The 72,089-nt window shown below is 36.2% G+C and overlaps 1 long non-coding RNA gene across 2 annotated transcripts; it reads left to right on the top strand.

The window, feature by feature from the left end:
* The first annotated feature begins 31,091 nt into the window (after positions 1-31,091).
* On the top strand, positions 31,092-60,757 carry LOC143673084 (uncharacterized). Of its 2 annotated transcripts, none has more exons than XR_013170187.1 (3): positions 31,092-31,165; positions 46,000-46,208; positions 55,401-60,757. It is a non-coding gene; the product is annotated as an uncharacterized LOC143673084 (long non-coding RNA). The 2 variants fall into 2 exon arrangements; XR_013170188.1 differs by lacking the exon at positions 31,092-31,165 and adding an exon at positions 42,048-43,491.
* Positions 60,758-72,089: the final 11,332 nt, after the last annotated feature.

Below are 72,089 nucleotides of genomic sequence, written 5' to 3'. Positions count from 1 at the left end.
GTTAAATCCTCACATGAGGAACTGTTGTCTTAGGTCTCCCTTTCTGGCATCACAGAATTTTCCAGATCATCAATTTCTAGTTTCTTTGTACATAAGAGTTCAGATCTTGGTTTATCCCTTTCCTGTCACATTTCACTATAACCTACAAGAAGAAACCAGGCCACACATTTCACATTTGTGTAACTCTTCAGCTAAGTATCCTAACCTGTGGCTTTTAAATTTTGCCTTCCATTCATAACCAGGACTCAATGTAGTTAAATTCTCTGCCACTTTAAAACAAGGATCACCTTTCTTCCAGTTTGGAATAACACATATACCGTTTCTGTCTAAAACCTTCTCAGAAGTATCTTTCAAGTCCACATTTCTGCCAGCAGTCTCTTTAAACAATGTAAGTCTTTTTTATAAAGGTCTTCACAAATCTTCCAGAATCTCCTCTCATCCATTTAAAGAGCCATTCAAAAATATTTGACATTTGCAAACCACTGCTATCTACATCTCTTGTACCAATATCTGCTTTAGTTTGTTAATTGTACTAGAAATGCAATATACCAGAAATGGTTTGGATTTTATAAAGATAATTTATTAATTTACAAGACTATTGTTCATGCCCATGAAATGACCAAACTAAGGCATCCAGCAAAAGATCTCTTGATTCAAGAAAGGGCTTATGAAGGTCAGGGTTTCTTTGTCAGCTGGGAAGGCATTTGGTGATGTCTGCTAGGTTTCTTTCCTGAGGCACACAATAGTTTAAAACTGGCAAATAGGCAATTAATTGTTGTTCTCCAATTTGAAAAAGGAGCAATTAAATTTATATAGTTCTACAAACATGAAACATATGGTTCAATATATTATGTTATGTGCCAAATTAATATGATTAAATTCTGCCCAAAATTCACACCAAATACACTGACAACATTGACAAATTGATTCTAATATTTATTTGAAAGACACAAGGTCAAGAATGCTGCCACTGATCTCTTTGCTTTAGTCCCACCTAAGCACTTCTTGCTATTTATGATCAGAACCTAATAGGCAAGAATAGGGATCCCTCTTTTTGCAAGTGTGATTAATTTGAAGGTATGCTGTAATGTTACATGAGGAAAGAAGAATATGTTTAGCACCTACATGATTTACTTAGGTACCTCTCTATATTCACCTGTCAAACTTGTTAATAAATGGAAAATTTAGCAAACCCTGCCTGAGCAAGGCATTGTGACAAATAGATCTGACCCATTAAGGGCAAGACCTGAGACAGAAAGAGGTGCCATGTGGTGGTGAGGGAAATCTAGAATGGACAAGGTAGAAGGATACTGATTGGCCCCAAGAACAACTGAAGCCATGGTAGCATTACATGTAAATGTACTTCCTCTTGCAGATTCCTTCAGGAAGAGAGGCCTGGGGGGAACACCTCCCTGAATAGAGACAGATATAAGTGAGACAACAGATGAACTGGATGGACACGTAAATAGTCCACCAAGATCCTTCTTATGTGAAAAATTTCCTGCTCAGATTCTGAGTGCTATCAACACTCTGACAATGTCCTTTATTTGTTTGGATATTTGAGGATTGCCTCACCTGCAGAAAACCACATGCCATAATGTCACACATTCCCAGGGTGATTAATGGAGATCAGGGTATGTAGTTATGGCCATTCTAGTTCAGTTAAGTATGCATATACTGGGCCATGTCAGTAATAAGGTTGCTTTGCAGATTCAATTTTCCCTCTGCCCAGGATTTCTTTCTCTCCTTTCCTTTCCACTACATTTATGCCAAAAAGCACTTCCAAATAAATATCCTACATATTAGGTTCTGGGAATCTAACCTGTGAGAACAGTCAAAATTGTCTGGAGGAAAAAGAAGATTTCATAAGCAGGAATTACTCAAATTCTGCTGAGGATGAAATAAGATGAGGGCTGAAAAATCTCATAAGACTGCTATATTGATGAAAATATTACTGTCATCAAGACTGATGTCCACGAATTAATGTGAATAAAAACTCAGATTGGAAAAGATGGGAAGGATGGGATGAGGAGAGAATCTGATGTATGGACTCTGCTCTCAACTTGCACTGAAAAGTAAATGAGAGGTCAGCAGCTGTAAATAAAAGTTCAAAAGTGTTTTAATGGCTCATTAAGTTTTGGAATGGAAGATTTTAGAGCATGTCAAAATTCAAAGGGCCTAGATCAGATTTTAGATGGAGTAGATTCTAAGATAGAATATTATTTATAATTAATGATATAAAAATCATGATACTTTAGCAAGGGATGGGAATCAAACACAAAGTTAGAAGTAAAGAAGTCAACTGGGATAAAGGATGATGCCTCAGCTTCTATGGAGAGATGCCGGCAGAAGAATATTTTCAAATTTAATGGCTCAAAATACCTACCTCAAAAATACCTATATTGTTTCTCAAATAGATTTCAAATGAGCTGCTGAATTTGAGAGGAAAGGTAAGAATGTGGAGATTCATAGACATGGCAAGGGTGTAAAAGAGTATTTATTAAGCCTGGGGAATGGAATTGACATGGAAGACCTAATGGGATTGCCTGAAATTTTTGAGAAATGCCCCAGATAACCTGGAGTCACAGCCTCAAACACAGGGGAATAATTACAATGTAACTTAGTAAAAGAGTTTCCTCCTGGGAACCAGAAACTTCAATGTATAAGAGCCTATCTCTGCAGTAAAAATTGTTTCTGAGGGCCATTACAACTTGGAAACCTTCAGTATGCCACTTAGGGTCCTCAATAATTGGCAGTTGTTACAGGGGGTGGTAGACACTTAATGCTGAGATACACCAGAAATAGGCATGCTACTAAACAGCAAAGGAATTTTAAGACTGAGTTTTTCTGAAGGCCAGGACAGAATATAATGATCCCTGCGGCCAAATGCAACTCGTGCTTGTAGAGCCCCAGGATAAATTCAAACATCACTAAATGTGACCTATTTGTGCCAAGGAAAACTAATTTCTTTATCTGAAAAATGTAGGTGATAGGTTAACCAACTTCTTATTCTGAATGGTAAAATAAATAGTTGATGTAGAGTTCTTTGAAGTAAGCCCAATAAAGATATTCAATTAACATGTTAGTTTATAATAGCAACAATGTATTATTATTTAAGTTTTGGACAAATAATTTTTTCTGAGTTCAGGGAGTAATGTCAGGCCCTCTTTATGAGAAGTATGAAGTTTGAGTCTTATATATTGTATCAAATTAGAAAACATTGAATTCAGTTTGAACAGATTACGTGGAAATGTGAGAATCCTGATTAAAATATATGAATCATAGGCAACAAAACAATCCTTAAAGAAGAAAAGGAAAATTCATAATTTTTCAAAAGCTTGAAATAGTATCAAAGGTCTTCAAGTCAATGATATATTCCTTGAAAGAATAATTCTAACAAGATTAAAAACCTCATGGGAGGAATTCAGAAAATGTCAATATTATTCTGATAAATTCTACAGTGTTGAAAAATCTGAACAGTTTATTAAAATAGCTAACAAGGGATAATCACAATAGAAGTCTACAGTTTAAACTAAGTAATCAAACCAACATTCTTTTTTTCTTCTTCTTCTTTCTTTTTTCTTTTTTTATTTTTTTCTATTATCATTTTATTTCTTTTTCTGTTGTTTTTCTATTTCTTTTTCTAAATCGATGCAAATGTACTAAGAAATGATGAATATGCATCTATGTGATGATATTAAGAATTACTGATTGCATATGTAGAATGGAATGATTTCAAACTAATATTCTTAATTATTTTAGATATGGAGCCTGGAAATAATTTTAATAAAATAGAACATCTTTCCACTCATTTAATGGGTCCCCAAAGAGCATGAGTCAAAAATATGCTTTGTATAATTGTTTATTTACAAAAATTCACTGTCATTGCTATGGCTTAAATTATGTCCTAAAACATTTTTAACCTGAAAGTAGTCTTAAGTCCTAACAAATTCAAACAGTTGTGATCAAACAATTCTCTTTTTTTGTCCCATCCTTGGCTATACCAGTTCGGCTGTTCCCCAGTTCAGTTTGTGACAGTGAACATTAATGGCTTTTGTTTAATCACCAATGAAACTACTTCAGTAAGCTCCCAGACACTGCCCAACTAATTGCTGGCATTTCTTGACTGGGAACTGACTTCTTCAGAGTTCCTCAAATACTTACAAATGGTTTCCCTCAACATTAATCTCAAAACATGGGCATTAATAAAGAAAAATTCCTAAAACAAAATATCTGGCATTCTTTCAATAGAGTTTCTGAGACTTTTCACATGCCACACTGTGATATACAATGCTGAGATAAACAAAATTGATACCTGCCCATCTGGAGTACATTTGGGTCAAGAGAGTCAAGAAAAATGTATTACTAGTGGTGTGTACTTCAGTGGAAACACAGAGGTTTTGGCAGGATCTTGATAGGTAACAAGGCTGGGCTTCAGTATTCAAACTCCTAAAATCTAAGTGAGTATCTCAAAAGAGGTCATACAGGATATTCTTGTTATAAGGAGTCCTAGGAACAGGTGACTGTGTGAACAAGTCACTAATACAGTAGAGCCTATGGCCACCCCACAGAGTAAGTGAGGTTATTCATGTGCTGCTGAGATCAGGTACACACAAACTGCCTCGGAATAAACATGGCTCCAATATCACCACATGACCCCTAAGGACACCATTTCAGGTAAGGCAAGGAATCAAAATCTCTCTGTGAGTAAACTGGCATAGTAGTAAAGCTCTTATGGCCTAAATTCAGTAACCGCATGAGGTAATGGTTGGTTTTGAGACTGAAAATGTTTCATGACAATTCCAATCCTCCTGCTACTTTCCTGACACATCATTACCTATCTGTCTCCCTATGCTGTGGATCCCTACAGGGGTGAGAGTACAAAGACATAGACTCATGACCCTAATTTAAGCCACTACATTATATATTTATAAAGATTCACACCCAATTCTTCTAGAGCCACCAGAGACCCCAGAGACCCAAAACACTGCCCTCCTGAAGAGGCACTGCATCCTGGTCTGAACCCTGCTGTGAAGAAAATATACTAGTCAGACACATGAGAAAAGTTTACAAAATCTTGACTTGTATCATAATGAAGATGTAGGAGAAGATTGTGAAAGTGGATACAGTTTTGGTATTGTCCTATTTCAGAAATATTGGTATGTTCAGAAGATTCAAGGTTTGCATGAAAAGAAACACAGATGACAAATGTAAACAGAAAATACATGTAAACACAGATCTCGGCATCAACACTTTATGAGAGAAAGCTTATAAAACTCTAAGAAGAAAATGAGTCTGTTAGTTTTCTGTCTTTCTAACATAATCAAATTACCCAAATGAGTGAGGATCAAATAAGAAAAGGCAGGCATCCAGGGTCATAACCAATTCTACACCTATATGCAACGAATTAATGAGAAAGTTACTGGGAAAAAGTTACTACACAAAAAGAAGTGTAAAAATGGTGAGACCATGGACTGATCTATTAGGGTAACCAATTCAAAGAAGAACTAAAGAATATGCAAAAGCATGAGAAATATTGTTCCCTAGAATATAGGTCCAAGCAGGCCTACAAAACTCAGCAGTGAAGTAACAATAGAGAGGGCTGCCAAAAGGAGGATTGTCAGGTGAAAAAATTTAGATATAATAGATTATAACTTGAAATTAAAGGATTGGGAACAATTTTACAATTATTTTGCATATTAGGGATGATAATTGATTAGATGCAATGAAAGTGAAGAAAAGGGCAAATTAAAACAACAGCTGATTCCAGAATAATTTTTTTAATAAAAAACTACAAAAGAGCAATAAAGGTTTTATATCTATTGAAAAATAATATAAACACTAATTACATTGAACAATATTCATGATATAATTATTTTGGGATAAGGTTCTGGCTAAGAGTAGGGCAGGTATAGTGTATAAATGAAAATACTCATCATTTGATACATGGAGGTATCTAAAGATGAATATACATCTGGAAAGATAAAATTAAAAACAAAAAGATTACTGAAAACTGAAAAATACAAAGAAGCCTTAAAATAACTGAAAATACATACTTCTCAGAAATAAGGTTGAGGATGTGAAGAATTAAGGTATAGGGGAATTCTTGTTTATTACAATATTGGTGATTGTATTATTCAGTAACTCAACCTAAGACTATTTCATTTTGGCCCAACATCCAAAAGAAGGGAAACAGTTTGAGACAGCAAAAGTTCACTACCAAATGTTTACTTTTCTTGGCAACCATCTGTACTTTCTCTTCTAAGCAGAGATGCTTTGGGACATGAACAGAAGTAGACAGTGGCAGTATCCTCACTTTTCTGCCTAGGTGTGGGAAGCTGAAGAAACTTGAGAACCAATGCTGCTCATACTTCAACAATCACATGAATCTCTCCAATCTTGTAAAAATTCAGTTCCTGATTTATTAGGTTTGTGGAGGACCCTTTGAAATTGCCTTTCTAGCAAGCTCTTAAGATGTGTGATACAAAGGGCATATGTACCTCACACTGCAAATTGCAAGGTCCTGTTTTGGTCTCCACTTCTTTATGGAAGTGGTTTTCAAACCTGAATACTTATTCAAATAATCTTAGGATCTTTTAAATTCTGAACGTCAGTTTCAAAACCAAGGACAATTAAATCAGAATCTCTGGCAATGGAATCTAGATATCATAATAAAAGGAAGACAAATAATATCAAGGTGCAGAGGCCTTAAAATCCATTGTCTTAGAAGCAATGATTTAATATGTGTAATATTCTCACTTGAAATTGTGCAGCTCATAATATCAACAAAAACATCAGATGAGGGAGCTCCAATGGATCTTCTCTCCTCAGAAGAAATGAATAAAAAGAATAAACTGTCAAAATCATGTTTGTCATAACAAATAGTCTCAGGTTTATAGCAACCACCTTGAAGGCTGAATCAAAAAGATAACAAATGAGGAAAGACTTTGCAGTATTTCTACTTAGCCCTATAACCCCACAACAGAAGGGTGGGATGGTTCTGAAGACAGCAACATCTAGTTCTTGTTCCTGATTCCAGAGGGAGAAGGGAGATTTAGATCTCAAGAAATTGTCCTTGCCCCATTTAACCTTTCAGAACATTTCCTGAAGGTTAGATGAAAGTTTGTTGCCTTTCTTTGGTCTTAGAACTCTGTCATGGCAAAAACAGTGGTAAATTGGAGGATGGCCCTTGAAAACATTAGAATGAGAATGAGAATTCTCTGCTGCCTAGTGATGTAAGATGCCCAGCGATGTAAGTAATAAACACACCAAAATCCTGTCTAGGAAAGCTGAAGAGGCCTATTTTAGAGAATAAATATTTTGAAAAACTTGTTTTTAAGGGAAATCAAGAAAGCCAAGTGTGTGTTTTGAAAGCATTTGTGCTCATTCAGAAAAGGACCAAGAAGAACCTATGTTGCCACATCGGTGTGATGGTCAAGAGTGGTTGTTAAACTGGATTAGGTGATGGCATGTTTCCACCCATCTGAGTAAGTTTGATTGGTTTATTGGAGTCCTACAAAAGCAGAAACATTTTGGAGAATGGGAGATTGGAGAGAGCAGAGAATGCTGCAGCACCATGAAGCAGAGAGTCCACAAGCCAGCAACCTTTGGAGATGAAGAAGGAAAATGCCTCCTGTGGAGCTTCATGAAACTAGAAGCCAGGAGAAGAAGCTAGCAGATAATGCTGTGTTCACCAAGTGCCTTCTCCATTGAGAGAGAAACTCTGAAATTCATTGGCCTTCTTGAACCAAGGTATCTTTCTCTAGATGCCTTAGATTGTACATTTCAATAGACTTGTTTTAATTGGGACATTTTCTCAGCTTTAGAACTGCAAACTAGCAACTCATTAAATTCCCCCTTTTAAAAGTCATTCCATTTCTGGTATATTGTATTCTGGCAGCTAGCAAACAAGAACACTGAATTTTTGGATATATCAAATGTTGAACATTAATAAGGGTTTTGCTTTGGTATATGATTGTTCTAATTTGCTAGCTACCAGAAAGTCAATGGCTTTCAAAAAGGAGAATTAAATAAGTTGCATGTTCACAATTTTAAGGCTGAGAAAATGTTTCAATTAAAACAAATCTATAGAAATGTCCAATCTAAGGCCTCCTGGGAGATACTTTGATTCAAGAAGACCAATGAACTTCAGAGTTCTTTCTCAAATTGAAAGGTAGATGGTGAACACAGTCCGGATTTCTTTCTTGTCTGGAAGGGCACATGGTGAACATGGGATGATCTGCTAGCTTTCTCTCCAGCTCCATGGGAGGCATTTTTCTTCTTCATTTCCAAAAGTCACTAGCCAGTGGACTATCTGTGTGGAGGGTCAGGAGCAATCAATCAGGCCCAATCAGGGACAGTCCCCACACCATTGGGGTGGAATGTCCCCAAGAGTTAAACAATAACCAATGCTAAGAAACTGTGGGAATGGGATAGGTTTTGGCAATGACTAAGGGCATTCTTTTGCTTCAATGAACCGCTTGCTTGCTAGCAAAAAAAAAAAAAAAACCACAACATGATTTTAGCCTTTATAAGCACACCTTGAAAACCTCTAGGGGCTGCTATCTGAATCCTCTTTCTTGGAGGTTTCTGAGGCAGTTGCCAGCCGGCTAATAAAGACTCCAAATTGGCTTGCAGTTTTGAATTGTGTGGTCTCTCTTTTGGTGTGCCCCACAACATCTGCTTCATGGTTCTGTGGCATTCTGTCATCCTTCTCTGCTCTCTCTGAATCTCCAGGTTTCTCCCAAGTGTTTCCTCTTTTATAGTGTTTCAGTAAAGTAATCAAGACCCACCTGGAATGGATGGAGACACGTCTCCACCTAATCCAGTTTAGCACCCACTCTTGAGTGAGTCACATCTCTATGGAGATAATCTAATTAAAGTTTCCAACATACAGTACTACATAGGGATTAGAAGAAATGGCTCCCTTTACAAAATGGGATTAAGATTAAAACATGGCCTTTCTAGGGTACATGCATCTTTTCAAACTGGCACAGTGATCCAATATGAAAGTATAGATTTGTAGTTTATAATTTGAGTTATTACTTCATTCATATTAAACAGATTTTTTCTACAGGATTTGTCTTTGTTTTTCTATTTATGCTTTGCTAGAATGCAAGCAGAAAGGAAGAAAGAATTTTTTTTGTTCAATTGTCCATTGTATTCCCTGTAATACCTGGACCCGCACCTAGCCCATTGCTGCTACTGAGATTTAAGAGGAACCACTTAAAAACATCTCTTTAAAACACTGCATTATTGAGTAAAAGGAAGACAAATCACTGGTGAGTGGATAGTTGATTTTTTCACTAACAGAGCTATTGGTAACATGTTTTGATGTGGAAACAAAGAGATGCGTAACATTGAACTGCAGCACTAAGCAGATCTGTCCACAGAGAGGAAAAGCTGGGAAATGACAAGCCTGCTTTTACATGACAATGAATGCTTTTATGTATTAAAGTGATATTGAGGATATGTTTGACATCTACTTCTGTTGACTCTTGAAGAGATCCAGATGGAGAGCCTAAGCAAAGCACCCACACATCCTAAAGCCACTAAGGACTTAAATCACTACATTCACTCTGTTGATAATTTGTATAATATTTTTTGTACAAAGTATTTTTGAATAAATGGACATGAATTATTTGGAAGCATTAAAAAGTTTGTAACATCACCTCAAAATCAAGAGGGTAGGTATGTTCTTTGTAATATATTTCATCTCCATCTTATCACATAGTTTCTATTGACTCCATACTGCAGCCCACTATGAAATGTTTTTACTTTGACTTCCTTCACTTAATATATGTCTCTGTCACAGTCTACATTTTTATTCATCTATAATTAGCTCCTACATGCAAGAATTCTTGTGCATCTTTTACTGTGGTATTTTGAAAGAATGCATGTGCTTATATTATGAGCCATGATTGCATTACCTGACAGTTTTGTAGACATTCTCCAGTATTTCATCAAGTTGGGAAAACCTTTCCCACTATTTGACTTGTTTCTTTTTTTTTACTGATCCTAAATATTTATATTTGAATTACAAATGGTGAGAAGGAAGTTTGTTTAAAAATTGTTATATTTATATTTGTTTATCCACACTTATAGTGAGCATTCCAAAACTCTAAAATGAAATTTCTTAATTTCTATGGAATTAAATCATAAAATTATTTTTTCATATCATGCACTTTTTCTTTACTAGTAGCATTAATTTCTTCTGTTTTAGAAACAATAAAAAAGCCAATGGGTCAAAGAAGAAATTGCAAGAGAAATCAGTAAATATTTCAAAACAAATGAAAATGAGAACACAACACATCAAAACTTATGGAATGCAGTGAAGGCAGTGCTAGGAAGGAAAATTGTGGCCCTAAACACCTACAATAAAAAGGAGGAAAGAACTAAAATAAAAGACTTAATGAAACACCTGAAGAAACTAGAGAAATGATAGCAAACTAATCTCAAAGCAAGCAGAAGGAAAGAAACAAAGATTAGGGAAGAAGGAAATCAAATAGAGAACCAAAAACAATAGACTCAATAAAAGCAAAAGTTGGTTATTTGAGAGGATCATTAAAATTAACGAACTTCACTAGACTGGAAAATCAAAAACAGAGAAGATGCAAATAAATAAACTTAGAAATGAGAGGGGTGACATTATTACTGACCCCACAGAAATTAAAAGGTGCATAAGAGCATATTGGAACAACTGCATGCCAAAGAATTAGACACCTTAGATAAATGGACAAATTTCTAAAATTATATGAATCCTACCCTGACTCTAGGAGAAATAGAAGACCTCAACAGGCCAGTTACAAGAAAAGAGATCGAATCTATCATCAAAATTCTCCCCACGAAGTAAAGCCCAGGACCAGATGGCTTCACAGGTGGATGCAACCAATCATTCTATGAAGTATTTAGTATCAATTGAGCTCAAACTCTTTGAAAACTTGAAGAATACTACCTAGTTCATTCTACTATTCCAACATCATCCTAAGACCAAATCCAGGTAAAGATGCTACAAGAAAAAAAATAATTATGAAACAATTTATCTAATGAATATAGATTCAAATATCCTCAACAAAATACATTCTAATCAATCCAACAGTATAGTAAAAGAATTAGATACCACAACCAAATGGATTTTATCTGAAAAATACAAGGTTTGGCTCAATACAAAAAAAATTAATATAATACATGTAAAATTTGAAGGCAAAAATTCACATGATCATATCAGTTGATGCACAAAAACCATCTGACAAAACTGAATATGCTTTAGTAAAATACTTCCAAAGATAAGATTAAAAAGTTCCTCAACATGATAAAGGACATATATGATAAACCCACATAAACATCATGCAGAATGGTGAAAAACTGAAAGCTTTCCCTCTAATGTTTTAACAGTGCAATGATGCCCACATCCACCACTGTTATTCCAGATCATGCTTAAAGTCCTACTAGAGATATCAGGAAATAAAAGGGATCCATATTGTAAAAGGAGAATTAAAACTTTCACTCTTTGCAGATAATATGATCCCACCCATATAAATTTTCAAAAAATCAACAAACTACACAGAGCTAATAAATGAGTTCATCAAAGTGATGAGATACAAGAGCATCATGCAAATATCAGCAGTGTATTTATACACTAGTACTGAGCATTCTGAAGAGGAAATCAAGATTAAAAACATTTCATTTACAATGGCAACTAAAAGAATCAATATCATGGAATAAATTAACCAAGTATATAAAGAACCTGTATTTGGAAAACAACAAAATATTGTTAAAAGGAATCAAAGAAGAACTAAATAAATTGAGGGACATTCCATGTTCATGTATTAGAAGAATAAATATTGTTAAGAAGTCACTTCTACCAAAATTGATTTACAAATTCAAGGCAATCCTGATCAAAATATCAATAGCTGATGTTGAAGAAGAGGAAAAGGAAATTATCCAATTCATTGGGAAGACTAAGAGGCCCAGAATAGCCAAAAACATCCTAAAAAAGAAGAAAGAAGTTGGAGGACTCACACTTCCTAACTTTAAAACTCATTACAAAAATTCATTGATGAAAACAGCCTGGACCTGACATAAAGATAAACATATTGATCAATGGAAGCAATGGAGAGTTCAGAATTAGACCTGCACATTTTTGAACAACTGATTTTTGATGAGTCTGACAAGTCCACTCTACTAGGACAGAACAGTCTCTTCAACACATATTGGAAAAACTGGGAGACATCTATATCCAAACAAAGAAAGAGGACCACTATCTCACACCTGATACAAAAATTACTTCAAAATTGATAAAAGACCAAAATGAAAGTGACAGGACCATAATGTTCCTGGAAGAAAATGTAAGTAGAACATGTGGTGGATAAAGGTTTATTAGACCTTACACTCAAAATCACAAGCAATGAAAGAAAGAATACACAAATGGAACTTCCTTAAAATTGAATACTTTTGTGCTTCCAAGGACCTAGACAAGAATGTGAAAAGTCAGCCTACTCAATGGAAAAAATATTTGGAAATCACAAATCCAATAAGAATTTATTATACAGATTAAACAAAGAATAATACAACTCAATGATAAAATGTCAAATGCAATAAAAACTGAGCAAAAGACTTCAATGGACATTTTTCAAAAGAAGAAATTCTAATGACTAAAATGCACACAAAGGCATGCTCAGCATTACTACCTATTAGGGAAATGTAAATCAAAATTATGAGCTATCGTTTCAAACCTACTAGAATGGCCAATATTTAAATAAAAGAAGAAAAATACAAGTGTTGGAGAGGACATGAAGAAATAGAGACACTCATTTACTGCTGATGGGGATGTAAAATGGTGCAGCTGCTGTGGAAGATGGTTTTGCCATTCCTCAGGAAGCTAAATAAAGAACTACCATATGATGCAGTGATACCATTACTGTGTATATACCCAGAAGTGCTGAAAGCAGGGACATTAACAGACATTTGCACACTGAAGCTAATAGCAGCAGTACTCACAAATGCCAAAAGATGGAAACAATCCATGTTTATCAACTGATAAGGGATAAACAATAAACATAATTGAATATCATTCAGCTGAAAGGAGGAATGAATTCCTGATGTCTGTAACAACACACATGAACCTTGAGTACATTATGCTGAGTCAAGTAAGCCAGACACAAAAGGACAAATATTTTATGATCTCACTAATATGAACTAATAACAAACAAAATCAGAGTCATAATCTAGAATATAAGGTACCAGGACACTGGAGGGTAGAAAATGGGGAGCTGATGCATATTTTTTGTAGAATTTTTTATTACATTGATTCATAATAACTTGAAATGGACGAAAGGTGATGATGGTACTATATTATTGTAATTCTAATTAGAACTGAGGAATTATGTGATAGTGGTTAAAAGGGGAAATTTAGTGTCATGTGTGTCACTAGGAGGAAAGTTAGATAAAACAGATGATGAGGTGAGCCACGGTGGCTCAGCAGGCAAGAATGCTTGCCTGCCATGCCAGAGGACCTGGGTTCAATTCCTGGTGCCTCCCCATGTAAAAAAAAAACAGATGATGACAGTGGTTAGTAGTAAAAAGATAAGAATATTCTTTCATGGACTAGTACAAATGTATGTCATTATCACAAGATGCTAATAGGGTGATAGCTGGGAAAAACTATACTTATAACAAACTATGGACTACAGTTAACAATAATATTTTAATATTCTTTTACGAACTGTAAAATAGACACCACACCAATGTTAAGTTTCAATAATAAAGGCCTATAACATGTATCAGATTTTCTTTTGGGAGGAATGAAAGTATTTGGAAATTGCCTGTGGTGATGAATGAACAATTGTTGTTGATTATACTGTGAGAGTCATTGATTGTATACTTTGGATGAACTGTATGTCATGTGAATATACACCAATATGGTGTGTGAATATATCTCCATAAAAGTGCTTTAAAAATAAAAGAAATAGACCTTGGACACCATAAGGGAGTGAAAAAAATATCTATAACGTACTGAAAAAAATTATAAAGCAACACTATTTGTATCTAGGAAGCTGTTTTTCAAAACTGAGGGAAAGACTAAGATATCCTCAGATAAACAAAAGCTGAGGAAGCATCATTTGATCTGCCCTACCAGCAAAACCAAAGTGAGTTCTTAAGAGTGAAAGGAAAGGATACAAGATAGATGATCAAAGAAGCATGAAAAGATCCCCAGTAAGGAAATTATGTTGGTAATTTTAAATTTCAGTACTATTTTATTATATTCTTGGTATGCAACTCTGCATGCAGAATATATCAGGCAAATGCATTAAAGTAATGAAAAATGGATGGTTTCTGGCTCAAAAGGAATAAACACATAATTTGGGACAGGAACTTTATAAAATAGGGTGAATAGAGAAATATAGGAACAAATTTTGTGTATGACCTTGAAGTTAAGTTGGTATCAAAATCTAAAGAGATTATTAGATACAGGATGTTAAATTAAACTCCATGGTAATCACAAAGAAAATACCAGAAAAATAGGCAAAAAGTAAATGAGAAGTATTTCTGTAGTGGTTCATTAAAAAGATCAACTAAATCAAAAAGGAGGAAGTAGTGAAATAATTGAAGTACAAAAAATTATGACTTAAAAAAACCACATACAAAAATTTTCAGAAGTCCTGAATTACCAAGAGTTATTTGAAAAGTAACTGTCTTAGGGCAGGCCACAATGGCTCAGTGGCAGCATTCTTGCCAGCCATGCAAGTGTCCTGGGTTTATTTCCTGGTGCCTAGCCATGTATAAAAAATATGTAAATGTCTTAAATATCTCAAACAGAAATTAAGTTATCCCATCTACATCATAACTTTCTCCATCATGTATTCAATATGTCACAGGTTAGCATAAGAAATTAATTGGGACCTTTAGTGGAGTTATGCAGAAGCTGCAGCTGACACATGAAGGCCACTAGACAACACAGAAAATCTCTAGGAACTCAGAAACACATAAAATTTATGTATAGAATTATGTAATATCAATATGTGTTATTTATCAATGCCAATAAGTTATTGTAAGCAGAAAAAATTCAGACTCCTCTGTTATGAGTAGAGGACCAAAACATTGTATGCAGATTTTATACATTGTGGGGGCACCACTTGCTCCCTAACCCCTGTGATGTGGAAGGGAGAACCCTATTCTACTTACAAGTGACACACCTTAAATTCAAAGACGCACATTAGTCAAAAGTGAAAGGATGAAAAAATATCCCATGAATATTGTAACCAAAATAGTGTGGGGATGGTTAAATACTCAGCAGGCAAAATAGACTAAAAGTCAAATATTCTTAGGAGGAACAAAGAAAGACCCTAAATATATTGATAAAAGGATCAATTAAAAACATAAATAGAATATGTAAATTCAGTCTTAAAGCATAGAATATAGGGTACATAGAAATAGCCAGAAGTTAGAGAAGAGGGGGATAATTACCTATTGTACAGTGAATTTTTAACCAGGTTGAACTTAAATGTTTGGAAATGTAAAAAGTTGAGGGTAGCTCATTATTGGGATTATAAGTAATAGTTCTCTATTGTAGGTGAATTTGGTTGAAAGGGGTTGATAGAGAAATAGTAAGTCATCAATTAACACTACAAATATAATCAATTTCTTGTATGAACTAGTACAAACACATAATGCTTGTATAAAGAGTTAATATAAGTGATATATGGGGAAAATACCTTTGTCAGCTATAGACTAGAGTTAGCAGTAATACCTTAATATTATTTCATCAACAGTAATAGGTGTACCACACCAATACTAGAGGTCAACAATAGAGGAGATAAAGGATATGGGATGATTTGCTTTTTCTGTTTTATATGTCTATGTGTCATTTTTCTTTCTGGAGCAATGAAAATGCTCTAAATCTAAGTGTAATGATGATTGCACAATGAGAGGATGCTACTGTAAGATGTATACATATATGATATGTCAATATATCACAATAAAATTTGAGAATAAAAACACATGTAAAAAACAATTATGAGGGTTGAAATATGTGAAGCAAACATTCACAGATTGATGGGAGAAATAGGTGATTCCATATTAATAGTAGAAGATTTCAAAAATCACTTTAAATAATGGCTAGCACATCCACAATGAAGGCCAAAAGGAAAAGGGAACTTGAATAATAATATGTATGAACAGATGAAGCAGACATATATAGTCATATATAGCATAAATAGAGAGGGAGGGTATGAGAAATAGGTTGCACAAATATGTTCTAAAACAACAGAGTAAATATTTTTCTGAAGTGAGGAAGGATCATTCCCTAGGACGGACTGTATATTATATCAAAAACACATTGGAATACAAGTTTCAACAAATTTTAGAAGATTGAAATCATATAAAGGAGCTTACCCAAACAAAATGAAATTAATCTAATTATCAGTAACAAAAGAATATGAAAATTTTCAAATATGTGAAAATTAAACAATGACTCATAAGAAACCAATGTGGCAAAGAAAAAAATCACCAGGAAATTTGGAAAATCTTAAGATGAATGAAAAGGAAAATACAAAATACTCAGATTCATGACAAAGATTGGATAGACTGATAAAGAAAGAAAAAGAGAGGACACATAAAACAAAAATCATTTGAACTGAAAGGGGAAATAATGAAATAAAAGGGATTGTAAGAGGATATTAAGAATGACTGTATGCTAATAAATTAGATAGCACATGAAATGGACAAATTCCCAGAGACATACAAATTGACTAAACTGACTCAATAAGAAATATCATCTCAAAAAGACCAAGAATAATTAAGTATTACATCAGTTATTGAAAACTTCCCAATGCAGCAACACCTATGACAGTATAGATTCATTACTGATTTAAGTAGAATTTCTCCAAAGAAAATACAAATAGCCAATAACAAATGAAAAAATATTCAACACCATAGGTTATCAGAGAAATGTAAATCATATGCAAAATGAAATACCACTTTCCATCCTCTACATAGCTATTTCCAACGAAGTCAAGAATAACAAATTTTGATGAAGATACAGAGAAATAGGGATCCTGATATTATTGCTAGTGGCACTGTAAAATGGTATAGTCACTATGGAGAGCAGTTTGGCAGTTCTACAGAAAGTTGAAGATGGAATTCCCATATTACTTAACAATCCAACTTCATGTTATAAACTCAAAAGGTAGGGATACTGATAATATGGTATACCAATGGTTACAGCAGCATTGTTCAAAGGAGATAAAACGTGGAAGCAACCTATGTCCATTAATAGATGAATGAGTAAACAAAAAGTGGTAAGTGTTTTGGAGCAGCTAGAAGAGAAAATCTGTAATGGTGATATGGTAGCCCAAGACAAACTCTGAGATCTGTCCTGTAACCACTTGTTGTAAATGCTTTGAAAACTATTGCTTTTGTCTTTCTTTGCTTTGTATATATGTTACATTATAAAATCAAAAATTAAAAAAATAAAAACAGAAAATTAATTCAAAATAAAATTAATATTCTCTTACAAAAGAAGGTCTGTAGTTAACAGCAATGCTGTAATATTCTTTCATTAATTATAACAAAGTCACCATACCAAATCTAGCCATCAATAATAAGAGGATATAAAGGGTATGGTATTTCTTTTGGAAGAAGTGAGAATGTTCTCAATTTAAAAGTGATGATGAATGCATAACTGTGTGGTTATACAAAGATACTTTGATTGTATACTTAAAATCAATTGTACAGTGTGTGAATAAAAACCGTTTTAAAAAGTGGTATACATACAATGGAATATTATTTAGCTGTAAAAGTGTATGAAGATCTGATACATACTATCACATGCATGACTCATGAATACATGTTGTGTAAAATAAGCCAGACACAAAATGACAAATATTGCATGAACTTGCTTATACAAAATAACTGAAAGAAGGAAATTTCATAGTGACCAATGGCTGCTGTGTTACAAAATTATGTTGTTACCAAAGTCTGGATGTGTACAGAGGGAAAAGGAATTATTGTTTGATGAGTAGAAAGTTTCTGGTTGAGATGATGAAGAAGTGGGATAATAGACATTGGTGATAGTAGCACAATGTCATGAATGTAATTGATCCAACTGAAATGTCCATTTGAAAGTGGTTAAATGAGAAACTGAGTAGTTTAATTGGTACCACAAGAACAAGTTTTAAATAGATCACAATGATGTATAAATTTCACACTCATGAAAATGGTTACTATTAAAAATAAATACGGACTTCCTGGAAGATGGCGGCTTAGTAAGACGCGCGGATCTTAGTTTCTTCTCCAGGACACCTACTAGGGGAGTAGAAACGATACAGAAAGCGCCCAAAGCCACAACAGAGATAAAAAAGACAGCGTACCCCATCCTGGAACGGCTGGCTGGCTGAGAGAAGCAGCTCGGGTGAGATCGCCGAGGCGCGCGGGCCTTACCGGGCGGGGTGGCAAGCAGCCGGAGTTACTCCCTTCCCCCTTCCCGGGCCGGCTGGGAGAATTGGAGAGGTGGTCCCCTGAAACCAAGGCGACTGGCGCCCACACCATGCGCAGCCCCCGGACCAACTGAGAGAATTGGATCGGAAACCCCCAGGCCGCGGAGAACGGTGACCCCGTGACTCCCGGGGAACGTGCACTCTCTCGGGCGGGCCGATGCCGCTGGCGCCCTCCCGCCACGCGTGTTGCCCAGGGCCGACTAGGAAATTCGGACGGGCTCTTTCCCTGGCTGCGGCGACCAGCAACCCTCCCTGCGTTCGGACCCCGGGCCGGCTCAAGCCGCTTCGGCTAGTGAACCCCCAGGACAGCGAGAGTTTTCCAAAGTTTAAGGACCCACAGCACCTTTTACTGGTGGGACCCGCAGACAAACGTGTGCCACGAGCGCCACCTACTGGGAAGGATAAGAAAAACAGAACCCAGAGATTTCACAGAAAAATATTACAACCTTGCTGGGTCCAACACCAAGAGAAATCTGAATAAATGCCCAGACGCCAGCAGCAGAAGATAACTGTCCACACTCAAAAGATTGAGAATATGGCTCAGTCAAAGGAACAAACCAATAGCTCAAATGAGACACAAGAGCTGAGACAGCTAATGCTGAATATACGAACAGAAATGGAAAACCTCTTCAAAAATGAAATCGATAAATTGAGGGAGGACATGAAGAGGACATGGGCTGAACATAAAGAAGAAATAGAAAAACTGAAAAAACAAATCGCAGAACTTATGGAAGTGAAGGATAAAGTAGCAAACATAGAAAAAATAATGGATAGCTACAATGATAGATTTAAAGAGACAGAAGATAGAATTAGTGATTTGGAGGATGGAACATCTGAATTCCAAAAAGAAACAGAAACTACAGGGAAAAGAATGGAAAAATTTGAACAGGGTATCAGGGAACTCAAGGACAATATGAACCGCACAAATATACGTGTTGTGGGTGTCCCAGAAGGAGAAGAGAAGGGAAAAGGAGGAGAAAAACTAATGGAAGAAATTATCACTGAAAATTTCCCAACTCTTATGAAAGACCTAAAATTACAGATCCAAGAAGTGCAGCGCACCCCAAAGAGATTAGACCCAAATAGGCGGTCTCCAAGACACTTACTAGTTAGAATGTCAGAGGTCAAAGAGAAAGAGAAGATCTTGAAAGCAGCAAGAGAAAAACAATCCATTACATACAAGGGAAACCCAATAAGACTTTGTGTAGATTTCTCAGCAGAAACCATGGAAGCTAGAAGACAGTGGGATGTTATATTTAAAATACTAAAAGAGAAAAACTGCCAAACAAGACTCCTATATCCAGCAAAATTATCCTTCAAAAATGAGGGAGAAATTAAAACATTCTCAGACAAAAAGTCACTGAAAGAATTTGTGACCAAGAGACCAGCTCTGCAAGAAATACTAAAGGGAGCACTAGAGTCAGATACAAAAAGACAGAAGAGAGAGATATGGAAAAGAGTGTAGAAAGAAGGAAAATCAGTTATGATATATATAATACAAAAGGCAAAATGTTAGAGGAAAATATTATCCAAACAATACTAACACTAAATGTCAATGGATTGAATTCCCCAATCAAAAGACATAGATTGGCAGAATGGATTAAAAAACAGGATCCTTCTATATGCTGTCTACAGGAAACACATCTTAGACCCAAAGATAAACATAGGTTGAAAGTGAAAGGTTGGGAAAAGATATTTCATGCAAATAACAACCAGAAAAGAGCAGGAGTGGCTATACTAATATCCAACAAATTAGACTTCAAATGTAAAACAGTTAAAAGAGACAAAGAAGGACACTATATACTAATAAAAGGAACAATTAAACAAGAAGACATAACAATCATAAATATTTACGCACCGAATCAGAATGCCCCAAAATACGTGAGGAATATACTGCAAACACTGAAAAGGGAAATAGACTCATATACCATAATAGTTGGAGACTTCAACTCACCACTCTCATCAAGGGACAGAACATCTAGACAGAGGATCAACAAAGAAATAGAGAATCTGAATATTACTATAAATGAACTAGACTTAGACATTTATAGGACATTACATCCCACAACAGCAGGATACACCTTTTTCTCAAGTGCTCATGGATCATTCTCAAAGATAGACCATATGCTGGGTCACAAAGCAAGTCTTAACAAATTTAAAAAGATTGAAATCTTACACAACACTTTCTCGGACCATAAAGGAATGATGTTGGAAATCAATAATAGGCAGAGTGCCAGAAAATTCACAAATACGTGGAGGCTCAACAACACACTCCTAAACAACGACTGGGTCAAAGAAGAATTTGCAAGAGAAATTAGCAAATACCTCGAGGCGAATGAAAATGAAAACAAAACATATCAAAACTTATGGGACGCAGCAAAGGCAGTGCTAAGAGGGAAATTTATTGCTCTAAATGCCTATATCAGAAAAGAAGAAAAGGCAAAAATTCAGGAATTAACTATCCATTTGGAAGAGCTGGAGAAAGAACAGCAAGCTAACCCCAAAGCAAGCAAAAGGAAAGAAATAACAAAGATTAGAGCACAAATAAATGAAATTGAAAACATGAAAACAATAGAGAAAATCAATAAGGCCAGAAGTTGGTTCTATGAGAAAATCAATAAGATTGATGGGCCCTTAGCAAGATTGACAAAAAGAAGAAGAGAGAGGATGCAAATAAATAAGATCAGAAATGGAAGAGGAGACATAACTACTGACCTCACAGAAATAAAGGAGGTAATAACAGGATACTATGAACAACTTTACGCTAATAAATACAACAATTTAGAGGAAATGGACGGGTTCCTGGAAAGACATGAACAACCAACTTTGACTCAAGAAGACATAGATGACCTCAACAAACCAATCACAAGTAAAGAAATTGAATTAGTCATTCAAAAGCTTCCTAAAAAGAAAAGTCCAGGACCAGATGGCTTCACATGTGAATTCTACCAAACGTTCCAGAAAGAATTAGTACCAATTCTCTTCAAACTCTTCAAAAAAATCGAAGTGGAGGGAAAACTACCTAATTCATTCTATGAAGCCAACATCACCCTCATACCAAAACCAGGCAAAGATATTACAAAAAAAGAAAACTACAGACCAATCTCTCTAATGAATACAGATGCAAAAATCCTCAATAAAATTCTAGCAAATCGTATCCAACAACACATTAAAAGAATTATACATCATGACCAAGTAGGATTCATCCCAGGTATGCAAGGATGGTTCAACATAAGAAAATCAATTAATGTAATACACCATATCAACAAATCAAAGCAGAAAAATCACATGATCATCTCAATTGATGCAGAGAAGGCATTTGACAAGATTCAACATCCTTTCCTGTTGAAAACACTTCAAAAGATAGGAATACAAGGGAACTTCCTTAAAATGATAGAGGGAATATATGAAAAACCCACAGCTAATATCATCCTCAATGGGGAAAAATTGAAAACTTTCCCCCTAAGATCAGGAACAAGACAAGGATGTCCACTATCACCACTATTACTCAACATTGTGTTGGAGGTTCTAGCCAGAGCAATTAGACAAGAAAAAGAAATACAAGGCATCAAAATTGGAAAGGAAGAAGTAAAACTATCACTGTTTGCAGACGATATGATACTATACGTCGAAAACCTGGAAAAATCCACAACAAAACTACTAGAGCTAACAAATGAGTACAGCAAAGTAGCAGGTTACAAGATCAACATTCAAAAATCTGTAGCATTTCTATACACTAGTAATGAACAAGCTGAGGGGGAAATCAAGAAACGAATCCCATTTACAATTGCAACTAAAAGAATAAAATACCTAGGAATAAATTTAACTAAAGAGACAAAAAACCTATATAAAGAAAACTACAAAAAACTGCTAAAAGAAATCACAGAAGACCTAAATAGATGGAAGGGCATACCGTGTTCATGGATTGGAAGACTAAATATAGTTAAGATGTCAATCCTACCTAAATTGATTTACAGATTCAATGCAATACCAATCAAAATCCCAACAACTTATTTTTCAGAAATAGAAAAACCAATAAGCAAATTTATCTGGAAGGGCAGGGTGCCCCGAATTGCTAAAAACATCTTGAGGAAAAAAAACGAAGCTGGAGGTCTCGCGCTGCCTGACTTTAAGGCATATTATGAAGCCACAGTGGTCAAAACAGCATGGTATTGGCATAAAGATAGATATATCGACCAATGGAATCGAATAGAGTGCTCAGATATAGACCCTCTCATCTATGGACATTTGATCTTTGATAAGGCAGTCAAGCCAACTCACCTGGGACAGAGCAGTCTCTTCAATAAATGGTGCCTAGAGAACTGGATATCCATATGCTAAAGAATGAAAGAAGACCCATCGCTCACACCCTATACAAAAGTTAACTCAAAATGGATCAAAGATCTAAACATTAGGTCTAAGACCATAAAACAGTTAGAGGAAAATGTTGGGAGATATCTTATGGATCTTACAACTGGAGGCGGTTTTATGGACCTTAAACCTAAAGCAAGAGCACTGAAGAAGGAAATAAATAAATGGGAACTCCTCAAAATTAAACACTTTTGTGCATCAAAGAACTTCATCAAGAAAGTAGAAAGACAGTCTTCACAATGGGAGACAATATTTGGAAATGACATATCAGATAAAGGTCTAGTATCCAGAATTTATAAAGAGATTGTTCATCTCAACAACAAAAAGACAGCCAACCCAATTACAAAATGGGAAAAAGACTTGAACAGACACCTCTCAGAAGAGGAAATACGGATGGCCAAGAGGCACATGAAGAGATGCTCAATGTCCCTGGCCATTAGAGAAATGCAAATCAAAACCACAATGAGATATCATCTCACACCCACCAGAATGGCCATTATCAACAAAACAGAAAATGACAAGTGCTGGAGAGGATGCGGAGAAAGAGGCACACTTATCCACTGTTGGTGGGAATGTCAAAGGGTGCAACCACTGTGGAAGGCAGTTTGGCGGTTCCTCAAAAAGCTGAATATAGAATTGCCATACGACCCAGCAATACCATTGCTAGGTATCTACTCAAAGGACTTAAGGGCAAAGACACAAACGGACATTTGCACACCAATGTTTATAGCAGCATTATTTACAATTGCAAAGAGATGGAAACAGCCAAAATCTCCATCAACAGAAGAGTGGCTAAACAAACTGTGGTATATACATACGATGGAATATTATGCAGCTTTAAGACAAGATAAACTTATGAACCATGTAATAACATGGATGGACCTAGAGAATATTATGCTGAGTGAATCCAGCCAAAAACTAAAGGACAAATACTGTATGGTCCCACTGATGTGAACGGACATTCGAGAATAAACTTGAAATATGTCATTGGTAACAGAGTTCAGCAGGAGTTAGAAACAGGGTAAGACAATGGGTAATTGAAGCTGAAGGGATACAGACTGTGCAACAGGACTAGATACAAAAACTCAAAAATGGACAGCACAATAATACCTAATTGTAAAGTAATCATGTTAAAACACTGAATGAAGCTGCATCTGAGCTATAGGTTTTTGTTTTGTTTTGTTTTTGTTTTGATTTTACTATTATTACTTTTATTTTTTTCTCTATATTAACATTCTATATCTTTTTCGGTTATGTTGCTAGTTCTTCTAAACCAATGCAAATGTACTAAGAAATGATGATCATGCATCTATGTGATGATGTTAAGAATTAATGATTGCATGTGTAGAATGGTATGATCTCTAAATGTTGGGTTAATTTCTTTTTTTCCGTTAATTAAAAAAAAAAAAAGAGAAGGGTAATTGGAGATGAAGGGATACAGACTGTACAACGGGACTGGATATAAAAACTCAGAAATGGACAGCACAATACTACCCAATTGTAATGCAATTATGTTAAAACACTGAATGAAGCTGCATGTGAGGTATAGGTTTTTTGTTTTTGTTTTTTTTGGTTTTTTTTCTTTCTATTATTGTTTTAATTCTTATTCTGTTGTCTTTTTATTTCTTTTTCTAAATTGATGCAAATGTACTAAGAAATGATGAATATGCAACTATGTGATGTTATTAAGAATTACTGATTGTACATGTAGATTGGAATGATTTCTACTTGTTTTGTTAATTCTTTTTTTAATTAATAAAAAAAATGTTATTATTAACTGTAGTCCATAGTTTGTTTTAGGTATAGTTCTTCCCAACTATCACCCTATTAGCATCTTGTGATAATGACATACATTTGTACTAGTTCATAAAAGAATATTCTTATATTTTTACTACTAACCACCATCATCTGTTTTATCTAGCTTTCCTCCTAGTGACACACATGACACCAAATTTCCCCTTTTAACCACAATCACATAATTCAGCAGTGCTAATTAGAACCACAATAATAGAGTACCATCATTACCTTTTATCCATTTCAAATTAATGTACTAAAAGTTCTATCAAAAATATGCATCAGCTCCCCATTTTCTACCCTCCTGTGTCCTGGTACCTTATATTGTAGATTATGACTCTGATTTTGTTTATTGTTAGTTCATATTATTGAGGTCATAAAATATTTGTCTTTTTGTGTCTGGCTTACTTCACTCAGCATAATATACTCAAGGTTCATGTGTGTTGTTACAGGCATCAGGAATTCATTCCTTCTTACAACTGAATGATATTCAATCCTGTTTATTGTTTATCCCTCATCAGTTGATGAGCATGAGTTGTTTCCATCTTTTGGTAATTGTGAATAGTGCTGCTATTAGCATCAGTGTGCACATGTCTATTCATGTCCCTGCTTTCAGTTCTTCTGGGTATATACACAGTAATTGTATCACTGCATCATACGGCAGTTCTATATTTAGCTTCTTGAGGAATGGCAAAACTGTCTTCCACAGCAGCTGCACCATTTTCCATCCCCACCAGCAGTAAATGAGTGTCTCTATTTCTTCATATCCTCTCCAACATTCGTATTTTTCTTGTTTTATTTAAATATTGGCCATTCTAGTAGGTGTGAAATGATATCTCATAATTTTGATTTACATTTCCCTAATAGGTAGTAATGCTGAGAATGCCTTCATGTGCATTTTAGCCATTAATATTTCTTCTTTTGAAAAATGTCCACTGAAGTCTTTTCTCATTTTTTATTGGATTTGACATTTTGTCATTGAGTTGTATGATTTCTTCATATAATCTGGATCATAAATTCTTATTGAATTTGTGATTAACAAATATTTTTTTCCATTGAGTAGGCTGACTTTTCACATTCTTGGCAAAGTCCTTGGAAGCACAAAAGTATTCAATTTTAAAGAGGTTCCATTTATGTATTCTTTCTTTCATTGCTTGTGGTTTTGGGTTTAAGGTCTAATAAACCTTTATCCACAAGTTCTGCTTAAATTTTCTTCCAGAACTTTATGGTCCTATCACTTTAATTTTGGTCTTTTATCCATTTTGAAGTAATTTTTATATCAGTTGTGAGATATTAGTCCTCTTTCTTTGTTTGGATATAGATGTCTCCCAGTTTTTCCAACATTTGTTGTAGAGACTGTTCTGTCCTAGTAGAGTGGACTTGTCAGACTTGTCAGAAATCAATTGTTCAAAAATGTGCAGGACTAATTCTGAACTCTCAATTGCTTCCATTGATCAATATGTTTATCTTTATGTCAGGTCCAGTCTGTTTTCATCATTGAATTTTGCAATGAGCTTTAAAGTTAGGAAGTTTGTGTCTCCCAACTTCTTTCTTCTTTTTCAAGATGTTTTTGGCTATTCTGTGCCTCTTAGTCTTCCAACTGAATTGGATAATTTCATTGTCTTCTTCTTCAACATCAGCTGTTAATATTTTGATCAAGATTGCCTTGAATTTGTAAATCAATTTTGGTAGAAGTGACTTCTTAACAATCTTTATTCTTCTAATACATGAACATGGAATGTCCCTCAATTTATTTAGTGCTTCTCTGATTCCATTTAGCAATATTTTGTTGTTTTCCAAATACAGGTCCTTTATATACTTAGTTAATTTATTCCATGATATTGATTCTTTTAGTTGCCATTGTAAATGGAGTATTTTTAGTCTTGATTTCCCCTTCACAATGCTCAGTACTAGTGTATAAATACACTGCTGATATTTGCAAGATGCTCTTATATCTCATCACTTTGATGGACTCATTTATTAGCTCTGGTAGTTTTGTTGATTTTTTGAAAATTTATATAAATGGGATCATATTATCTGCAAAGAGTGAATGTTTTAATTCTTCCTTTACAATATGGATTCCTTTTATTTCCTAATATATCTAGTAGAACTTTAAGCATGATGTTGAACAACAGTAGTGGATGTGGGCATCATTGCACTGTTAAAACTTTAGAGGGAAAGCTTTCAGCTTTTCACCATTATGTATGATGTTTATGTGGGTTTATCATATATGCCCTTTTTCATGTTGAGGAGCTTTTTTATTCTTATTTTTGGAAGTATTTTACTGAAGCATATTTGGTTTTGTCAAATGCTTTCTGTGCATTAACTGATATGATCATGTGAATTTTTGCCTCCGAATTTTACATGTATTATATTGTTTTTCTGGTATTGAGCTAAACCTTGTATTTCTCAGAGAAAACCCACTTGGTTGTGGTATATAATTCTTTTAATATACTGTTGGATTTGACTAGAAAGTATTTTGTTGAGGATTTCTGAATCTATAGTCATTAGATAAATTGGTTTATAATTATTTTTTTCTTGTAGCATCTTTACCTGGCTTCGGTCTTAGGATGATGCTCGAATAGTAGAATGAATTAGTTAGTGTTCTTCAATTTTTCGAAGAGTTTGAGCTCAACTGATACTAAATACGTCATGGAATGATTGGTTGCATCCACCTATGAAACCATCTGGTCCTGGTATTTACCTAGTGGGGAGGATTTTGATGATAGACTCAATATCTCTTCTTGTAACTGATCTGTTGAGGTATTCTGCTTCTTCTCGAGTCAGGGTAGGATTCATATAATTTTAGGAATTTGCCCATTTTATCTAAGGTAACTAATTCTTTGGCATGCAATTGTTCTAATATGCTCTTATGCTCCTGTGGATTTGTGTGGAGTCAGTAATAATGTCACCCCTCTCATTTCTGAGTTTATTTATTTGCATCTTCTCTGTTATTGATTTTTCAGTCTAATGAAGTTTGTTAATTTTAATGATCCTCTCAAAGAAGCAACTTTTGCTTTTATTGAGTCTCTATTGTTTTTGGTTCTCTATTTCATTTACTTCTGCCCTAATCTTTGTTTCTTTCCTTCTGCTTGCTTTGAGATTAATTTGCTATCATTTCTCTAGTTTCTTCAAGGTGTTTCATTAGATGTTTATTTTAGTACTTTCCTACTTTTTATTGTGAGTGTTTATGACCACAATTTTCCTTCCTAGCACTGCCTTCACTACATTCAATAAGTTTTGATGTGTTATGTTATCATTTTTATTTGTCTTGAAATATTTACTGATTTCTCTTGCAATTTCTTCTTTGACCCATTTATTTTTTATTGTTTCTAAAACAGAAGAAATTAACGTCACTAGTAAAGAAAAAGTGTACAGTATGAAAAATAACTTTATGATTTAATTCAATAGAAATTAAGAAATTTCATTTTAGAGTTTTGGAATGCTCACTCTAAGTGTGGATAAACAAATATAAATATAATAATTTTAAAATAAATTTCCTTCTCACTGTTTATAATTCAAATGCAAATATTTAGGGTCAGTACAAAAAAATAAACAAGTCCAATAGTGGGAAAAGTTTCCCCAACTTGATGAAATACTGGAGAATGTCTACAAAACTGACAGGTAACCCAATCATCGCTCATAATATAAACACATACATTCTTTCAAAATATAACAGTAAAAGATGGACAGGAATTCTTGCATGTAAGAGCTAGTCATAAATGAATAAAAATGTAGACTGTGATGAAGACATATATTAAATGAAAGAAGTCAAAGTAAACACATTTCATAATGGGCTACAGTATGGAGTCAATAGAAACTGTGTGATGAGATGGAGATGAAATATAGTACAAAGAACATACCTACCCTCTTGACCTTGACGAGATGTTACAAATTTTTTAATACTTCCAAATCATTCAAGTGTCCATTCACTCAAAAATATTTTCTACAAAAAATATTATACAAATTATCAACCAAACAAATGTAGTGATTTAAGTCCTTAGTGCCTTTAGGATGTGTGAATGCTCTACTCAGGCTTTCTATCTGAATCTCTTAAAGAGCCAACAAAAGTGGATGTTATACATCTTCAATGCCACTTTAATACATAAAAGTATTCATTGTCATGTGAAAGCAGGCTTGTCATTTCCCAGCTCTTCGTCTCTGTGGACAGATCTGCTTAGTGCTGCAGTTCAGTGTTAGGCATCTCTTTGTTTCCACACTAAAACATGTTATCAATAGCTCTGTTAGCAAGAAAATCAACTATCCACTCACCAGCCATTTGTCTTCCTTTTACTCAATAATGCAGTGTTTTAAAGAGATGTTATTAATTGGTTCCTCTTAAATCCCAGTAGCAGCAATGGGCTTGGTGTTGGCCCAGGTATTAAAGGGAGAAGAATGGACAATTGAACAAAAAAATTCTTTCTTTCTTTATGCTTAATTTCTAGCAAAGCATAGATAGAAAAACAAAGACAAATCCTGTAGAAAACAAAATCTCTTTAATACAAATGAAGTAGTAACTCAAATTATAAATTACAAATCTACCCTCTCATATTGGATCATTGTGCCATTTTGAAAAGATGTATGTACCCTAGAAAGGTCATGTTTTAATACTAATCTCATTTTGTAAAGGCAGCCATTTCTTCTAATTCTTTTGTGGTACTTTGTGTCAGAAATTTTAATTAGATTATCTTCATAGAGATATGACTCAAGAGTGGGTGTTAAACTGGATTAGGTGGAGACATGTCTCTACCCATTCCAGGTGGGTCTTGATTACTGGAACCCTATAGAAGAGAAAACATTTGGGGGAAACCTGGAGACTCAGAGAGAGAAAGAAGAATGACAGAATGCCAAAGAACCATGAAGCAGAGTCCAATTGCCAGTGACTTTTGGAAATGAAGAAGAAAAATGCTTCCCATGGAGCTGGAGAGGAAGGTAGCAGATCATGCCATGTTCATCATGTGCCCTTCCAAACAATAAAGAAACCCTCACTATGTTCACCATTCTGCCTTTCTATTTGAGAAAAGAACTCTGAAATTCATTGGCCTTCTTGAATCAAAGTATCTTTGCCAGGATGTTTTAGATTGGACATTTCTATAGACTTGTTTTAATTGGGACATTTTCTCAGCCTAAAAACTGTGAACATGCAACTTATTAAATTCTCCTTTCAAAAAACCATTGATTTTCTGGTATATCACTTTCTGGCAGCTAGAAAATTAGAACAATCATATATCAAAGCAAAACATTGATTGATGTTCAACATCTCATCTGATATATCCAAAAATTCAGTAATATTAAAGATAGAATGGAATCCACAAGTATAGAAGAAATTTACACATGAAAGCAGTACATCTGAAAGGTGAATAAAATTAAACCAATACTATAGGATAATTTTTGCCTCATTTTGTGGAAAATACCACTTATACAATGTACATACTTACCTTATGAAGTTAAAACAAATACAATGAAAATATCATTTGAAGAAAGACATAGGGATTAATTAAGAGGGAGAAAGTAAACTATTTTATATCTATAAAAAATAGAAGAAGTACTAATATACAGACAACTTGCCAAAATAGTGCTGTCTGCAGTAAAGATAGTATTCCATCCCTGCATATATCTCTGCACAGTCCATTACAGAAACCACTGCCTACATGTATATAATGAGATCTTTAAATTTGACTGGCACTATTGAGGAGCTTTAATTTTAGTTTTAATTGATTGTGTTAGCATCAATGTAAATTTAATAGGAAATTGAAGCCAGTACTTATGGTATTGCACAGCACAGATCTAGAATCTTGGATGGGGACTGTTAAAACTGGTGTTTCTGAGGAGCTGAACTTTTAGTTTTGTCTGATTTTTTTAAAGTCAATATAAATATAACACCAATTCAAATCTAGGGCTTGCAGTATTGCACAGTACAGGCATAGAATCTTGGAGGGGACAGTTAAAATTACTGAAACAGATTCAAAGCTCAAATGGTAAGAAGACTCATTAAAAATAGGAAATGTAGATAATGAGGTAAAAGTTGCTTTGATACAACAAATGTCTGAATATAAGCAGGGCTTATGAAAGTATAGGTGAATGTGGTATGCTCACAACTTACTGCTTAGAGAACTCAGATGGTCCTCCAAAATTTAAGACACAGGTCAACCAATTTCTCAAAAAGATTTCGGAGGAAAGCACTTTGCTCTTCTCTCTAGTTTCCCCACTTTCCAACTTATTTTCATCATACATAAACCTTTATTTTGAATTCTGTTTAAAAACAGTTAATAATTCTAAGAAAGGCTATATTCCAGGGGTCACACCCTGATTACAAATATAATAAACCCAGTTAGGGCTTCATTCTGTAGATGCACATTCTTCATCTTGATAGGCTTTGCCAGAAAATTACAAAATTAGAACCCCTATATGATGTTGGCTAATATGGATATAAGGCACTGGGAATTGAATCTGGGCCTCGGGCATGGCAGGCAAGAATTCTGCCACTGAGCCACCATCACACCACCGTGAGTTAACTTTTGTAAAGGGTGTAAAGTAAGGTTGTTTTTCATTCTTTTGACTATTGATATCCAGTTATTCTACACTAATTTATTGAAAATAATATTCTGTCCCAGTTAAGTATATTTGGGTACATTGTTCAAGAGTAGCTAACCATAGATTTGGTGGTCTTTTTCTACATTCTCAATTATTTTCCATTTGCCAATACTTCTATCTTTGTGCCAGTACCATGCTGATTTGACCCTTGTGTCTTGATAATAAGCATTAAAATCAGGAACTGTTAATCCTCCTACTTCATTGTTTTTGTGGGATTTTTAGCTGATGAAGATCTCTTTCTCTTCCAATTTGTATTTGACAAATAGCTTTTCCAAGTCTTCAAAATAGGTTGTTGGAATTCTTGCTATTTCATTGAAGCTGTAGATCAATTTGGGTAGAATTGACATTTTAACTACATTTAACCTTCCCATCTATCAATAGTGAATGTCTTTCAACTGATTTAAATCCTTTCTAATTTATTTTAGCAATATTAGGTAGTTTTATGTATACAAGTCTTTTCCATATAGGGTTAAGTTTATTCATAGGTACTTGATTATTTTAGTTACTATTTAGAATGAATTTTTTTCCTTTATTGTCTCCTCAGGTCAAGACTTGTGTATAGAAACATATCTGATTTTTGCACATTAATATTGCATCCTGCCACTTTTCTGATTTTGTTTATTAGCTCAAGAAGCATTGTCATAGATTTCTCAGGATTTTCCAAATATAGCATCATGTCATCTGAAAATAATGAAAGGTTTGCTTCTTCCTTCCTCACTTGGATAGTTTCTACTTATTTTTCCTGCCTTATTTCTCTAAATAGAACTTCTCGTGCAATGTTGAATAATGGTGCAGTGGGCATCTTTGTCTCATTCCCAATCTTAGGAAGAAGGATTCAGTCTTTTACCTTTGAGTATGATTCTGGCTATGGGTTTTTTACATGTGCCCTTTATCTTATTGAGGAAGTTTTATTTGATTCCTAACTTTTGAAATGTTTTTATCAGAAAAAGATAGTGAATTCTGTCCAATGATTCTTCAGCATCAATCTAGATGATTAAGTAAGTTTTACCTCTCAATTTGTTGATATGCTGTTTTACGTTAATTGATTTTCTTGTGTTGACCCAAACTCACATTCTGGTGTAATTCTCACTTGATTGTGGTGTATAATTCTTTAAATGTGTCATTGGATTCAATTTGCTAATATTTGCTGATATATTGCATCTCTATTCTTTATGGAGATTGGCCTCTAATTTTCTTTTCTTATACATTCTTTATGCAGTTTTGGTATTAGAGTGATGTTATCTTCATTTTTTGGAAGAGTTTTAGTAGGATTTGTTTTTGTTCTTTTTGTAATATTTGATAAAATTCCTCTGTGAAGCCTTCTGGCCTTGGAGTTTTCTTTGTAAGATTTTTGGTGGCTGATTTAATCTCTATAATTATGCTTCATTCGTTGAGATCTATTCTTTCTCAATCACTGTAACTTGTTCATGTCCATCTAGGAATTTAGCCATTTCCTCTAAGCTGCTTAATTTGTTGGCTATTTGTTCATAGTATCCTCATGATTTTTATTTTACTTCTTCAGGGCCCATTGTAAGGACCCTACATCATTTCTGATTTTGTTTATTTGCATCCTGTTTTTTTTCTTTGTCAGCCTAGCTAAGCGCCCATTGATTTTATTGATTTTCTCAAAGGACCAATTTTTTGTTTCATTGATTCTTTGTATTCTGTTTTTTTTCTCTCCAATTCATTTAATTCTTCAATCTTTGTTACCTCTATTCCTCTATTTGTTTGGTGATTGTTTTGCTGTTCTTTCTCTAGTTCCTCCAGTTGAGCATTTATATCCTTAAATTCCCTCTTTCTTTTTAAAAATGGGCATTTAGTACAAACAATTTCCCTCTAAGCACTACCTTTGCCATGTTCCATATATTCTGATCTGTTGTATTCTATTTACGTTCATCTCTAGGTACTTACCAATTTCTCTAGTATTTTCTTCTTTGGCCTACTAGTTATTTAAATGTACATTAATTAATCTTCATGTATTTGTGAAAGTTATGCTTCTTTAGAGGTTATTGATTTCCTGCTTCACTCCATTTTAATCAGAGAAATAATTTCAATCTTCCTAAATTTATAAGTACCTGTTCTTCATCCAGCATATTATCTATCATTGAAAAGATCACTGTATCTGTAGAGAAGAATGCATTTTCTGCTGTTTTGTCATGTAATGATCTATATATGTTTCTTAGACCTAATTATTTTATCAAGATGTTTAAATTCATGATTTTCTGGCTGATCCTCTGTCGGATTGTTCTTTCTATAAAGGAGAGTGCTGTATTGACTTCTCCCACTATTATTGTTGAAAAGTCCATTACTCCCTTCAGTTTTTTCAACGTTTGCTTTGTGTACATTAGAGTTGCATAATTGGCTGCATAAACATTTATGATTGCTATTTCTTCTTGTGGAATTGTCCCTTTTATTAATATGTAGTGTCCTTTTTGTGTCTTATGATGTCTTTAGATTTAAAGTCTATTTGGTCTGATAGTAGTGAAAATATTCCAGCTTTATTTGGCCTACAACTTTCATGGAAAACTTTTTCCATCCTTTCACTTCAATCTGTTTGCTTCCCTGGGTCTAAGATGAGTCTCTTATAAACAGTATATAGATGGGTCATATTCTTAATCCATTCTGCTGATCTATATCTTATAATTGGTGAATTTAGCCTGTTAATATTCAAAGTTGTTACTCTAAAGTACTTCTTGTGTCTACCATCTTATCCTTTGATTTATATTTGTCAAATCTTTACATTCTTTTCCCTCTTTCTCTTATTATCCTTTAAGTTTCCCTTACTGGTACTCTTCAATTCTGTGCCCCTCTCCAGTCCTCCAACCCCCATCTTTATTTTCACCTAATGAAGTCCCTTTAGTATTTCTTCTAGGGTTGTCTCTTGTTGAGAATTTCTCTCAGAATTTGTCATTGAAAATTTGATCACTCCCTTGCTTTTTTCAAGGGCAATTTGGCTGGTTACAGAATTCTGGGATGGAAGTCTTTCTCTTTGCAGATGTTAAATATATCAAAGACCCATCTTCTCTCCTCCTTGTCTATTGTTGAATAGTCCACAGTCTTATGCAATTTCCCTTTTATGTGGTGAGTTGCTTTCCGCTTGCTCCTTTTGACATTTTCTCCTCCTCTTCAACATTTGACAGATTGATTAGTATGTGTCTGAGGGTAGGCTTATTTGGATTTATTCTATTTGGGTCCTGTTAATTTTCTTTGATTTGCATACTTATATCTTTTATAAGGATTGGGAATATTTCCCCCATTACTTCTGCAGTCTTCTTAGCTCTTTTTCTTTTCTTCTTCTTTTGTGATACTGATGATTCTATTACTTGTGCTGTACATGTTCATTATTTCTCTGAGATCCAATTTGAGTTTGTACATCTGATTTGCCATTTTTCTTTTGTGCATTTAGATTCAATTCTCTGTCCTCTAGTTCTCTTATTCTTTCTTCTACCTCTTCAAATCTGCTATTGTGCATCTATAGTATATTTTTAATTTGGTCTACCATCTCTTTAATCTCTGTGATATCTGTTGTATTTTCTACTCATTGTTTCAAATTCTTCTTTATGCCCTTCTAGTTTCCTCTTGATATCCTATATGCCATTACCCAACCCACTGTATTTCTTCAGGAGAGTTGTATGAACATCATTGATTAGTTGTTCCAAAGTCTGTTTCACCTATGGTATTTCAATTTTGTCGTTTGGATGGACTGTATCTGTCTGTATCTTCATAAGCTTGGTGATTTTCTGTTGATTTTGAGTCATTTAACTGTCTTGATATAGTTACCATGGAAGTTGATTTCCCTCAGAAGTATGAGGTTTTTCATTTGCTTGAATTTGTGTTGAAGTTCTCCTTTAGCTTTTGGTTTATCAGTATTTCCTGGCCAAATCAAGTCCCAAACCTCAGGCAGGGATGCCACTCTTGTGGATCTCTGACACTAGACAGTGTGCCAGACTGCACTTTCTGTTTCTTACCAGCAGATGGTGCTCTTGGGCCTCATCTTTCCCACAGGACTGCCTCTCCCCAACTACAGCATCTCTGTGAGACAGATGGAGACCCGGTGCAATTCCAGCCAAGTCCCTTCATCCTGGTGTGAGCATTAAGCTTCTAACCCCATAGCTGGTGGTTAGGCAGTGTGCACTTCATTGAAGATTCTTCTTGTGGGCCTGATTAGGCTGGTGTTCTCCAGGTCCTTCCTTGGAATTACCTGGGGTTGTGGAACTGGTTATGGCAGCTGCTAGTGTATACAGTCAATCAGAAATGCATGCTAGCTAGGCTTGTCAATGATACAAGCTTTCTGGCCCAATGGGCAGGAAATGGAGGCACAGGGACTTGGGCTGTGGTTTAGGTTGTGGCATGGGCATAGTGTGTGAGTGTGGGTGCAAGGGTCATGGGACAGTGTGGCACAAGTGGGGTGCAATGCATGGTTTTTGGGGATTTGGGTCATGAGGCAGGGGTTGGATGGGCCTATGGTGGTGTTCAGGGCATGGGGTGGGGCCCAGCCACAGGATGTGCCCTAGGATTATGCATGGTGAGGTTTGGTGTCTGGGTGTGTGGGATGTTGGCCAGAGAGTCAGGGATGGTTGGTTGGGTGAAGTGCATACAGGACTCAAGGATTGTGGACAGTGTGTGGCATGTTGGATGTAGAGGGAAGGCATTGCAGGAGATAGGCTGCAGGGGCAGTGTACATATTTGGTGGTATGTGGCCACAGGGTAGGTGGGGCTTGAGTTTGTTGGTCACAGGAGGCCAGGATTCAGGTACGCAGTTATGTATATGCTACAGTGTGCACTGGTGTAGGCATAGGCAGTGTATTAGTTTGAAAGATGCTGGAATGCAGTATACCAAAAATGGAATGGATTTTTCAAGGAATAATTTAATAAATTACATGTTTACAGTTCTAAGAGAGTGAAAGTATCCAAATTAAGACACCAACAGGAAGTTACCTTCACTCAAGAAGGCTAATGGGTCTAGAACATCTCTGTCAGCTGGGAAGTCATGTGACTGGCATCTGTTGATCCCTTGCTTTGGGGCTCTGTTGTTTTAGCCTCCATTCCTTTGGGGGTTCCTCACTTTTATTCTCTGTGGCTGGCTTTCATCTCTTGGCTTCCCTCAGCTCTCTCCAGTTCTGATTTGCTTAACATCATATGGTGATGTGTACTGGGCTCAATATATCTCCAAACATCTGTGACTATGTTCTCCAAATGTCTGCTTCTGTGTCAGTTGTGCTCTGAAGTTTCTGTTGGCTCTCTCTCTGAAGGCTCTGACTCTCCAAAATGTTTGCTCATTTAAAGGATCCCAGTAAAATAATCAAGACCCACCTGTTATTTCTGTAATAACATGGGAGTTAATTCTCTAATCAAAAAGTTACACCACATTACTTCCCTAACCACAGGGAATAGGTCTATCTCTCTCTCCAAATTTTCTCAAGCACTTGTATCTCTCAGTTCATTTTTAAGCAGTTTTATTCACACAACGCAGAACACAACTTAAGACTGAATCAGGATTATAACATGGGTTTTCTGGGGTAAATAATTCCTTCAAACTAGCAGAGGTGGGTTGAGTGAATTGGTGGTGGAGTGTGGAGGTTGGGGTGCAGGACATGGGATGTCACTTTTGGGCCATCTTCATCCATTACAAAACATGAACATTGCCATGATAAACACCAATGTGCAAATGTCCACTCATGTCCATGCTCTTAGGTCCCCAAAGTATACATCTAAATACAGGGTTGCAGGCATGGCAACTCACACCTAGCTTCCTGTGGAGTCACTGCTCTCTAGATTGATTGCACCACATTACTTCCTAACTGCAGGGAATAGGTCCATCTCTCCCTCCAAATTTTCTCCAGCATTTGCATCTCTTAGTTCATTTTTAACCAGTTTTATTCACACATCATACAACACAACCTAAGTAAAATTCAATTGTTTCTATTATAATCACATGTCCTTGGTCTTACCAGCACAATCTAAGAGTTTCCATTTCCTTTGCAAAGTAACCTGTACCCCTCCCTCATATCCCCTGATTATTGACATTTAGCTTTGTCATATTGCTGTTGTTACATTCAATGGATGGATGTTACAATTTTACTGTTAACTAGAGGATTCATTTCAATTGACTGTATTTTTCACCACGTGGCATCCCGTTTAAACACCTCTCAATATGGACATTCATTTGTTATCTTGCATATTCATGTATCTGTCCATTTAATCACCATCATTGCCCACTCTAGGCAATGGTAGACTATACTTTCCCAGTTCTTACTCCTCTATCTTTTCTTCTGGTGTCATTCATGACAACAGCCCTCCTCCCTCAACCATACTCACACTCAGTTTTGTTCAGAGTACTTACAGTATTGTGCTACCACCAAATAGTACTGTGCTATCAATTTCTGGATTGTTACAATCAGTCCTATTGAACATTCTTTACTCCTTCTGCATCAAATGCCAAATCTCTACCCTCTTTCTTTCTCCTGATAACCTGTGTTCTTAAATTTAACCCTCAAAGTAAACTCATTAATATTAATTCCTGTTAATAAGACCATACAGTATTTGTATTTTTGTATATGGCTAGTTTCACTTAGCATATGTCATCCAGGTTCATCCACATTGTTGCAGTTTCATGACTTTAGTCTGTCCTTTAGCTGCATAAAATATCCATCATGTGTATGTACACATTTGTTTAGACCACTTGTCCATTGATGGACATTTGGGCTGTTTCCATCTCTTGACAACCACTAATTATGCCACTACAAACATTGGTGTGAAAATGTGGAATGGGATTGCTGGATCATATAACAATTCTATACTTTGCTTCCTTAGGAACAGCCAATATGCTTTTGAGTGTTTACATCATTCAATGTTCCCACCCACATGAATAAGTGTGCTTCTTTCCCTACATTGACTCTAGCATTTGCAGTTTTCTGTTTTTTTGATAATAGGTGATATGGTTTGGATATGCATTATCTTAATAGCAAGTGAAGTTGAGCATGTTTTATACATTTTTAAAGCCATTTGTATTTTCCCTTCTGAAAAAATGTCTATCCATGTTTTTGTCCATTTTTTAATTGGGTTCCTTGTTTTTTGTTGTTGTTGAGTTGTAGTGTTTAATTTTGAAGAAATTCCATTTAGCTATTTCTTTTTTCATTGCTCATGATTTTGGGCAAAAGTTCTACAAAACCACCTCCTATAACAAAATCTGTAAGATATTTCCCTACATTTTTTCCTAAACATTTATGGTCTTATCTTTAATTTTTAGAGTTTTGATACTTAATTTTTGTATAAGGTGTGAGATAGGAAGTCCTCATTCATATTTGTTTATGGATATCCAGTTTTCCAAGAACCATTTAATGAAGTGGCTGTTCTCTTCCATTTGAATTGGCTTGACAGCCTTATGAAAGATCAATTGTATATAGATGGTAGAGTCTATTTCTGAATTCTCAATTCAATTCCATTGGTTAGTATATCTGTGTTTATGCCAGTGTCATGCTGTTTTGAACACTGTACCTTGTAATATGCTTAAAAGTCAGGTAGTATGAAACCTCCCACTTCATTCCTCCCTTTCAAGATACTGTCCCTTATAAATAAATTTGGTTTATGTTTCTTTTATGTCAGGAAAGCATGTTGTTGTGATTTTAATCAGTACTGCATTGAAAGTATAAATTAATTAGGGTAGAATTTATATCTTAACTATGTTTAGTCTTCCAATCCATGAACACAGTGTGTCCTTCCATTTATTTAGATTTTTTCTGATTTATTTTAGAAATTTCTTGTCATTTTCCTTTGTTTAGTTCTTTTGGGGGTTTGGTCAAATTTCTTCATAGATATTTTATTGTTTTTGGGTATTGTTAATGGAATTTTTTTCTTGATTCCTCCTAAGATAGCTTACTACAAATGTATAGAAACACTACCAATTTTGAGGTGCTGATCTTGTTCCCTGCTACTTTGCTGCACTCATTTATTTACTCTAATAGCTTTGCTGTAGATTTTTCAGGAATTTTGACATATATTATCATGAAATCTGCAAACAGTGAAAGTTTTACTTCTTCCTTTACAATTCATATATCTTTTATTTATTTTTCTAATTATTGTAGGCAGAATTTCCAGCACAATGTTCAATAACAATGGTGATAGTAGGCATCCTTGTCTTGTTCTTGGTCTCAGAGGGAAAACTTTCAGCCTTTTCTAACTGAGTATGATGTTAGCTGGGGTTTTTCATATATTCCCTTTATCATGTTTCATAAGTTCTCTTTTATTCCTATCCTTTTAACTATTTTTCCCAAGAAAGTATGTTAAATTTTATCAAATGCATTTTTTACATCAATCAAGATGATCATATGCTTTTTCTGCATTGATTTTTTTGATGTGACATATTACATTAATTGTTTTTCTTCTGTTGAACCACTCTTACATACCTGCAATAAATCCCACTTTGTGGTGGAGTATAATTATTTTAATGGTCTGCTGGATTTGTGAGTATTTTTGTTGATGATTTTTGAATCCACATTTATTAAATAAGTTGATCTTTAATTTTCTCTTCTTGTAGTGTCACTTTATGGCTTTGGTATGGGTGATGTTGGCTTCATAGAATAAGATACTTAGTTTTCCTCCTCTTCAAATTTTTGAAGTGTTTTAACAGAACTGGTACTCAATCTTTCTTAAATGCTTGGTAGAATTCACATGTGAAGCCAACTGGTCCTGGACTCTTTTTTTCTGGAGTGTGTTCCAGTTTGAAAGCTACTGGAATGCAATATATCAGAAATGGAATGACTCTTAAAAATGGGAATTTATTAAGTTTCAAGTTTACAGTTCTAAAACAGTGAAAATGTGCAATTAAAAACAAGGCATTAGAAATGTCCAATCTAAGGTATCCAGGGAAAGATACTTTGTTTCAAGAAGGCCAATGATGTTTTGTGCTTCTTTCCCAACTGGAAAGGCACATGGTAAACATGGTGACATCTGCTTTCTCTCAAGACTTCTTGTTTCATGAAGCTCTGCCAGGGGCATTTTTCTTCTTCATCTCCAAAAGCTGCATGGAATCTCCTGGCTCTCATGGCTCTTAAGCCTTTTCCAAAATGGTCCCCTCATACCTTAAACAATTGGTCTGCTCTCACAAGATTGGATTAAAAATAAAAGGACATGGCTTTTCTGGGGTACATAACAGTTTCAAACTAGTAAACTAGCTAAAGGTCCAACAATTCTTTTTTTTTATTTTCTCAAAGGACCATCTTCTGGTTTAGTTGATTCTCACAATTCTTTTCATGGTCCCAATTCCTTTTATTTCTCCCTAACTCTTTGTTCTTTCTTTCCTTCTGTTTGCTTTGGAGTTAGTTTCTGTTCTTTTTATAGTTTCTCCAGGTAAGCATTTAATGCCTTAATTTTTGCTCTTTCTTCTTTTCAATATATGCATTTAGGACATTATATTTCCCTCTCAGCCCTGACTTTGCTGCATCTTATGAGTTTTGAAATGCTGTGTCTTAATTTTCCCTTTCCTTGAGATATTTACTGATTTCTCATGTAATTTTTTCCTTGACCCACTTGTCATTTAATAATATGTTGTTTAGCCTTCATATATTCATGAATGTCCAAGGTTTCCACCTGTTAATGATTTTCAACTTCATTCCATTAACATCTGAGAAAGTGTTTTCTATAATTTCAATCTTTTGAAATTTATTGAAACTTATTTTCAAACTTAATATGTAATCTAGCCTGAAGAATGATCCGTATGCAATTGAGAGAAATATGTATCCTTCTGTTGTGAGGTATAATGTTCTGTAAATGTTTCTTATTTAGGTCAATTACTGTATTATTCAAAATCACTGTTTCCTTATTTTCAGTCTAGACATTCAATCCATTCATGAGAGCAGTGTATTGAAAATTCCAACTATTTTGTAAAGGGTCTTACTTCTCCTTCCAATATTATCAGTGCATGCCTCATGTATTTGGTGTCACTCTGGTTCAGTGCATAGATATTTATAATTTTTATCATGAATTCTTGATGAATTATTCCTATAATTAATGTGCAGTGTCTTTTTTACCACTTTCAATTGTTTTTCATTTGAAGACTAATGTATAATGTGTTAAAATTGTTATCTGTGCTCTTTACTAGTTTTTGATTGGGTGAAATATCTTTTTCATTCTTTCACTTTCAATCTGTTTCTGTCCTTGGGTCTAAACTGATTCCCTTGTGGAGAGCATATGGTTTGGTCATGTTTTGCAATCCATTTTTAAAGTCTATATCTTTTGATTGGGGACTTTAATCCATTAACATTTAATGTTATTACAGTAAAGCCAGTACTTTCTGCTAACATCCTGTCTTTGGGATTTTAGAGGTCATAAGTTTTTTTCTCTTTTTACCCTTACAGATAGATTTCATTCTCCATTCTTCTCCTGACATGCCTCTCCTGTGTTTTCCTAACTGTTTGTAATGCTACATTTAGTATTTCTCATAGCACTGGTCCTTTAGCCACAACCTCTTCAAGTAACTGTTTGTCTGAAAATATTTTAAATTCTTCATCAATTTTGAATGACAGTTTTGTTGTGAATGGAATTCTGGTTGACCATTTTTCTCTTTCATAATCTTAAATAGATCATATCATTGCTGTCTTATCTGCATGGCTTCTACTGAGATATCTGCATATAATCTCATCATGCTTACCCTGTATATGATGGGTCAATTTTCTCTTCCTAATTTCAGATTCTGTTTGTCCTTTACTTTTGACAATCTAACTAGTAAGTGTCTTTGTGGAGATTTATGTGGATATAATCTTTTAGGGTATGCTGCTTTCTTGGATCTGCAATTTTATGTCTTTCATAAGAGATGAAGTTTTCAGTGAGTATTTCATCCATTAATTCTTCTGTCCCTTTCTTTCTCTTCTCCTTCTGAGACACCCCTAACACATATATTCCTGTGCTTCATGTTGTCATTTAATTGACAATAAAATGAAATACAATGATTAACAACTAAACAGTAAATAACACTTATTATACCTAAATCACACACCAATTAACAGGTAATCAGGCTTCATAAACTTAATTTCATTAAATTAATAAAATCAGTTTAATTTAATAAAAAATTTTTGGATTACTTATTTTCTAGAAGTGTAATCAAAAAACAAATTGAAGTTAGGCCTTGAACCACATCCACAGCAGTACTCAAAAACAGAAAGGTATAGATGTCATAGCAAAAGCAAGGTAATTTTTAAAGATGGATCCATGTCTCCTTCCCAGCTCCAGGGGAGTCAAAGCTCTATTCTGACTTCCTGATCCAATTTTACTGGATGACCCACTCAGCCTGTCTGATTTCCAGACTTGGAACTGGAAACATTTTCTCTATTTGTATCTTATTAAGGCACCAAGGTTCTTGTTCGTGGGCAAACAGAAAAAATTGGTTGCAAAGATGCTAGACTAAAAGAATGTAGCAGCCACAAGAGGCTTGATTACAATGCTCACTCATCATAGTAGTATTCCAGAATTTGGGGCACTTAGATGTCCTCTCCTCTTAGGAACTTTCTGGGGTTGCCAAATTGATACCGTGAAATTGTTGAGTTCATTGATTAATTTGTTCAAATTGTCAAAACTTTCTTGAGATAGGCAGTATTTCAGAAGACAAAGAATTTATTGCCAGGCATGTAACAGGAGATCAGATGACCTATAAGTCTAAAAATACATCTCCCTGAACTTCAATACCCCAGATCTCTGTATAGTACTAAATCATGGGCTAGTTTTATGATAGTGAGCAAAATAACAAAATGACTCAAGATGTCAAGTTTACTGGTGGTCTAATTATTGAGCATGAACAGGTTGAATACATGCTTGGTCACAAATTGTGTAAGAAAATAGTTGCCTTGATATTATGACTGGCATGATTTTTAGTATTATAATGAGGTATAGGTCACTTATAGGTAAAATTGAAGCTACTCTACATGTCAGGTGGGCCAATTTTGCTTAGATCCAGCTTCATCTACCAAGATTGTTTTAGAATTGTATTGGGTTAGATTTGGGCAGTCAAGGCTCTTCAGTAATAAATATTAAGGGATACCTTTAGTGATCATAAAACTCAAAAATTGAAAAACAAGATAAATGGGCACAAGTGAGTATCAGCCACACGGTTTTTACAATCACAATATAAAGGCAATACTGCATTTTCAGTCCTAGGTCTGAATGTCTTCACACCACTTCTGTGAGAAGTAGCAGTGAGAGATCGGCTCCCTGAATGGGGGAAGACTAAAGACTGGGACAACTGAGGGTATACTTCAACACATATAAATTAGAGGACACATACCCATATTGAGGCAGACTTTTGCTGAAAAAAAGAGAGAAATTGTACCTGCAGTCAGCCTGACCTGATGAGGTGCAGCCTGTGCTCTGAAGGCACACAGCTATGAGGATGGTAATGTCACTGAATAGGGAGGTAAAAGGGTAGTGTAGTGGTAGAATTCTCACCTGCCATTTGGGAGACCAGGGTTCATTTCCTACCCCATGCACTCTCCCCAGAACAAACAAACAAGCAAACAAATGAAAAACCAAACAAAAACAAAAATTCAACAAATGGTGCTGCAATAAGGGGATACTGACATGGGAAAAGAATGAAATGTGACCCTGTCATACAGCATATAAAGAAAAAAAGTTATTGAACAATGCCGTCCAATGAGCAGAGCATAAAATGCAAAAGAATTGAATGAATTTTTGAAAGACTACCCCCAACATTATTTTAGGCTGACTGGAACAGGTCTATACCCACTGCATGGGAACCCAATACTGTTTTGACTGAAAAGCATGGATGACCCAACTATTAATGCAGTGACCTTAAACAAACCTAGGTCTTGAGGATGATGATAAACAGAGCAACAATGGGAGAAAGCAGGCTTCTTTTTCCCACAGAGACATTGCTGTAGTGCTCAGTGTCTGCTCCCATCCCTGAGGCCAAACACTGTACATGCTGGTTCTGGAAGTGACTGTATAGAAGAACAAAACTGAAACTGGTTGGCAAGAGAGATGAACAGATGGAGATCAAACCTGACCAATAGAAAAATTCCAAACAAAAGAAATAAAGTGACCTCTATAATAAACAAAACATGAAAATCAGATACACTGACACCAGCAAAAAGTCACAACTTATAGCAGTAAAAATGAAGATCTGTCCCAACCAAAGGAACAAGCTAACCCCTCAACTGAGAGTCATGAATTGAAATAAATATTTAATGATGCTAGAACATATCTTCTAAATCAATTCAATGAGTTGAAGGAAAATATGAAAAAAAAATGAAGGTTATAAAGAAAACACAAGGTGCCATACTGAAGAACTTGAATGCTTGAAAAAACTTATGGCAGAACTTATGGTAATGAAAGAAAACATACAAGTGATTAAAAGCAAAATGAGAACATATAGCAGCAGATTTTAAGAGGTAGAAGAAAAGAATAGTGAATCAGAAAACAGGATATCTGAAATTGTATACAACAAAAAAGATAGGGAAAAATTTGAGCAGACTCTTAGGAAACAGAATGACAATATGAAGTGCATGAATATACATGCTATGAGTGTTTCATAAGGAGAAGAGAGAGGGAAGTGGGCAGAAATAAAAATGGAGGAGATAATCAATGAAATTTTCCCAACTCTTATAATTGACCTAATACTACTGGTCCAAGAAGTGCAGCATACCCTAAACAGAATAGATCTAAATAGACCTATGCCTAGACACTTAATAATCAGATGGATAAAAGTAAAGACAGAGAATTCTGAAAACAGCAGGAGAAAAGCACATACATTTTCCCTTTCACATACAAGAAAATCTTGGTACAACCAAGTGCAGCTCTCTCAGCAGAAAGCATGGAGGCAAAAAGGCAATGGGACAATATATTTAATACACTGAAAGAAAAATGTTATCAATCAAGAGTTATGTATCTGGTTTCCACTTTGATATCATTTATATTACTTGCTGAAGAGGTTAAAATTACAGAATTGATCTGTCATTACTGGAGGTAAGAGCTGATGAGAGTTTGACATCTCTCATGTAGCAGCATCAAGGGATTATATGGAGTGATGGAACTTTTCTGTATCCTGATTTTTGTGGTAGTATTTGGTGAATACTCATGGAAAAGTGCACAAAAACGAAGTATATTTTACTTAGTTAGGAGTAGCCTAGAAATAATGGAACAAAACCAATAAAGTTGTAGGTGTTTCAAATATTTTTCATGCTCTCTTGCCTCTTGGTAAACTTTAACTTACTTTCAATCTTTATGAATTTCTTATTCTTGACATTTCATAAAAATAGAATCATACAATAATAGTTCTTTTGTTTCTGGCTTATCTTACTCAACAAAATGTTTCAGCATATACTGTTGTGGCATCAAAATTCAGTTCTGATATTTTGTACAACAAGGATAAACATCAAAACATCCATAAAATTTGAAATAAAATTAATTAATTAATAATAATATGGTGATAAGGCATAATAATATCAGAAATATCTACCATAAAAAATAATCCAAAATACATGCTAAGGACAGATTATTTTTATTTTATAGATATCAAAATATCTGCTTGTCTTGCATGTGTGATAAAACATGTTTTGTGTTGGCTTATGTTGGCTTGAAACTCTTGTGTACTCAAAATATCCATGTTCTTTAATCCTCATTCAATACTGGTGGGGGAATCATTTAGTTAGATTGTTTCCATTGAAATGTGACCCATCCGGTAAGGGTGGAACCTTTTATTTAGATGTCTTCCATGGAAATTTATCTCTACTCTTTCAAGGTGTGATTACATACTGGAGTCTGCTAAGAGGGAAGACTTTTGGAGAAAGCTTCAGAACCCAGACAGTCAGAAACCTTTTGAAATGGAGAAAGAAAACAACCTCAAGGAATAGGTTTGAAATGAGAAGCCACAGACCCCAGCTGATGTTAGCCATGGGCTTTCTAACCTGACACAAGTGTGGCAGATCCATTGGCCTTTCCTGAATCAAGGTAATTTTCTCTGGATGCTTCAGTTTAGATATTTTTAGAGCATTAGAACTGTAAACTTGCTACTAAATTTCCTTTTTAAGTAGTTTATACATTCCATTTCTCATATATTGCATTCTTTTTTTTTTTTTTTTTTTTTTAGGGAGGAAGGGAAGGAAAGACAGAGAAGGAAGGAAGGATGGAAGGGAGGAAGAAAGGGAAACATTTTTAAACATTTTCTTGTTTTATTATATTTTGTTTGTTTGTTTGTTTTTTACATGGGCTGGGGCCGGGAATCGAACCGGGGTCCTCCGGCACGGCAGGCAAGCACTCTTGCCCGCTGAGCCACCGCGGCCCGCCATATATTGCATTCTTGCAGCTTTAACAAACTAAAACAGATTTGGTGCCAAGGAAGTGGGGGCACTACTGCACTTTGCAAATAGCAAACATTTGTAAATGTTTTTAATGTATAAGAAAAATATTCCCAAAGAATTGTGAACAGTTTGAAAGAGAGGACCTATAATGCCTGTTCTAGTTTGCTAGCTGTTGGAATGCAACACACCAGAGATGGATCGGCTTTTAATAAAAGGGAATTTATTTTGTTAGTTCTTCAGAGGAAAGGCAGCTAACTTTCCACTGAGGTTCTTTCTTATGTGGGAAGGCACAGGATGGTCTCTGTTGGTCTTCCCTCCAGGCCTCTGGGTTCCAAGTACTTCCCCTGGGGTGATTTCTTTCTGTATCTCCCAAGGCCTGGGCTGAGCTGTGAGTGCTGAGATGAGGTATGCTGAGATGCTTGGGCTGTGCTACATTGGGATCTCTCATTTAAGCACCAGCCAATTAAGTTAAACGTCATTTATTGCAGCAGGCATACCTCGTAACCAACTGCAGATGTAAATCAGCAACAGATGAGGTTCACATATCATTGGCTCATGTCCACAGAAACAGAACTAGGTGCCTTCACCTGGCCAAGTTGACAGCTGAATCTAACTACCACAATGCCTTAAAGAGAATGTTGGTAGAATTGTGGACTCCAAGGATGATTCTGATAAGACCTTAGACAGAAATGATGCTTGTGTTATTGCAAACTTATACACTTATGCAGATTTTTAAAATGCCTAAAATTTTTAATTTTCTGCCTCAGAATCATTTACATTTTTGATTGAATGCATGCCTCTATTATGATTTCACTACCTAAAATAAAACAGCATTTGTATTAAACAGATACATTGAAAAATATGTTGAGCACTTTACATAAGTACTATGAAATCCTTCAGAATTAGCATTTTTGTCAACTTTGTCTAAATAATGAAATTACCATCATTTTGAAAAGTTAATAAAATATTATATTTATCTCAATATTTTGATTTACATTTATTTTATCACAATTACCTGGGGTTTTGCTGAATTGTGATTTTATTTTTTTGATTTATTGAATGATTTCATTTTTTCCATTTTTATAAATGGATAAGAAATTTCATGTTAACTATTTTATGCCTTCCCAATATATTTTTAGAACTGTACACAAACAAATGCAATAAACGGATTTTTCTATATGCCAGAAGACCATATAATAAAGATATAATAAAATTGCTATAATTTGAATTAAGACTTTGTGCCACATACTTAAAAATTTTTTTAATAAATGAAAAATGTGAAAACACTTTGTTAAAAATGTTTTAACAAAAAATAAATGTGGAAATGATAATTGACCACACAGATCTGAAAGACAAATATGTGGAACTTGAATAAATTGAAGCAGTTTATTGATTAAACAGAAGACTAAAAAATGAAGATACTAGATAGAAGATGAAAACATAAATAGACCTGAAAAACACTGAATAGTGCACAGAGAAATAAATGAAGTTTCATACACATACACACACTTACACACATGTGCAAAATTTAACATACAGCAAGTTAATTATTATGGAGAATAGAGAATAAAAAGAAAAAATGGCTGACATTTCCTTAAAACTATAAAACATGTGAATCCATGTGTTCAGAAACAGAAAAACATTTCAATTAAGATATAGTAAAAGGAATAAATATCTGGTGTTTGGACATTTTTGTTTACCCTTCAAAGCTACCTTTTGTCTTTCTCAAGTCTTCTTTGTTACCTGGAGTCTAAACAAATTGGACTGCAACAAAGAGCTTTCTGCTTTTGGTTTTGTTGAATATGCCCAAGAGGTAAGTACTGGTTTGAAACTGTAATGTACAGAAGAGAAGCCATGTTCTTCTAATCATGATTCAATCTTGCAGGACAGACCTATTGTTTAGAGTGGAAACTTTGATTAGGCTGTTTCTTTGGAGATTTAATCCACTCAGTTGTGACTGTAAGCATTTGATTAGATTATTTCCATGGGGTTGTGACTCCACACATGCAATGTGGACCTTAGTTTACTAGAATCCTCAGAAGAGCCAACACAAGGAAAGATTTTTGGAGGAAGACCAGACACAAACATTTAGAGATGCTGGGAGTGCTGACACAGATGCTTGGAAAGTCATTAGAAACCAGATCCCAAAAAATATTGCCAGGTACTTTCCCTGAGATCCTAAGCAACTCAGAACTTGGAGAAAGCCAATACTGAGAATCTAAGAGAGATCCTCCAGATGCTTGGAGAGGAAGCCATTGAAATCAGAAGCACAATGCAATGAACCATTGTCCGGCGCCGTCTCGCTCAGCTTCTGGTCCCCGGCCGGCGGAGGGAACAGGAGGGAGAGAGAGACAGACGCAGACAAACCGACTCAAGTGACAGACATGGGTTCGAGACACGCTGCAGTTGTGAGCACAGACCTTTACTGGAGCTAAGCTTGCAAGCTCTGTTACAAATTCCGCGCGGGACAGAATACCCCGCGGGGGAACAACCTCTATGCGGCCGTCAGGTACGGCTCCCTATGGGTCGTCTCCCCCCACCCTGTCCGGGTAACCTCTTATATACTGTGCCCAAACCCAATAGGTTAGTGCCACGTATACAGAGGTGATTGGAAGATAGGGTTGGTGGGCGCGTGCGTCATTTGCGGAAGCAGGATGTGAGCGCCATCTTGGCTCACTCGATGGGTGGGGGGAACTCTAGAGCAGGCTGCAGCGTGTCCACTAGGCCCAACCCGGGAGGCGGCTCTCCACATCTCCCCCTTTTTTATTTATTTTCACCCAGTGTCTCCATTGATGAGTGAGCTCCCGTGGACCTGAGCGGCCCACTACTTGTTTTGGTGCTTTGGGGAGTCTGGACTAGGCTTGCTAGGCACCAACCAGAATGCCTCCTCATATAGAGACCGGAGAGTCTGTGAACTGGAAACCACATAACTCTCCCTGCAGTGCTTCGCCTCGCAACTGGGCCAGGAGGGGGTTCGGAGAGCGGTGACCAGAGTCGAGGGTGTCATTAGATATCTCTGTGCAATGGCTTAAGTCTAGTCTGGCCAGGACCGCGACTTTGCCTAGAGACCCTCTCAAGACTAAAATTATGACTACTGGTGCCACCTTTTACACCCGGGACACAGCCATGGGCTTTGCTGCAGCTTTTGCTTTCGAGCGCCCCTTCCTGAGTGGCCGGGCGGCGTCACGGTTGTTACTAGGAGCATCAGGACTGAGAGACATAGCTAACATCGTCGTGACACGCAATTGCTGCTGCGCCTGAAATAGGCGTTCCAACAAGCACTTGAAAATGATCAAGCCCACTAATAACCCCACAGCTAGGAGAACCCAAGTAGTCAGATTGGGCCAAGAGAACCAAGAGGTGACTCGGTTCCACAGACTTTGTACAGTCTCGCCCAGTTTGGAAAGGTCGAAGGCAACGGGGGTTAACTTGATCTTCCCAAGCACTTTAAGGTCTGATTCCACCTGTTGGGAGAGCGGGGGGTATTAAAACTGGTCCCCCCTTCTAAACAGTCGAAGGGTGACCGGCGTTTTCGTTGCCATCTCGTCAGTCGCCGCCGTCATCAGCAGAGTTGGAGGCCTGATCTGATGGTTCAGGTTGAAGGCTTGTTGGTTTTTTGGGCAACAGCTCCGTGGCCTCCTCGGGCGATGTCACGGTTCTCACCAGTCTTTCCGGAACCCACACTGGTTGACGTCCTGGCTCCTGGGGAAAAACACAAACAGAGCCTCTGGCCCAGCTGAGCACGGGGTCAGGGCCTTGCCACTGTCCCGACAGGACATCCTTCCATCGGACTAGACCTCTATGTGGAGGACTCGGAGTGGTGTGTTGAAGGGCAGGTGTCATTCCCTGTGAATTTTCATTTAAAAAATTGTACGTAAACAAGGCTATAGACAGTTGAGCCTTTGGGGACAGGCCGTGACCTATTCCCCCTTTCTGTTTCTTTAGTAAGTCTTTGATGTCTAAGATGAAAATAGACCAATGCTCTGGCAGAGCTGAGAGAAGGGGCAACCCCATCTGAACAGGTCCTAAGGACTCCATGCAATTATTAATGGCTCTTAAATCATGTAACAATCTCCATCTGCCTGATTTTTTCTTTATGACAAAAATAGGGGTGTTCCAAGGTGATGTGGAGGGAATGATGTGGCCCTTTTTTAGCTGATCTGACACTAGAGTGTGTAATGCTGAGAGTTTTTCCTGTGATAAGGGCCACTGAGGCACCCAGACTGGAGTCTTAGTTTTCCACCTTAGTTTTATAGGTGTGGGTGGGAATCTCTCCTCAGTGGCCCCTAGGAAAAACCCAGGCCTCGTCTGTCAGAATTGGAGACAGCTTGTATAGGCCTTGCGCGCCCGTGCAATGAGGCTCCTAAGGCTTTGCCGGGGACATATCCCATTCCTTTTAACAAGTGCTTAGAAGTTGGAGAGCAGCCACTGGTCAAGGTAACGTCCATCTGGGTTAGAATGTCTCTTCCCCACAGGGAAACGGGCAGGGCTAATACATAAGGCTGAAAACTACCTTGATGTCCTTCCTCATCTGCCCAGTGGAGGGCAGTGGCACTCAGCATGGGTGCTGAGACCTGGCCTATTCCTCTAATGGTGTCCTCCGCCTTGCACGTCGGCCAGGTGGAGGGCCAGTCTTGTTGTCTTATAATTGATCGATCGGCCCCGGTATCTAGCAGGCCCAGGAAGGATCTGCCTTGTACCTTAATAGTCAGCATGGGTCGAGACTCCAGAGACATATGGAGGCCCTCAAAAACTTCTCCAGAAGACCCAAATCCTTTATCTCTTCTCTGTCTGGGTCTACTCGGAAAGAATGTATGTAAGCTGGGTAAGAGCAAGAGCTGTGCCAGCTTATCACCTTTTGCAATGACCAGAGTACCTTGCTGAGATTGTACCATAATTTGGGCGTAACCTGTGAAATCTGAATCTACAACGCCTGGTATGACTGTTAGTCCTTTCAGGGCTGTGGATGCCCTCCCTATTATGAGCCCAACAGTCTTCGTTGGTAAGGGCCCTTTAAAGGAGGTCCCTATCAACTGGACACCCATGGAGGGGGTCAGTACGAGTCTGGAGGTGGCACAGAGGTCCAGTCCTGCTGATCCAGGGGATGCGCGAATTTGGACGGGTGTTGTGTCGCCGGATGGCATGCAGGGGGGTCCACTGAAAGGGTGGACCCCCTCTGCCCGTTTTTTGGGTCCTGTTCAGGACGGCCAGAAAGGCGCACACCCTGCGCATTGAAGGCTGACCTACAGTCTTCTGCGCGATGGGGTCCCTTGTGGCAACGGCCACATAGCCTGGTTGCCGCATATGGTCTACCAAACTGTTGAGTGGCAGGTGGTTGGCCTTTATTGGGACAGTTTCTCTTAATGTGTCCCAACTGGCCACAATGATAACATCCTCTTGGCTTTGTTCCTAGGTCTTTGGATTTCTTTGCAGCTACTTGTAAGGAGCTGGCTAGCATGGCAGCTAGACCTGCATTAGTTAACGGGCTACCAGCATCTCTGCAGAGCCGAACCCATTCCGTCAGGTTTTTTCCTCTGTTTTGTGCTAGGATAACTTTACATTCCTTATTGCACTGCTCAAATATCATTTGTTTAACTACAGTCTCTGCCACTCCTGGATCTGAGAAAATTCTCTCAGCCGCAGTTTGCATTTTGGCTACAAAATCCACGAATGGTTCAGTGGGGCCCTGGTGTATGCTACTGAGTGAAGCTTGAGCCTCTCCCTGGCCTGCCAACTTTTTCCAGGCGCCTATGAAACAGCGGAAAATCTGTCCATAGACTTCTTGAGGGAACCCTGTTTGATTCTGGGAATGGGCACCTTTCCCCAATAGCATATCTGCATTCCACCCGCCATGTCTCCCCGCTGCGTTTTTTGCGGCTTGTTCCTCAGCCAACTCCTCAAACCATGCTTTCCAATCTATGTATCGGCCTGGTGGCAAAGAAGCATGGGCCAACTGATATATATCTGCGGGTGTATGATTCAGGGCGGAAAGGTTTTCAACCATATTCAATGTAAAAGGAGCATTGGGGCCATACTGATGGACAGCTTGCCTCAATTCCCTTAAAACTTTGTAATCATATGGCTCATACTGGTTATTACCTTGGGGATTGATAATAACCGGGTACATCTCTGAGACTGGTTCTGGCTTAAGCGGCTGGTAACCACCCATCATACCGAAAGGTCTAAAGGCTGAAAAGGGGTTCCATTTCCAGAAATGTCTCCCTCCATCACTTGGTGACGTAAGGTCTCGAGGGCTCGCGTACGCAGGCGGGGGGTACGGCTGTAACTGCCCTTCCCATGACCAGCCTGCAGGGGGCTCCGGATCTCGCAATGGAGGGCAGACGGAATTACCTGATGCTGCCACTCGAGGGAGCCCTTGCCTACCATCCACCGGAAGGCGCTGCGTCTCTAGGGGCGCAGCGGTAGGCGCGGGCGGGGCAGAGGGCAGCGGGGGCGAGACCGGGAGCCCCCCCAGATCGATCAGCAGAGGTGCGCCTGCACTCTCGGCCTCGTCACTATCTGACTCTGAGTCAGAGTCGTCTGAACTAGCGCCAGACTCTGGCGGCTTACAAGTGGGCAGCTCACTTTCACAGGAGCCGTCCGCTAAAAGGGTCTTTAAGGGAGCTAACAAAGGTAAACTTCCGGACTGCCCCATGTTTGCAGTCGGCACTGTACTTTAATCACTCGGAGAGCTCTTCCGAGTCCCCGGGGCTACCTGAAAGCCCGCGGGCCTTAACTCTCATGTAATAAGAAGTACTCACCTTCTCGCGGTGATCAGGCGCGGGAAGTCCGCTGCGAGCTCAGGATGCACGTCCTTCTCAGTTCAAGAAGAGACAGTACGGCTCTCCTTGCAGAAGAGGTGTCGAGAGAGGAGGTGCCCCGTACGGGCCACCACTTGTCCGGCGCCATCTCGCTCAGCTTCTGGTCCCCGGCCGGCGGAGGGAACAGGAGGGAGAGAGAGACAGACGCAGACAAACCGACTCAAGTGACAGACACGGGTTCGAGACACGCTGCAGTTGTGAGCACAGACCTTTACTGGAGCTAAGCTTGCAAGCTCTGTTACAAATTCCGCGCGGGGCAGAATACCCCGCGGGGGAACAACCTCTATGCGGCCGTCAGGTACGGCTCCCTATGGGTCGTCTCCCCCCACCCTGTCCGGGTAACCTCTTATATACTGTGCCCAAACCCAATAGGTTAGTGCCACGTATACAGAGGTGATTGGAAGATAGGGTTGGTGGGCGCGTGCGTCATTTGCGGAAGCAGGATGTGAGCGCCATCTTGGCTCACTCGATGGGCGGGGGGAACTCTAGAGCAGGCTGCAGCGTGTCCACTAGGCCCAACCCGGGAGGCGGCTCTCCACAAACCATGAGCAATGACCTCAGGCACCAGCCACATGACTTCCTAGTGGACAGAGAAATTCTAGACACAATTTGGCTTTTCTTCAGGGTCAAGGTATCTATCTCTGGATGCCTTAGTTTGGACATTTTTATGGTCTTAGTACTGTAAAATTGTTCCCCTTTATAAAAGCCAGTCCATTTCCTGTATATTTCATTCCATCAGCATTAACAAAGTGGAACAAGGGGTCTTTCACAAAATAAGATGGCAGGAGATTAGTGTTTTCAAAAGAGTTTATTCTCAGTTCTTATTTTGTGGATGACCCTGAGACTGGTAGACTTTTAACTGAAGCTCACTGCTTTTTTCAGGCAGCCCCTCAATCTAGCTCTCACCTCTTATCTTTTTTACTTCTTTTTCCTTCCACTCACCATTCTATATTGATGAATATTCTACAAAATAAATGGCCTACACTCTTCAAAGTGTCTTTGATGAATAAAGACTCTGCCTTTTCAAGATTAAAAGGATATATTCATTGAATGATTGTTTATTGGATATTAAAATGCAGGTATAGTCATAGACATAGTTATAAATGAAAATGTAAATATAGATATAAATTTGTTATTGAGATATTTTGCAACATTCACATAAGATATGGAAATGTATAATAGAGGTGATCTAGTATTTATCTCTTTATGTTATTACTTGCTTTTCAATCTTTGTTATTAATTTATACTTATTCAATCTAGGTTATATATATTGAATCTGGTGACAGTCACATTTCATGTTTTCTTCTTGTGAGCATCCTGTTATTGCAGCACCATTTGTTGAATATTTGTTTGTTTTTTATTTCTTTGTTTGCAGAAGTGCATGGGTGGGGAATTGAACCTGGGTCTCTTGAATGCCAGGCAAGAATTTTACCACTGAATTATACTTGAACCCATTTCAATCTAGGTTTTCTTTAAGGTTAATTTAATTTTACTGCTTTCCTAACATGCTCAAACACTGTTACTTTGAGTAATAAGGAATGTTTTCAACCATTTGCATGCTTTCTGCTATTAATTCCATTTTTTGATATTAATATTTTCAAATATGCATTTTGGACTGGGAGAGTTCTGTAACTACTGGAAGGTTGGCCTGAGTTCTGAAACTTTCAAAGTAGGACAACAATTTTATCTTTGCCTTCACAGTCCAAAAAGTTGCATCATATTTTCTATTATTTTTTCAGGAGTCACAGTATATGTTCTCTGTCTCAAATCCATTGCCTGAAATAATTTTCTTCTGTATTCTATTCATTACAAATTTTGCAAAATGATATACATGTTTGGAGAGTTAACACTCTGATACTGTTCACGTTGCTATGTCTAGATGTGCAAATCCTTACTTTGTTTTAATATAAAATATAATGTTTTGTGCATTAGACAAGAAAAATACAAATGAAAGTAAACAAAATATATTTCTTGTTGCAATGACATGTAAAACATATTTATCTCTACTTTTTCCCTTAAAGCAATAAAATAAGAATGAAATTACAAGAAAATTTGTCCCTACTAAGCCAAAGAAAAGGTGGAAAGAAGCCACTACAGTGTGGAAATAACTGGTGCTTTGTATGATAAGAAAATTCATACAAAAGGGGATAAAACTACACCTCTGATCTCCACTTCAAGACTGAAGAAATGACTATCTCCCAACAGAATTGGTGGAATGTAGGGGCTGCAAAGGCTGAAGTAGAGACACATCAAACTGGAGAATAAAAGGCACTGCAAAAGTTGGAGGTGGGAATGAGAGCTATACATTTCTAAGGGTATTCAGATATTTAATAATGTGGTGCATTAATTTGTTCTAAATGTGGTTTGTCAAATTCTGGTAGTGAACCCTCCACAGGCAGAACCTTGGACAATCCCTTTCTGGAAGAAATGACTCTTTGGAATAATTGATGTTTAAAATCCTTAAAATCTCTGCAGCACTGGTCAAAGAATTTGAGCTGTTCACAAACCCAGATGATGCTCATTCTACCACAAATAAATATCCTCCTCTTAATTATGAGCCAACACTTTAGGGTCATCTTATGCTTGGGTAAAGTATCTAATTTAAAGGCAGGAACATAAGAAAAATAATATTAACAGAATTAAAAGTGAAGAGGAAACAACCATTCCAGATAATAGAAAAAAAAACTAAAACCCATATTAAATGTTTAAATAGGGAAAATATGTTAAATTATCCCTCTAATGACATAAAGTAGCTCAGTAAGCTAGAGCTAGTTTTAAATATGTGAAAGTTCTCTCTCAGAAATAAAAGTATCCTTTTTAATGCTGGAAAAAGTGTTGCTGCACATTCCTAGATGTTGTTATATAATAGAGAAATTGAAAATTTAAGAGAATAGTTTTGACAATGATATCAACAATGAAAGCCAACTAATAAAATACCAAAATGAGGAAAGAGAAAGGAAAGAGAAGAAAATTATCAAAATATAAAATAAAAAGATTGTTCCTCAGAATGAAATAAATACATTTTTAAAAAGTATGTAAAAACCCAGAGCCACAAATTAAAACAGAAATAAAATTACTATGCCATGACATATCCTTGTAAAATTCCAAAGTAATGTAAATAGAGAAACTCTTCTAAGATAATCAAATAAAAATATATAATATAAGTGAAAGTGAATTTATGTAATAAGCCTTGTCTGGGTGGAGGGGAGAGGAGAAACTTGCAAATTTATAGAAAAACAATCATTTGTATAACCCAAGGAGCAATATATGAAGATTTGGAATGCTTGCATATTTAGATGGTGTGTTTATTGATTGTTTTGCCCCTCTAAATGTAATATTATGATTTTAGAATTATAGGTATAAAATGAATTTCTTCCAAAAATAAAAAATCTTAATCTGAATAGTTTAACCCAAGATTTTATGGTAGACTAAGTAAATAAATAAACAGTAAATAAGTTTTAATGATGAAAAATATTTTATGCTACATAATGAAATATATTCCCAGAAACATTACTCCTATCCCACTTTTCCAGTACCTGACTCTCCAAGACCATCAAACTCACAACCTCACAACAAGAGTACTGCCATAGCTTTCTGTTTTCCATGCCAATCAATTCCCTGAACAGTCTGTTTTTGTCAGAGAGTGATCAAGTCCAATATAAGTGTGATCATATCACTTCGCTGCTCATGGTGTCTGTAGTTTCCTCTCTCATTTGGTAAAAATTGAAAACACATCCCATAAATGGCAATGTCCATGATGTTATCATCTTTCCTCATTTCCTCTCCGGTTCTTCTCCTTACCCACTCCCATGGGGCTGCAGTGTCCTCTGCTGGTCACCTGGATCCTACCTACCTTGGGGATGGACTTTTTATGAACCTTCTGCCAGTCAAATTCTTCCCAGGTAGGCAATCTCTGTCTCCCACTACACCACAGCAAAATCTGGTGGTTAGAGCAATGATATTTCCAATTACATCTGGGGTTTGACTCACTGCATTGATTCTAATGAAGCGGAGCCATGGAAGCTACTCAAGAAGACTAATTGCAAGATATAGTTATTTATAATTTTAACTATAAATATGCAGACACTGACAAAAAATATGACATACTGAACCACTAAATACTCAGAAAGATTTTATTATTGGCTGATACCAATTAAAACAGACAATGGAAGCAAAGTAGCCTATTTATTTTTAGGCTAAATTTCATATCATAGTCAAAAGTAGTTAAAATCCTTATATAAGCACTTGTGAAAATAAAACAAAGAATTAATATTCAAATCATATTATTGTCAGGTTTCTGAATTGTTCAAGGTAACAGAACCAGATTTTCCTAAGGATGAAATTCAGTGGATAGGAATGTTAAATTTGTCTTTTTCTTAGTTTAGGTATTCCAAAAAGTTTATGTTTTTTAATATTCCTGGCATATTTATAGCATATTGTCTCAGAAATATATATAATGAGTAAAGTGCATGTCATTTAGCTCAATAAGCTGAAAGTGTACTCAATTTTAAAACCACAATAATTACACAATAATTAATGAAAGATATATAATAAGTAATAAAGAAAGAAAATTAATAATAATGATATGTTCTAAAAAATACTACAATTTTTAGCCCTATAATAACATTTTTTGGTAACTGAGTCAGTTAGAATGACCAAGAAACCTGCCTTAAAGTACTTTTCCTTGTATTATTTCCTTCTCACTAAAAGCACAGAAAAGTATGGTTAAGTTACCTATATGTATACATATGGTCTTGAACATTTTTTACTCAAAAACTGAAAGGGAATGAGTGATTCTTATTATTAAGAATTCACAGCATTTTTACAAATCACTTGTTACAAAACAATAGGTCAAACTGTTTTTATTATACATTTTTATATCAATCAAGTTGTTTACCTATTGAATGTAACATATACTGTGCTGGTTTGAAAAACCATGGGTTAATCCTAATGCAATATTGAGGGGGTAGCTGTTTCTTTTAATCCTGATTCAATATTGTAGGTTGGAAACATTTGATTAGATTTTCTCTATGGTCATATAGCACACCCAGTTTTAGGCATGATCTTTTGATTAGATGGAGATGTGACTCCTCCCATTCTAGATGGGCCTTGATTAATGTACAGAAATCCTTAAAAAGAAGAAACATTATGGAGAAGGTAAAAAATGACAGAAACCTCTGTTTGAATCAATCCAGCATGATATGAATGTTTGTCATTAACATTGCAGCAAAAATAAAATTTGAATCATATTTTCAAACATTGTTATTCAATATTCCTTGTCTTGCATGCTCTGACATGTCAGCTGTGAGAAAAAGTCTCCATATTTTGCTCATTTTCTGCATTTATGTTGGAAAAGCAACTCTGCCACTAAGATCCAATTTTCAATAGCATATATAAATATACAAGTACCTATTTTTTCTAGTTTGCTAGTTGCTGGAATGCAATATACCAGAAGTGGAATGGCTTTTAAAAAGGGGAATTTAATAAGTTCCTAGTTTACAGTTCTAAGGCTGAGAAAGTGTACCTATTGCACAAGGCTATATAGAAATGTCCAATCAAAGGCATCCAGGGATAGATACCTTGGTTCAAGAAGACAGATGAAGTTCAGGGTTTCTCTCTCAAGTGAGAAGGCACATGGTGAACACAGTCCCAGTTTCTCTTCTGGTTGGAAGGGCACCTGGTGAGCAAGGTGTCATGTGCTAGCTTTTTCTCCTGGCTTCCTGTTTCATGAAACTCCCCAGGAAATTTTTTCCTACTTCCCCTCCAAAGGTCACTGGCTTGTGGGCTCTCTGCTTCTCATAGCTATGTCATTCTTCTCTGAAGTCTCTGAATCTCTCATTCTCTAAAATGTTTCCTCTTTTATAGGACTCCAGAAAACCAATCAATACCCACCCAAATGGGTGGAGACACATTCCCCTAATTCAGTTTAACAACCACTTTTGATTGGGTTACATCTCCAGGGAGATGATCTAATTACATACAGTATTGGAAAGGGCTTATTCCACCATTATGAAATTGGATTTTGATTAAAACATGGCTTTCTAAGGGTACATACATCCTTTCAAATCAGGACACTATTTTATTTAGTTACACTATTAAAATGTTTTGTGTACATTAGAAAGAAAAATACAAATGAAATTTAGCACAACAAAATTAGGATTACAATAACAGATTTAAATATTTATCTTTACTTACTCCACAAAGACAAAGAATGGCTAAATTATGAGTAAATTTTATATGCATAAGCACAAAGGCAATGAGGAAAGAAGTCACAAAAGAGGGGACTCATTGTGTACTCTGTATGATAGGAGTGTTTGTACACAAAGGGACTAAATTACCACATGTGCTCTACCACAAAAGTGAAGAATCTACTACCTCCCTGGAAGAAATAATGGAATGTACAGACTGCAGACATTGAAGCAAAGAAGTAACAGGCTGGAGATAAAGACACAGTATAAGGTAGATGGGAATGAAAGATCAAGGAAATGAAATTTTTTAGTGAATATAGATACAATAAAATGTGGAGCCCTTAATTATTCTCAAGAACTTTCATGTGATGCTGGTAACAATCTTCACTCAATTGGGACAATATATATTTTTTTCTGGAGTAACTGATTCCTTGAAATCCCCTTAAAATTTTCACATATCCTTACAGTGAAGTTCAGTTCATCAAGATCCATGTGTATTGCACTTGCAATATACTTCCTCTTCTTAAATATGAATTTGAAGCTGAAGATTCTCAGATGTGGATGGATGATCTATAATTTCAAAGACAGAACAAAAGTGTAATAATATTGACAGAAGTAAGAGTACCTTAATAAGCAGAGATATTGCAAGGAAGAGAATTAAACATTAACACAAACATGCAGAAAAATCTTTTATGGCAAAAAAGAGAAACCCTCTAAAGACTACTGGTTAAAAACAACTCATAAAAGCAGACAAAGTTCTTTATATTTGGAAATATTATAGAAGAAATGAAACCATAGATAGAAATATGGAAGAAAATATTAGATAAATTCCCTAAAGAGTAAAGATAAGAAATAGAGAACTAGAATATTGGAAACAAAGGATAGGAAACAATATAAATGATGGAAACTATACTTAAATAATTCTAGATAAAGCAAAGAGAAAGGAAAGGAAGGGTAATTTTATTTTAAAAATTACAAAATTATTCATCAAAATGAAGGGAATTAATTTAGAAAGAAAGGACCCAGACCCAATAAATCCCAGAGAAGTAACTTAGAAAGAAAAATAGAAATCTAATGTTGTGACAAAGTCTTGTGCAATTCTAGAGCACCAGAAGTAGAATTTTCTAAAATTATCAAATTCAAAAGAAAGAAAAAAAGAAGGGTGAGGGAGACAGAGACAGAAAGAGAGAGAGTGAGGCATATACATTTAAATGTTGTGAGATTATCATGGAATGATTCATTAACACAATTGCAAGTTACTAGTGGGGCAGAGGCAAGAAACATAAAAAATATAAGGAGAATCAATTTTCAAATTAGATTACCTTGCACAAACAAGGCAGCATATTGGGAGATGCTAGAATTTTTTCATATTGATCATATATTTGTTGTTTGTTTTGGCCTTCCAATTTGTAAAACTATTTCACTGCTTATGGATTTGTTGGGTTAAATCTAATTTCTTTTGAAAATTAAAACTCATTAGGGCAGGCCATTCTTGCCTGCCATGACAGAGGACCTGGGTTCGATTCCCGGTGCCTGCCCATGTAAAAAAACAGAATAAAATTAAAACTCATTAAATATATCTTCAATTGAATACAATATTCAACCCAAGAAAATAGGATTAGCATATACTAAAATATATACCTCTTTCAGCTGGCAAGGCAGACAGGAACATCTGCTAACTTTCTCCCTTGACTTCTTCATGACGATTTGCCAGTGGCATTTTCCTTTTGTCTCTCTGCCATAGTTTGCTAGGTGCCAGAAGGTGATATACCAGAAGCAGAATGGCTTTTATGGGGAAGAATTTATAAAGTTGGAAATTTACAGTTCTAAGACTGTGAAAATGTCCCAATTAAAGCAAGTCTATAAAAATGTCCAAATTAAGGCACCAACAAGATGTTATCTTCACTCAATAAAGATTTATGAAGCTCAGGATTTCTCTCTCTACTGGAAAGGTACATGGTGAGCATGGTGATGTCTGCTAACTTTGTCTCCAGGCCTCTTGAGTCATGAAGTTCCACCAAGGGCTTTTCCCTTCTTCATCTCCAAAGGTCATGGACTACATAGGCTCTCAACTCTCATGGATCTCATAGCTCTGTAGCTCTTTCCAAAATGTTTCCTCTTTTAAAAGATTCAAGTAAACTAATCAAGACCAATCTGGAAAGGGTGAATTCACATCTCACTCTACACAAATGAGTGTGTCACATCTCCATGGAGATAATATAATCAGGCTTCTAACCTACAGTGATGAATACGGATTTTTTAAAAAATGGCTGCCTCCACAAGGTGGATCAGGATTAAAACACAGTTTTTGAGGGTACATAATTCTTTCAAAATGTCACTTTCACCTTCTGGACCCTAGAAAAGACACGTTTTTTTCCCCATAAACAAAATACATTAATTCCATCACAATTTCAGAAATCCTTAAACCATTTCAGTAACAATGCAAGTATAATACAAGATTAAAACCAGTACAAAATTAGTTACAGGCAAGGTCTGTCCTAAGGTAAGATTATCCTCTGGCTCTGGACATGTAAAACTCAGAACAAGTTATTTGCTGCCAACATATAAAGGAGAAATAGCCATAGGATATATATAGCTATTTCAATAGGGAAGAGTTGGAAGGAATATAGGGTTCACCAAACACAAGCAGTTTTGAAAACCTGTAGGGCAATGTCCATTCAATTTCAAAGTCTGAGAGTCATCTATTTGGAGGTTCAGAAAGTAACAGTCTCACCCTTTCCAAGGGCTTATGCAGTGGCCCACATCTTCCTCAGTGCAACCTTGGGGACATTGGAGAGGCCAACATTTTCTGAGCTCCACCCTCCCCAAGCATCTGGGCTACACATAGGCTCTCTGCCATCTCTGGGATTTATGCTCAACCCCTCCATGTGGAGCAGCCAGGCTCTCCCCAACCCCTAAGGAATGTTCTCCAACCTTTATAAGGCCTCAGGTGGAATGGCTCTTTCAATGCAAAGAGATGGAAAGCCCACCCTCTGCCTTATGGGCAAACTCACCCTCTCCAAGTGCTTGGGCCTGCTGCTTTCCTGGACCGAGCCTTCTTTACTTCAGCCCCAACCTCTGTGATTCTTCCTCTGAAGACATTTTGCCTTCACTTTGTCCCTTTCCTGAGGTCCCCAGTTGAGACTGGCACCAGTCACATTTATACATATCCCATAGCACTCTTATTTGCTTTCTATGTAGTAAACAAGGATCATGCCCATCAGTCAGAAGTTTCCACAAATCCTTTCTGGATCTCCAATTCTGGCTTTTTCTGAAATGGCTGACTGGTTCCACATTTGGTTAAATCTTCCTTCAGACACTATTCCCTATTGTCTCCTTTTCTGGAAGCCCAGAATTTTCCAGAACATAAATTATGATTTCCTTGTCCCCAAGAGTTCAGTTCTCAGCTTATCCCTGTCCTGTCATGCTTTACTATAGGCTGCAAGGAGAAACCAGGTTGCAGTTTCAACATTTAATTTGGAAATATCTTCTGCTAAATATACAAGTTCATTCTTTTAAGATATGCCTTCCATATAAAGCCAGCAGTCAGTTTTGCTAGATTATCTGTCATTTTTAAATAAAAATTGCCTTATAGTTTGCAATAACACATGACTCATTTCTCTCTGGAGCCCTGTCAGAGGTTCCTTTAGAATCCACATTTCTACCAAAAGTCTCTTCAAAGCACTCCAGGCCTTCTCTATCAAGTCCCTCACAAGTCCTCCAAAATCTTCCCCTTATCCATTGTAAAAAGCCATTCCAACATGTTTGGTGTTTATAAACTGAAGCACCCCACTTTTCTGGTACCAAGATCTGTTCTAGTTTGCTAGCTGCCAAAATGCAATATGCCAGAAACAGAATGTCTTTTTAAAAGAGGAATCTATTAAGTTGCAAGTTTACAGTTGCAAGGCAGTGAAAATGTCCCAAATGAAGAAAGACTATAAAAATGTCCAAATTAAGTTACCAACAGCAGGTTACCTTCATCAAGAAAGGCCAATGAAATCCAGGGTTTCACTCTCAACTGGAACATGTCAAGCATTGCAACATCCTCTCCTGGCTCCTTGTTTCATGAATCTCCACTGAGACATTTTCCTTCTTCATCCTCAAAGGACTCTGGCTGTGTGAGCTCTCAGCACTCATGGATCTCATGGCTCTGTAACTCTTTCCAAAATGTTACCTCTTTTAATGAATTCAAGTAAGCTAATTAAGATGCACCTTGAATAGGTGGATTCATATCTCCCTCTAGACAAAGGTTAATACCCACAAATGAGTGTGTCATATCTCCATGGAGATAGTCTAATCAGGTTTCCAACCTACAGTATTGAATAAAGATTAAAAGAAATGGCTGCCTCCACAAGGTGGATCAGGATTAAAACATGGATTTTCTAGGGTACATAATCCTTTCAAGATGACACAATCTCCAAAGATCTCTGACTGTGTGGGCTCACAAGCTGTTTTGAAAATGGTTCCTTTTAAAGAACTCCAGTAAGCCACCCCATCTTGAATGGGTATAGACCCATCTCTATGGAAACCACCTAATCAAGAAGTCTCAAGCAAATTTAGGTGTGTCACATCTCCATGGAAACAATTTAATCAAAATGATCCCACCCAACAATATTGAATGAGGATTTAAGGACACATATTTTCTGGGGTACACAACAGCTTCAATCTGGTACACCATGTGATAGATATCAGACTTTCTTGAGTCTAAGTATCTTTCTCTATATGCCTTACAGAAAGTTTGGACATTTTTATGGCCATAGAGCTGTAAAACTGTAACTTAATGAATTCCATTTTAAAAGCTGTACCATTTTGGATATATTGCATTCTAGAAGCTTTGAGCAAGATAAAACAGAGATTAAAGAAAAAATGTATACAAATAGGAACCACAAACCAGGCACTGCTAACAGAATTGTCAACTAACCAATTTCATGAGACTAGTATCATGTGAATTTAACTCCAACTCTGAGTCATCTCTTCTCCCCTGCTAAATAATTTGATTTAATCTTATTGGAAAGATAAGTGTCACAGGGATGGTTTATAGTTAGTGTAATTAATATGAAATCTGTTATATAAAAAATTTTTAATTTCAGATGTATAGCTAATATATCCTGCATTATTTATTTTAATAATATGTAAATATAATGAAAGAAAAAAATTTGGCACATGAGGAAAACAGAATTATTTCTTTTATTAGATGTTGTAAAACAAGAAATGGAAAATAATAAACTAAATGCTTTGATGAAAATAGAGGGCAAAACTTTAGCTTATACATTGGACATTTTTGTTAGCTTCAGTAACCAGGTTGTGTCCTATAACAAATTGCCTATAAGATGATGAGAAGGAGAAAAAACCCAGCTGTTAGATAAATACTCTCTTGAAATTTCCTAAATAAGGCAACAGCTCTAAATAGCATTCTTGAGAGAGCAATAATGCTATACATTTTACAAAGTAGATGAGGAAAGTTAGTGATAGTTCAGTGTTATTATGATAATTTTCACTGTTGGAAGTGTGCAGAGTCTCAGATTGTGTTAGTCATGGGAGAGAATATAGGGACAGACAAAGTCAGAATTTAGCATTTTCTAATTGGCAAACTTGATTTATCAAGAAGATGTAAAGGCATTTCTAAGGGCAATAGAAACATTCAGTCACTTATCATCTTTAACAGCATATATTTGGACACAAACAGATTTATGTTAACTGATACAAAATTGGTTCAATAAAACAAAGGAATAATGAAATGCTCTATGATCAATAAACCAAAGATGATACATATGGGAGTAATTTTGTGGGTGATTAATTGATTGTGTGATTACCATATGCAGGCACCCATTAAAGGTTAAATATTCAAAAACTTTATATTGATGTTTTATTATTTTATTCTCTCTTCAATGTTTTATTGATTATGATGGCAATAATGACCAATCTCACAGTTTTGACTGAATTGATAATCTTTGGATTTTCTACCAATGAAAATGTGTACACTTTAGATTCAGCACTCTTATTCATTTAGTTGTGGAACCTGAAGGGGGATGTCCTGATTATCATGATCACAACTTTATATAAACACCTTCACACCCCTGTCTAGTTGTTCCTGAAGAATTTATGCTTCCTGGATCTCTGCCTCATTTCAATCATAATCCCCAAGTCCCCAAGGAGTTTTCAACTCATTGACCCACAACAACTCCATCTGCTTCCTCGCTGTGTCATCCAAGTCTTATTGACATTTGTAAGGCATCTGCAGGGCTTTTCTTATTCACAATAATGTACTTTAACTGCTATGCTGTCACTTGTCATCCTGTGGAAGGTGAAGTCATCGTGAATATTGGCATGTGTGTGCAGATGGCAGCTATGTTTTGGCTGCATGGAAATCTGAATACTGTGATGCACACAGCTGGTACCTTCTCTTTATCTGTTGGGTCTAGTGTGTTCAATGAGTTCTGAAAGGACACCCAGTTATCAGCTGTTCTTTGTTCAAAATACTTAATAAGAGAAATTGTGCCCATCTTCATTACTGTTTGTAGAGTCTTGCTGTGTTAATTTCATTGTCATTTCCTCTGTCTATAACTTCCCCAATGTCAAGAAGATTCCATCAAAAGGCCAGTTAAGAACCTACTCCACTTGCCTTTCACACCTTCTGGTGGTTGTATTATTTCTCTTCACTAGCTTCACTGCTTACTAAAGCCAACATCAGCATCCTTTTCTATTTTTGACATTGTAATTTCTGTGCCCTACACTATGGTACCCCCAACCTTGAATTCCATCATAGACAGGCTAAGAAATAAGGCCATGAAGGTGGCTCTGGGCATGTGGATAAAAGGAGAGCACATCAGAAAGTAAATATATATTCAATAGCAAATATAATCTACAAATATTGATGGTTTATTCATTTTTCTCCTACTTTTACAAATAAATATATACAAAGAAAAAAGGTCATATCCTTTATTAAGAATTTTCATTGGGCACAAATATCACATTGTTCTATAATTATGCAAGGCTTTGGAATTCCTAAAGTTAAATATGCATTTGCCAATTCATTTTTAGGTGTATTTATAGGTAGAATAAAGCTATTTTTGTATGATATAAAGAAATGTCATTGCTTGGAAATCACTACCACATATTACCAATCTTTACAAAATCATTCAAAAGCAACAAACAAATAAACACCCCAAACTCCCACTGTCTTATGATATGACATGCTCATTCAAATAACTAATATATTGTAGAGCCTTTGGACATATTAATGTTATTCATTCTTTGTATTAGGTTAGTTATATAAACACACCATAAGGGACAACAGTTCAAAATTGAATGTAGTGACCTCACCTACCAAACTTTCCTTATAGGAAGCTATTTTTCATTACATATTCTCATTTAAGGGTTTCAGTAAAATGACAAATGGGAAAAAATTGAATTTTTTTTCCAGAAACAGACATCAGAATCCAAAAGAAATAAATGAGCTGTGATTCACAAATATTCATTCATTCATTCAGTTTTCCTCCAAAGTTTACAAGTAGGTATTTGAAAGAAAAAAGAGAGTAACACCTCAGTACATTTCATTAGCCAGAAAAGTAACATTTTCTATTACTATGACAACTCAAGAATTCCTAATTCTTGAGTTATGGATCCCTTTTCTAATGCTTGTTTTATGGGGAATTTTGTAAGCTGAATTCTACCCTTTTTTTGGGTGCATGGTCCAGGAATCGAACCCAGGTCTACTGCACTGAAAGTGAACATTCTACCACTGAACCACCAATGCACCCATAATTCTACCTATTTTCATATGATGTACAGAAACATGTTTGCTTAGAAAGCATTAGCACACATTACCAATTATTACCAAAAACAAAAAAATTTAACAAATGCAATCCAGTGCTTCTATCCTGTTATCTCACCAAATCAATGCATTAAAATCCTTTAGGATCCTTTGGCATATTTGTATTCATTCACTGTGCCAGTTTGAAAAGATTTATGTATCCTAGAAAAGCCATGTTTTAACCCTAATCAATCTTGTGGGAGCAACCATTTCTTCTAATCCCTATTCAGTACCATAGGTTGGAAATTTGATTGGGTTGTCTCCATGGAGATGTGACTCATCCAATTGTGGGTATTAACCTTTGAATAGAGGGAAATGTGACCCCACCCATTCCAGCTGGGACTTGATTACTTTACTTGAAACTTTTGAAAGAGGCATTTTGGAGAAAGTTTGAGAATGATGAGAACAGCAGAGACACAAGAACTGCAGAATCCATCAGTCAGTAACCTTTGGAGATGAAGGAGAGTGCCCCATGGGGAGCATCATGAAGTAAGAGGCCTGAAGAGGAAGATAGAAGATGTCAACATGTTTGCCATGTGCCTTTCCAGTTGAGAAAGAAACACTGAACTTCATCATTTCTTGAGCGAAGCCGGCAAACTAGAACAGATTTTGGTAGTAAGTGTGGAATGCTGCTATGGTTTGCAAACACCAAACATGTTGAAATAGCTTTTTAAAGGGATTAGGGAAAGGCTCTGGAAGAACTGTGAAGGCTTTGAAGAGACTCTTGGTACAAATGTGTATGCTAGACAGAAAAGAGGCATGTATCATTGCAAACTGTAAGGCAGGCAATCCATGTTTTAAGATGGCAGACAATCTGCCAAAGTTGATGAGTGGTTTTGGCTGAAAGGCAAATTTAAAAAGCCATAAACTTGGAAATTTAACAGAATAGATTTCCAAATTAAATGTTGAAAGTGCAGTCTGGATTCTCCTTGCAGCTTATAATGAAACATGACAAGAAAAATATAAGAATTGAACTCTTGGGTACAAAGAAACCAGTAATTGATGATCTGGAAAATTCTGGGTTTCCAGGAAGGGAGACCCCAGAGAATAGTGCCCCATGTGAGAATTTAACCAAATGTGGAACCAGTCAGTCACTTCAGAAAATGCCAGAATTGGAAATAGAGTTATCCAGGAAGGATTTGTGGAAACTCCTGCTGTCTGATGGGCACAATCCTTACTTGCTACACAGAAAGCCAACAAGTGTGATGTGGGACTTGTATAAAAGGAAATGCTGCCAGTCTCAACTAGGAGGGTGCAGAAAAAGGACAATGTGAAGGTAAAACAATTTCAGAAGCAGAACTATGGAAGCAAAAGTCCAGAGTCAAGAATCCTCAGGCCAGGAGAGCAGACCCACCCAAGTATGTGGAGAAGGTAAGTTTGACCCAAAGGCAGAAGATGGGCCTTACACCTTGGTGCAGTGAAAATGTCCTCCAGCCTCAGACCTTGGAGAGGGTGCAACACATTCCTTAGGGGATCAGGGAGAGTCTGGATGCCACCACATGGAGGGTTGAACATATTCTCTAGAAATGACAGAGAGCCGGGTTGCAGCTTGGATGCTTGAAGAGGGTAGAGCCAAGAAAAAGGTGGTCTCCAAAAATTCCCCTTGCATTCAGACAGAGGCAGACTGCTCCATACATCTTTAGAATGGGTGGAATTGCCACTTTCTAAAGCCCCAAAGATAAATGAATTTCAGACTTTGAAATTGAATGGTCATTGCCCTGCAGGTTTTCAAAACTGCTTGGGTCCAGTGATCCCTGTGTTCCTTCCAATTTCTCCCTATTGAAATGGCTATATGTATCTTATGACTGTGTCTCCTTTGTATGTTGACAGCAAATTAATTTTTACACACCCAGAGCCAGAGGATAATGTTGACTTAGGACAGACCATGCCTGCATTTAACTTTGATGAGACTTTGTACTGGTTTAAATCTTGTACTACATTTGTATTGTTATTGAAATAGTTTAAGGATTTCTGATATTGTGATGAATTAGTGTATTTTGCATATGGAAAAAACACATCATTTTTAGAGTCCAGAGGGTGGAACATGCCATTTTGAAAGGGTTACGTACCCTAGAAAAGCCTTGTTTTAATCCTAATCAATCTTGTGGTATCAACCATTTCTTCTAGTTCCTATTCAGCACTACAGTTTGGAAACTTGATTGGGTTGTCCTCATGGTGATGTGACTCACCCAATTGTGGGTGTTAACCTTTGAATAGAGGGAGATGTGACTCCCCCCATTCCAGGTGGGTCTTCATTACTTTACTGGAATCCTTTAAATGAGGAAGCATTTTGGAGAAAGTTTGAGAATCATGAGAGTAGTAGAGACATCAGAACTACAGAATCCACCAGTCAGTAACCTTTGGAGATGAAGGAGAATGTCCCTGGGGTAGCTTCATGAAGCAAGAGGCCTGGAGAGGGAGCTAGAAGGCATTGCCATGTTCACCATGTGCCTTTCCAGTTGAGAGAGAAACCCTGAAATTCATCAGCATTCTTGAGTGCAGCTAGCAAACTAGAACAGTGTCACATTTACACATCACTGTGAGGGATACATTAGTTAAAAATTAAATATGGTGTCCTTGCTCACCTCATTCTACTGATGCGATGTTATCTTTCATTTTTATATTCATTACCAGTTTTCTGTGAAAGGAAGAATTAAAAATGAGTATTAAATTATTTTTTTCCAGAGATAGTTATCAGAACAAATGGGAATAGATAAACTATTATTAAAGTGTCATAGTAAATGAAAATTAATTTGGGTTATGTTTTCTTTTTATCTCAACATAACTATAATTTATTGTATCTGATATACAAAAGTTATATAAATGTGTGTGTGTGTGTTTGGTTTGATTAAGTTCCTGGGATGCAATATACTATAAATGGATTGGCTTTTACAATGGGGATTAATTAACTTAGTTACCATTCTAAGGCCATGAAAGTGTCCCAATTAAGGCATCAATAAAATGATACCTGGTCTCTGAAAACAGGGCACCATCATCTGGTACAACTCTGCAATTGGAAGTCAAATGATGATGTCTATTGGGCATTCTCTCTAAGATTTCCTTCCTTCTAGCTTCTGGCTTCAGTGGCTTCCTCTCTGAACTTCTGTGGGTCCTCTGTTAGCTTCTGCAGAGCTTTTCTCTATATTCTTCTCTGGGCTTTTTCTGTTTTTTTATCCCTTCATAAAGGACTCCAGTAAAAGAATTCAGACCCTCCCTAAGTGGGGTGGTCGCATTGCATTTGAAGTAACCAAAACAAAATGTTCCACCTAGAACAGGTCTGTATCATCAGGAATGGATTAAAGGAGTACAGACTTTCTGGAGAATATAACAGCTTCATACTAGCAAAATCATTATAAAAATTTTTAAATCATATTTGTACTTCTTAAAATAAAGGTAAAGTTTTAAAACACTTCTTTTTGGTTATAATTGAGGTTCCTCTTTAATCATAAAAATTGTGTCTTCATGTCTGATTGACATTCTACTGGACATCTTAAAACTTCTTCAATCATTCCCCTATAATTGTACAATAGTTTTATTCTTGCATTATAAGAAATATTTGGTTGAATTAATCATAAAAATGTATGTAAGTGCTTTTCTTGAATCATTTTAGTATAATTCACAATAATTCTCATTATTGATCACGTGATATTATGAAATTATTCCTCCAGAATATTCCATAATTTTTAATATATTTTATGTCAGCAAATATTTTCAAATTAATGAGTTTCTGATTTTATAAGGATAGATTTCATTTGATTCGTTAGGTTCATTCCAATTTTCATGCAGTGTTTTTTCACCAAGGGATATAACAGAGGGATTGCTGCAATTGATTGCTCACCATGCAGAGGAACATGCTTATTTATTGTTTATTATTCTGTACTCTAAATCATCTATTCATTTATCTGTGGAGTCATAAAATGTATGGTTAACTTGAATGTGCTTTTTTATGCTGTATGGTGAGGTCACATTTCATTATCTTCTATGTGAGTATCACGTTATTACAGCACCATTTGTTGAAATTTTTGTTTGTTTGTTCTGCTTGTTTTTGTTTGTTTTTTGGGAAGTGCACAGACTGGGAATAAAATTTAGGTCTCCCTCATGGCAGACAAGAATTCTACCACTGAACTACTCTTGTACCCCCTTGAATGTGCTTTCAAATGGTATAGATACTAATATCTACTCCACGGAAATTTTGTCCATCTCTTGGAGTCCCTTTAATTTATATTTTGTTATTTTTTACTTAACAGCACGTCTAAGAATTATATAATTAAATGTGTCAAATTGTTTCCTTGTGATTTTTTATTACTTTAAAATAATAGTTGTTAATCCATTGCATTTAATTCACATAATTTAACATCATTTTATATTGCATACACAAAGATGATTATGTGTGTACTGAGATCAAAATGCTTTTGAGTTTTTTGCAATAGTCTTAAAGAAAAGCAGGAAACATTTTCATGTATGCTGAAAAGTATTTCTCAATTAGGTCCATTTTTATTTATTTAATATAAACAACAAATTCCATGTTTTTGAATAAAATGTAAAACCATAAGAAGTTTAATTATTACATTTCCATATCATGTAGTGCATATCATAACCCAAGAGAGAAATTGGCCTTAGTTTACACCATTTTCTGCTCCTCCATTTTTAATCTTCTCTAGTAAACATTTCTTAAGCATAGAATTTTCACACTCAGTACAATATTCAAA

This window comes from Tamandua tetradactyla, unplaced genomic scaffold (assembly GCF_023851605.1).
Source record: "Tamandua tetradactyla isolate mTamTet1 unplaced genomic scaffold, mTamTet1.pri scaffold_118_ctg1, whole genome shotgun sequence".
Classification (NCBI taxonomy): domain Eukaryota; kingdom Metazoa; phylum Chordata; class Mammalia; order Pilosa; family Myrmecophagidae; genus Tamandua; species Tamandua tetradactyla.
This window is presented reverse-complemented; position numbering and strand designations above follow the sequence as displayed.